Source organism: Cygnus olor, chromosome 2 (genome assembly GCF_009769625.2).
Source record: "Cygnus olor isolate bCygOlo1 chromosome 2, bCygOlo1.pri.v2, whole genome shotgun sequence".
NCBI classification, from domain to species: Eukaryota; Metazoa; Chordata; class Aves; order Anseriformes; family Anatidae; genus Cygnus; species Cygnus olor.
In genome coordinates this window covers 159,307,392-159,375,701 of record NC_049170.1, presented here as the reverse complement: position 1 = coordinate 159,375,701, position 68,310 = coordinate 159,307,392, and the positions used below count along the sequence as shown (strand labels likewise).

The following is a 68,310-nucleotide window of genomic DNA, read 5'->3' as shown; positions in this document are numbered from 1 at the left end:
GTGCTCTGCCACTTGGCTGAGATGTGGCAGCTTATGAAACTCTGATAACCAGGACTGTCTCTCCAAGCCGTAAGTGCTTATCTAGGGTTTGAAGAGACAAGTGAACCTTAAAACAGGGATCTGAAACAACCTAATGGCAGAAGTGAGAGGGGATTTATTTACTTTTTCTGACGAAGCTAAACCAGTTATCAACTGGACAGGAGCTGCCCAGCGTGCCTTGACCCCTCTATTGGATTTGTACCTGTGAACACAAGGGACCTAGTTTGGATCCACTGCATGGAGATATTTTCCTGCCCACTCTGTTATAAATGCTTTCTGGCTTTAAAAAGTGTTGAAGTGATTAATCACCACTAACTGTGGGGGAAAGGTCCCATCTAGCAAGCCCGTAGAGGGAAAAACACTCATTTTCAGTTGCAGAAAAAGGAGCAAGATGTAAGTGGATGAGCACTGTGGGTGTTTCCATAGGACCAGTAGATCTTTCCATTTTTAAAAGTATCTTTTAGAGGAAAAAGTCGCTCAGGAGCCATGTGAGGGGAAGGAGTTGTAAGAACAGCTGCAGCAATCTGAATAGCTGCTGAGGAAGCAGTGGAAAAATCATGCCAAGGAAGCAAATTCTGCTGCAGTTTTGGGGGGAAGCGAGGAACTCGGTCTGTGGTCTATCCTCGGGCAGGTTTCTATCAGTGCCGTCATCCTCTGCCTGGGGCAGTTAATGTGAAGGAAAGGCTGGTCTTCCTTCATCCTGTTTTTGGTGGGATGGTGGAGCCATGCAGTGGATGCTGGCTGTGTTGCCTGCTCACACAGCTCTGCTTTCCTTGGCAGCTCCCCTGGCTGCCTCCATTCATCTTGCTTCTCTCCAAAAGGCTGTGCTTGGAGCAAAACCCATCGAGACGTCAGTGAATGCAGCCGCAAGCCCTGCGCTTTCCTCTTGCACTGCAGCAGCTGAGGAGCACCAGGGTGGCCCATGGGCTCTGTGTCATACAGAAGGCTCCTTGGCCATGCTTTGGAAGTCAGGGCTGTGAAAGAGCTGTCAGTGTCAGCTAAATAATTACTGACTATTCTGTAGGAGCTTAAATAAAGCAGCTCCGTTTTTTCCCTAGAGGGTGTTGACCTCCATCGGTTGCACTACAATCTACGGCGTGACCAGTTCTGTCAAAAAGCTCAGTGAAACGAAAATGGGAAAGCCAAGGGAGCTAAGGCGAGGTTGGATGGGTTGTGTGTTTTACTCCTTGCTGGCTTGAGTAATGCAATATGTCAGAACCAGCCTTAAGGGGAGAAGCTGATAAGACTGAGGAGGGAGGGTCCTCCTGGCTTCTGGCCATACCCAAGGAAGACACGGGTTGGAGAAGCTGGGTTTCTCACTATTGACATCATGTAACGCAGCAATCTGGCCCAGTTCCCCTTCTGCCAGGGATTTTCCACTGCTCAGGACCCCTGAGGAGCAGGAACTTGACCCCATCACGTGCACCTATAAGAGCAGGACCCTTTTCCTCCAGGCACCAGGTTGGGGTTATCTGGGGACTCAAAGCAATGCTTGCATGCTCAGTAAACCCTGCCTGTCTTGGTCCTTCCAGGGATGCTTTCAGCTTAATTTCTCCAATGAAGTGACTTTTTTTGTAGGCACATAAAACCCTGTGCTTTGATGACTAAGATATTTGGTAGCCCAAAGGTTTTTTTTTTTTTAAAAAAAAAGCTGTTAACTTCAGTGGTTTTCATTGCAATCACTTTAAAAAAAAAAAAAAGTGGGAAAAAAAATGCAGAAATGGAAGATCTGGTTTCAGGCAAAACCAGAAGTGGTGCCTTCCCCTGTAACTTTTTGGGCCGCTAATGGGCTTTTCACAGAAGCCTGCTGTTCATATTGGCTGGGAGGAGACCTCAAGGCAAATTTACTGGGAACAAAGCTGGCTGCTCACGCTGATACTGGGATGGGCTCAGGGCTGCTCTCATTTCATAACAGTGCTCAAAAGCCTCTTGGTGGCCAGAGTCTCCCTGCCTGCAGGCTTGGGATGTCCCACGCCGTGTGATGGCTGAAGGACAGCACTGGTGCAGCGGCTGCTCCTTAAAACAAGCCTGTGGGTGGCAGGAGGCGGTGAGAAGTTTCTCTTGCACTGACATCTGCTGTTCTCAGGCTCTCCGTGGAAATGCTGAGGCTGGGAGGGTCTCTGAGGGCTCTGGTCCAACCTCCAGCTCAAACAGGGCGAGCTTTGGTTGGGTTGCTCTAGGGCAAACTTTATATCTCCACGGAGGGAGATTTCCTCCTCCATTTCCTTCAGTATCTATTTTGGTGTTTAATCGCTGCCCAGGCAAACTTTTTTTTTGTCCTTTTATTTATTATTTATTTATTTATTTTCCTGTATGCCTGGTTGGAATTTCTCTTGCTGTATCTTCTAACCTGCTGCTTGTCCTTCCTCATAATTTTCCTTGAGGATTGTCTGGCTCTGCCCTCCTTCTAACCACCCCCCTATTAAATAGCTGAAGGCAGTGACCTGATTCCCTCTTAGCCTGCCCCTCTCCAGCCTGCCCTGTTGCGTGGGGTGGCATCTGGTGGCTGGAGGTGTTGGGACCACCTCATCCTACAGTTTGGGGGAATATGAGCAGTGCCTCTGCCACCATGGGGAGCCACCCGAGGCTGGAGGCTCTAACGGGGCTCCGGTTGCCTGTTGCTTCTGTGTCACCATCCCAGAGAGATGGGAACAGAAAGCTGACATGCTGGCACCCTTTGCAGGAACCGAAGCCCTTGGTCTGAGCCTCTGCTCATCAGAAACCTTCCCACACGGTGCTTTCTCCTGGGGATGAGTCAATGTCTTGATGCTCGGCCAACCTTATCCATCCTTGCTGCCAAAGGCCGCATATCGGCCTCCCGTTCCCTGGAGCTGCCTCCTGCTTTCTGTGTCCATCGGGGCTGGTTTTAGCGTGGGCAGCACTGCTCCCCTGCCCACCACGGCTTCCTGGGGTGGAGAGGGGACCTGGTGGGTGCCTATCACGGGTGCTCTTTCATTTACTTAATGACAGGGCTGTCGCTCGCTTGTAGGTGGGTGGGAGCAGCGGCTTTCGGATGATTCATCTTAATTGGTGCAGAGAGGCAAGCGGGTGTGATAGGAGCTCCTTGACGAGGAGTTTGCTGCTGAACTGCTCCTTACCCCCTGCATCTGCTCCCCGGTGAGCCATCAAATTAAGGAGAAAGCAAAACAGCTGGAGCCAGGCAGACGTGGGAGAAGTGGGAACCCCCTGCGGGGACGTGGGGAAGAGAAACCCCAAGGGTTGCCGGAGGGTTTTTCTCTCTTCCCCCACATCCTTCCCTTGAGGGCTGATGTTGCAAAACTGCAAAATTTGGGAGAAATAAAACAGAAACTTTAAAGGGGAATATTGTCAATGTGAGAGTCTTGCTTAAATGTTATCGTTTCCTATTGCTGCTGTGCTTCAGAGCTTCTCCCTCCGAGTGCAATGAATGGAGGCGCTTCCTTTCCCAGCCTGGATTAGCAGGAGGAGGAGATCACGGCTGTGGTTTGGCATAAATAAAACACGTGTTTAAGGAGCTCTCCCGGGCTTACGCAGCTGTGCTCTGCATCCATCGACAGTCAGCCAAGTTCAGACCACTTAAAATAAGCTCCAATGGGACGGGCTCCAATGGGAGCGGCTGCAAAGGAAAGTAAATGATTAACCTGTGAGAAATTGGATCCCCGTGATAAAATGAAGGGCAGTCTAATGAGGGGCAGAGGAAGGGCTTTTAATGTGAGGATAAAACTCCAGGATATCGGATTTGTGCATTGCAGAGGAGACTTGCTGGCATGGAGTGCAACTTGGGGCAGGGAGGGGAAGGTTTTGCTGCCCAACGCTGGTGTCCCACAGGGAATGAGTAGATGGCACATAGGCTGGTTCTTCCTACAGCTTCATTTTAGCTGTAATTGTGATATTGTTGGCCAGCCGAGCACATGCATTGTTTGAAAGAACAATAAAGGGCTTCTAAGGAAGAGCTCAGCCCAGCTGAGCCCATCCCAAGCTCTGAGAAAGGCTTCTCCAGACCTTAATCCTGAGCCGCTGCAAGCTGGGGCATGAGGAATTCCAATAAATTGCTCAATTACAATTCTTAATCCAAGCCTGGATTAGGCTGCAATTATAAGTGATCAGTTTGACTCAGAAATAAGCCCTTAAATAGCTGCCTTCACAGCTGCAAGAGGGCTCATGTATTGCTTCTGATGCCACGAACCTGGGCAGAGCACGATGTGAAATCTCTGCAAAAACAGGGTAATTTCCTTGGTTTTGGGAAATTTCCAATGGGTTGTCTTGTGTCAGAGCAGGCTTGCAAAGGAGGGATGACAAAGTGGATAGCTGATGGCCTTCCAAAAAATGCTGTGTTTCTAGCTTGGTGGATTGCATACAGACCACCCCTACTCTTGCACACAGGGCAGGTTATTTATCTGTCAGGGTGGGTCAGATGAGGAAGTCTGATCCTTTCCCAGAGGTCATCTACACGTGAATGAGCTCTTTGTTTGTTAAACTTGTTATTTTTTGTGTAATCTCCTCCATCCATTTCTCAAGGGATAGTTGGACTCTTCAATCCCTGAAGGCTTGGTTTGCCCTAGAGAAGGAGAATTGGGTGGGAATTATTGCAACCTGTTTTAATTAGGGCTGGTGTTTCCTTCTTGGTATTCCTCCAGGCAGAAATGTGTTTCCCGTGGTTCATTCCTGGTGCTACAAGTCCCATTTCAGAGGCAGAACCTGGGGAGGTTAAATCTCCACCGCTCCCTCTCCTGTGCATCTTCAGACCTAGCACCATCCCTCTTTCTGTAGGCTCAGAGAAAGAGAGCAGCTCAAGTAGGAGCCTGGGAGCCTGGCAGGATTCCCCACCAAGGCAGGCAGGAGATGGCTCTGGCTGCCTGCAAAGACAAATTCTGGAGGCTGCCCTTCCAGAGGTAAGGCTTGAAGGTGAAGATGAGAGGTGAAGAGCAGGACCATGGAGGTCTGGCCTCTCTTCCTGGCTTTTCCTAGCGCAGGCATGTAGCACAATCACATTTTTTTATTGTGCTTGGCTCCTCTTCCTTGGGACCCTGTATGGGATGGCTGCAGCTTCATGTCTTGCCAAGGTTTCTGTTTCATCCCCACATTTTTAATGGGGGCCACCAAACCAGCACTACCCTGACTCCGTCCTGGCGTAGCAAGGTGTGCTATGCGAGCATCCAAAGGGGTCCTGGAGTGCTGGCAAAGCTCTCAGCATCTTTGCAGTCTGGCATGCAGTCCATGCTGTAACGGGACATGGTTCATTTACATTTGCTTATGTGGTGTCCTCCTTAATTGTTCTTACTGGTTTGTTTGATTTAGTTCCACTTTCCCTAAAGCTGGCCAGGCCTGTGCAGTGTGGCTTCTTGAGCAAGCAGCGTGTCTGAACTGTGGCTGCACAACCCAAACTGCTCTGATGCATAAATACGTCCTCCTTTTGTCTTTTCTTTTCTATACTGTGACCTTTGGAAGAACTTCTCCGTGGGGCTGTGCTGGGTTGCCCTCATAATGCCTTCCTATATGCTGGAAAAGGAAAAAAAATATATATAGGATACATAATTCCATAAATAAAACCAAATAGCTCAGTCTAGTTTTTCCCCTATGAGAGGCTAAGGCAAGATGGTTTGTTATCCCCTAGCACCTTAATTTGGAATTGCCACTGCTAGTAGCAGGCCATAAGCTTTGTGCTGAAATAGCCTCAGGACTGAGACTTGCTGGGTTTGCTCTGACTTTGTCCTGACCTGCCTGAGGCTTTGTTTTACTTGGCTGAGCTGTAAGAGCAATTTTTCTAATGGACTAGGTGGCTATGGCTAATTTGTTCCTCTTTTATGTATCTTTTTATGGTGCAACCGTGGGTTTATATAGATAGCAATAACAACCTACTATTTTGTATACAGTGAGGTATTTACGGCGCTGACCCAAGCAGATGAGAAGAGATGGGGCCGAGGCTGGCACTGGAGATCTCTGAGCTGTTGACAGTTTAACCATGGTCAGCTGAAGAAATGCAAGACCTGGAGCTAGACCAGGCTGGTTTTAGGGGTAACAAATTAAACAACAACAACAAAAAGTATCCAAGTATGTAAATACATATATATATTATATTTATTTATATGTATACATATGGCATGCTGCTTCTTTGCCCATAAGACAAGAATTTGAGGTTGTAGCAGTAGCACAGCATCTTCCCCCTCGTCTTTCTCCACTTTCCTTGTGCTCCCCTGACGTTGCTGGTACCACACCAAGCTCAGAGCCGTGGTAATGGAGCTGGTAGAGCAGAGCTTGGGCCAGGTCACCAAAGGGAAATCTGCAAGGTCTCAGGGGAAATGAGCTTTCCCAGTGGCCCAGTGCTAACCTAAGGCTTCAACCTTGAATCTGTAGCAACCAGACCAGCAATGATCAGTGCCTGGAGGCTTCCAAATGTGCCAGAAATGAGACATTTTGCATAACTCAAGTTGTGAAGACCAAGGTTGGTGAGTCCCACTGCCATGACCCACTGGGCTGTGACATCCCAGCCCTGCTGCCCAATGCTCCCACGTGTCACAGCCCTGCTCTACGTGAAGCTGTGTCCTACAGGGAAGTGGTGGCATCACCGTCCCTGGGGGTGTTCAAGGAAAGGTTGGACATGGTGCTGAGGGACATGGTTCAGTGGGTGACATTGGTGGTAGGGTAATAGTTGGACCAGATGATCTTGGAGCTCTTTTCCAACCTTAATGATTCTAGGATTCTGTGATTCCCCACTTTCTGCTCCAGTGCACTGGGGTCTGAAACACTCCCATTGCTGGGGTTTTGGGAGGCCTGAATAACGTTGGGTAACAGGTCAAGCCCAATTGTTTGCTTGGGCAGTGAGACAGAGGGTAGTCAAATGAGCTATAACCCTACAGACTTGGGTGATCTCACATGCTGCTTACACATTAAAGTCAGGATTTGCCCTGGTGAGAAAGGTTCACGGGCTGGTTGTATTTGTCTTTTGATCCAGACAGTCACCAGAGGTGAATTCACAAAAAACTGCAAAACACATTGCAGAATCTGGCCCACCTTTTGTGGATGCTTCAGTCATCACCACTGCCATTGCAATGAGGCATCCAGGGGGAGACATTCCCTCCCTGGTGCTGGCAACCACGGTTCTGGTCGGTGCTAACAGGTCCCTTCTCTGTGATGGACTGTGATGCCCTAGGGAATTGGGTTCCTGCTGAATAACCCATGCAAGCTTCCTAGCCCATCCTGGTCCCCCAGTGCCTCCAGTTGTTCCATTCATCTGCTCCCAGCACATCTTCTGAACATCTGATGCTCAGACATGGACAGGCCAGCCTGAACCTAATGTGAGCTTGACGGCGAGGAGATCCCTTCATTAATCTTTTATAGCTTCTCGTGCATCAGGGCTCTGCAGCCACCATAAAATAAAAGAGAACAAATAACACCCATCTTGGAAATTTCTGTTGATTGCTGACTCACAGCAGGGCCGGGGTTTTGCAGGCAGCAGGGGCTGCTTGTTCGTGCAATTACACAGAGAGCTAAACAAATGGAGGTGAGTAGGAGGAGGGTACGATCCTGATCGGCACAGCTCCAAATCAGAGCATGTCTCCTACTGCTTCAGCCAGGCAGAAATTTCTGAGGGCTCACAGAAATGCATCTGGAAAATAATGAATTTACAGTGGTATTTTACTAGCATGTTGTCTGCACTCTGGTCCTGACGAGGGTCGGGACGCCATGGGGAAGGCATATTAGCAAATATAATGTCCTGTGTCTGTTCCTGGCCCTGGGATTAGCTGGTATCCATCTGTACAGCCAGGCTCTCTCCCTCCAAAATAAGGTGGCTGAGTCCAAAACACCCATTGGAAAATTTATCCGACTTGTGATAAAACCTGCACCCTGCCCAGGAATTGCCAGAGATGGTCTTAGGCCAAAATTGTGCCAAAGACCATGCTAACAATTAAATAGCATGGACAAATGTGGGACAGCCCTTGAAACTCTGCATGTTTTACTGTCTAATGCTTCCATGTCAGCTCTTTGGCAGCATGGTTCTAGCCTCAGGGCTGCTGGAAGGGTGGTGACCTCCTCTGGAGCTTGTGACACCCGGAGGCCACCACTGGATTCCCCTGTTACAGCCTCCAGGTACCGGTATCATTCCATTTTTAACTTAATCCAGACCCAGCTGGGATTTGGGCAGTACAGGAGTCCCAGATACACCATAAAATTTGGTAATATGGGAAATGGAGACCCGGGATACTCCCGGGGCACTGTTTTCCTGCCCTGACTCAAAGAAGGGGACGCCAAAGGGCAAGTTCTCAGAAGGATTTCACCACCTCAGTGTAACCTGGCCCCAGGCTGCCCATTATACGTAGCAGAACCTGAGTATCTTTGGGCCATGGTGGGACCCCCATGGTGAGCACCCAGCTCCCGGCACAGCACCCAGGAAGGGGGAGCACATGGGAGGTGGGAGCAGAGCAGCCACAGGCCAAGGGGTCAGAGTCCTTCAGGGATTTGGGACACGAAGGGTTTAAGCCCATGTTGGTCGGCAGAAAACCCATGGGTGGGTTTAGCTCCAAGAATGCCTTGTCTTCCCTGGGAATTAAGCACTGAAGCATCTCGGCTGTCTGAGGTGGGGACAGCTGTGTGTCAGGAGGGTGGTAACAGCCCACCTTGGTGGTTTTGGGGCGGTCACAACCAGGAAGGGTTGAGGAAAGAGCTGTGCAGGACCAAGCGCGAGTAAATCTACAGGGAGGAGGAGTCAAAGGTAGGAAGATCTGGAGTTTTCCCTCACCCAAGAGATACTAAACACACACAGCTGATGTTTCTCCTCCCAGGGCAATGTGTGCTTCAAGACATTGTCCTCCCTGCCAAAAGCAACAAATGGCACCACCTGGACAGTGTCTCTTTGATAGGTTTTTTATGTACATCTGAAAAATCCTTGGTGGCACAGTCATACCTGGTGCTGAGAACCTCCTTCATCCCGCAACGCTTGGCTCCTGGGGGTGTTGCCAAATGGGTGGGAAGTGGCAATAAGCACGGTCTGGGATGATGCTGGGATAGGTGGAGATGTTTGGGAACCTCCTGAGGTGTCAGTTAAGTGGTGACGAGGGCCTGGCAGAGCTAGTGCTGTGACCAGACTTCAGGACAAGAAGTTTAAAGACTTCAGGACAAATTCAAGGAAGTCCCTTGAGGAGCCAAGAGTTGGAATCGATCCTTGTGGGTCCTTTACAACTCGGGATATTCTATAGTTCTATGAAGAGCTTTCATGAGTCCGAGCCATGATATTTCTGTTCCACCTCACCTCTGTTCTACACATGGACACTTGTCTGCAGGCCTGGTGTGAGAAGACCCCAGTATGGGGCTCCTGGGGGATGGGGGATGAGCAGCTCCCTGCCTGGCTTCCAGTCGTTGACTTCTCTTCTCTACCTAGGAAGTTTCAAAGGCCAGAACATTGGAGAGGGCAGCAAAATAAAGCTGGGGTAGTGTAATGTTGCACGGCCAAGAACAAAATGAGAGGCCTGCCACGTGCCTGAAAACGTCCAATCTCCAAAGCTGAATCTAAGCAAGGGAAACAGTGCTTGGAAATGTTCCCTGGTCTGGGATGCTGTCATCCATACCGTTTAATTATTTAATCATATAATTGTTAGCACATTTCCTGGCAGGGTTTCAACGTGGGCCAGCTACCACCATGCATGCAGTGTCTGGAAACAGGAGAGGAGATGGCACAAGGGCTATTGACAAGAGGCCCTCTTACACCCACCTCTTGGATCCATGCTGGAGATGGTCCTTGGAAGCCTTTAACTCATCTCTATCTCCTCATTTCTGCTCTGTAGTGGTGGACACCAGGACAACTTTTTTGCAGCTCTCTGCCTGGATCCAGCCCAGCTCTGCCTTCCATGCCGCAGCCACTCTGCCTCTATGTGTTGGCCACCCCAGGTGCCAATGCCAACCTCAGTCACCCGTGTGCCACCAAGGAAATGCCAGCCATGTGCTGGCACCCCCACACCTCTCACATACGCATCAGAAATACTTGAGGCCAGGTTGGTAATTTCCCAAATATCTGGCTCAGTGGGCCACGGGCAACCCCCCGAATGCCAAGTGGCCCATTGTGCTCCCTTGGCTATCACCACACTTGTCCTTCAAACCACCCTTGCTGGTGGACCACCGTAGACCACTTCCCATGGCCTTGCAGCCCCTCTTCCTGCTGTCAGTGAAGAACATATTTGAAACCCTTCCCCAGGTGACTCTGCTCCAGTTCTGCATCAGAGAAATGTTCACAACATCATTCTTTGGGAGTGAGGGGATAAACTAAATAAGAACCATTTCTTTCCTAAAATAATAATAATAACAATTCATTAACGTACCTTGTTAATCATATTGAAGAATAACAATTATTTTTCCCTTCTTCCTCAAAAAACCAGTCAAATCTGCTTTGAGCAAGCTGCTTCTTTGTCCATGCAGACCTTTGCCAGGGTGCTCCTGCTGCTGCAGGATGCTCAGCCTTGGCTGCCCAGGCTGATTTCCAGATCTTGCCAAAGAGTCATCCCTGCAGGAGGACACCACTCTGTGAATCATGCTGGGCAATCCTTGCTCCCTGGAACGGGTCTAGCTCTTGGGTTGCTGCCTTGTGACACCTGGGAGGACTGACACACCTTGTCTGGCATCTGCGGTGGCATGCAGCCCCCGAGTCTGGCAGAACTTCATCTGTTGGGCAAGTGATGTGGCTTATCCTCTCCACACCCAGGAGATGAATGTCCATTGGAACGGAATGGGGAATGCTTCGTAGGGTTATCAGGGCTGACTTCACCATCCTGTTAATCCTGCTCTATGTCAGCAGTACTGATAGCCCCAGTGGTTTAAAGCCAGTGGCAGAAACCTCAACAGTACCTGAAAATTACCCTCCCCTAAACACCCATACTTCCCCCACCCCCACCCCACTTTTTTTTTTTTTTTTCCTTAAAATGGAAGATACCACGGGTTTTGCTGTCCTTCTGAACTTCCTCTGGTCATGCCTTCACCGTGATGAGCAATGATTAGTCCTATCAGCTGCCCTGAATGTGCAAGATGCACATGACCTGTGCTTCGGGGATGCTCACCCATATGCTCTCCTGCCCAGGACCTGAAGAGCTCACCCCCAGGCATTTTTGCCCTCCTCTAGTCCACCTAAGCTCCTTTTTTTTTTTTTTCTTTTCACACGTTCTTTGTCTCTTATCCTGCAGCTCTATCTCATAAACCCCAGGTTGTGCAGATACAGCTGGATACCCGTTATCCCTTTCCTGCCGACCAACATTTGCAGGATGGACAAGGGGAGAACAGAGAGATGAGTGCCCAGGCAGATTTATTCAGATTAATTCAGAGGGGCTGCTCCTGCTTTGTCCTCTCTGCTCTTTGGTGCCTGGGCGTGTGGTGACTCACAGAGACATCTGCTGATTTGCTGCGCCAAACCTCCTGATGGCTCGTTCCTTAGAAGCAGAAGTGGGACAGGCGGTCAAACACAGGCCCCAGGAGGGTTGAAATTACCATCTCCAGCTCCACCCAAGTAGATAAACATGCAGAGAAATGGTAAAGGCTGGGAATCTTACGTTTGAGTGCTATCCAGCAGGACTTTGTATCGGATGTTCCGTGTAGAAGCATGACAAAGATGTTGTTACCCTTTGCTCACATGTAACAAAGCTGGAAACCACCCTCCAGCATGCTGGCTCCTGCGTGTGGACCCCAAAGACATTGCTCCCTTGCTGCAGCTGCTCTCAGAACTAGGATGTAGAGCATTTAGGACTTTGTAACTAACCAGCAGCTTTTATAGGCAACGGGAAATTATAAAACCTTTCCTGTTTGTATCGCCAACCATGGAGACACAGCTAGGTCTGCCCTGATTGTAGGTACTGGGAGTTCTCCAGATCTGACCCTGGAAAGGCTCTTGGCAGTCATCCACCCCGATGAAGCCATCAATTTGTGCAACTTACTGCCATTTTGCTTTGAGTAGATGCCTTCACTGAATTATCTGGCCGCAGACGTGATGATCAGATTGGAGATGAACAGTACAAAAAAACCCACTCGGACATCAGTAGCACTGCTAGTCTGACCATGGAGACATCAAAGTATTAAAAGCAATAAATGGAATGAATTGCCTTAGTGCTTTCACTCGTCTCCGGCCCCATCTGACCAGCCTGAAGGCAACGCCGAGGTGAGAAAACAACCCACATGCATTCCTATCCTGTCAAATAACACATGATCCCTGCCCATTCTTTCAAAATTGTTGTCTTCATAATCACTCAGTCCAAACGCAGGGAAGATATATATCCTGTCCCCAGATGCGGGTGCTTTTCCTGGGCTGCGGACACAACTGGGAAATGATGAAGGCCTTGCTCCTCGCCGTGCTGGCTTTGATCCTATGTGCAGAGCAAGGTAAGGTATTATGGCTCCTTCTAGACAAAGAATAATTGCGTGTTGGAAGGCCAAGAAGGCCTCATAGCCGGGGAAAGAAGTCATGGAAGGGGTTGGCTTGGTGCTTGCCGAAGGACTTGGTGCTTCTCTTTGGGTTTCTCAGCCTGGATGTGCCAAGGGTTTCTCGTATGCAAGGGAAATTTCTCTATGAACTCATGTACTACTGGACTTTAAAAAAAAAAAAAAAAAAGGAAGCAGTTGCCACATTTAAGTCTTTGTTAAAAGATCTTCCTGTGGGTTTATTTGTTCAGATGATGTAAGACCGTGGTTATTTCTAAATCTTGATGAAGAAGTGCTGCAGCCCACTATCACAAAACACATCAACAGCTCCTGGCTTCTGCAGGTGGTGACACTGCTTCTAGCAGCAGAAGTGGGACAGGGCCAGACCTACAGCATCTGCCCTTGTGCCCCTTATGTTTTCCCATCTCAGAGACACTACAGTGGTGATTCCAGAGGCTTTTTTGTCAAGATGGGGAGAAGTTGCTATATGGGGTCAACAGCCTTATGCTGGGATATTGGGTGGAGAGGAACATTTACATATTATTTGCATTATAGATTATATAGTTTATTTCACAAAGAGATTGCAAATGAGATCTGAGCCCTCTGAAAGTACATGGTCCTACAGCCTCTCCAGACAAGTCACTTAAGCAGCCAAAGAGAATTAATGTTATCGTCATTTTCTAGAGAGGAATTAGCTTTGCCAGCTCTTGGAGATTTGCCACATTATCTGGTGTGGAAAAATAATGTCTTGGGATAGTTATTTCTGTCTCATTGTGGCCTAAGAATACTTTTCTGCCATTTAACATGGTTCAATTTCCAGAATAGTGATCTTGACAAATTTTCTAGCATTAACAAGGCCCAAGGGACAGAGATTGTCTTCAGCACCAAAACCAAGAGCACCTTAACTCGGGTTAGAAGACCTAGGCAGTAAAAATGAAATGTTGGACTGCACGGGTCTTAGGGATGAATTCACACAGCTAAGAGTTAAATGCCAGTCTTCTCATCAGTGTTTTAACCCAGGTTTTGGGGCATTAAATCCCACTCAAAGATGCAGGTGTGGCAGACTGACCTCTTCAGGCCAAGGAGGTCCCAATTAATGGGACCAGCAGCTGCAAGTGCGTACTGCCCAGTTGGTTAGCAGTGTAATTTGTAGGGTCTCCAGCAGCTGAAAAGGGTTAACCCAAGCCTTGGGACATCCCTGTAGACTCCTACAGCAGACGCTGGCCTTCCTGCTCCTTGCATTATATCAAACCTGGTGCCCTGGCCCTTGTGCATTCAAGAGTCAATGGAAAGAAGGTGATATCTCAGCTGCTGGGAGTGGTGGTATTTTGTCTTCATCTTCCATATCCCGTGTCTCCTCCTGCAGCAGATGCCCTGTACTGCTACACCTGCGAGTGGGAGCAAAGCAACTGGAGCTGTCTGAAGGCCCAGAAGTGCTCGGACAAGGATGAGTACTGTGTGACAAATGTTGCCTCCGTAGGGATCGGTATGTGCTGGCAGGGCCCCTTCTCATGGGGACTCAGGAATGGGTTGTGGGGTTTTGCCTGGGTTTTTATGGTTGCCCTTTGTGGATGGATGGGATGAGGAGTCACCGGGAAGTGCATGTGGGAGGTGGAGACCTGGCGAGCCCAACATGGCAGTGCTGAAGTTTGCAGGGTTTGAAATCCTCCTCCCCGACACACACTGGGATCTTCCTCCTTAGTTTATGCCTGCTTGGAAGCAGCAGGGGACACTGAGACGTAAAGCAAGCAATCTTCAGGGGATGAATAAAGAAATCCAGACTTTAGTTAGACAGGGAGATGAAATGAAGCAGGTAACCAAGATGGATGAGGAGGTCTAGAGAGATGCAGAAGGGAATAAAACCACTTCATTCTCCCAGAGAAGCCAGTTTCAGTCCAGGCAAGAATATTGTTTCATGTATGCCATGAGGCTAGTGCTGAATGCCCAGCAGAGATATTGAATGCCTTGTGTAGCTGGTCCCAGCTGCAGTGGGTGGGATGGGGATGGGTCTCACTGGCCGTGTGGTCCTTGGGACAGAAGGACCCATTAGTCCATCCCCATCCCCTGTGATCTCAAGGAGCACTTGGGAAACCCTCATTGCTAACACCACTTTCTCCTTTGGGCCAGGCTTTTTGTCTCTGTGGAAGAGGATCACCAAGAAGTGCTCTGGGAGCTGCCCGTACCACAACTTCAGCCTGGGTCTGGCCACCTACACCTCGTACTGCTGCCAGACCTTCCTGTGCAACCTGAGCGCCTGCCCGGGGCCCAGGCTAGCTCGTCCTTGAGATGCTGGGGGTCCTGTGTCAGTGTCCTTCTTCACTGGTGGTGGGGAGAAAGGGGCTCCTGATGGCCTGAAGAGCATGGATGGATTCCCCCAGGAGGGTACGGCCACCAAGCACGCTGCAGAGTAGATAAAGCATTATGGTCACCACCTCCTGCCCTGTGTTGCCTCTCAACCTGTAGCTTCTCACCTGCTTCTCATGCCTGAGCTCTGTTGCCCCAGCTGCTTGGTGGAGAAGTGGCTGAGCTGTGTCCCCTGCAGCCAGGGGGAGGGCGATGCTGCTCCTGCATGTGCTGAGCATCTCTGGGGGGTTCTCCTGCAGCCTCACCTCGCCTCGGGCACAGCTGGAAGATACACAGCAGGCATCAGCTTCCCAGCCCAGGGGCAAAGGGGAGACCAAAAATGATGACCCCTCTGTGCCAATTCAAGGGAAATTGTGCAAACTCGCTGCTGGGAAAAGGAAAAACCTGCCCTGATTGTAAAATCCTGACCTTGTGATGGGTTTCAGCCACAGCTTTCCTCCCTTGCACCCCTCTCCTTCTCCATACAGCCTCATGCTCTGTGCCCCCAGGTAGTGACAGTGACAATCCCGGTGCCACCACCTCATTAACACCTGGACACAATGGCACACTCCTGTTCCTGTTGGCTCTGCTCATGGTGCTGTGCTTTTATCAGAATTATGCTTATCTTCACATATCCTCTGCAGTCTTTGTCCCCATCTCCCCTGCCCTTGGTTCTCCCTTTCTTCGTGCTGCCTTGCTCGCTTCTTGCTGCTCTTTGAGCCAAGTGACCCGACCCACCAAGACCCTCCTCTTGGCAACGTGTCCTCCTCCAAGTCATTCATTTACCCATCCCTCAGACATCCCCCAAAGCAACTGCAGGGTAATGAGAAGTATTTGGGTCGAGCTGGTGAGGAACAGCGGAGGGGCTTATAAGAGAGGAATACAGATTTTTGAGAGGCCAAGCGTTTCATGTAGATGTTTCCAGAGGGTGCAGATAATGGAGGGTAAAAGAAAGCTGAAAAATGAATGGTGACGATGGGACCTCAGGGATTCCTCATTGCCAGAGGCGCTGCTGAATACCTTTCCCTCCTCCCATGCAGCACTTTTTGTAAGAAAATGTAAATACATAAACTCAGATGGGCCGAGAGGGCAGAGGAGCACTTCTCAGAGCTGGGGTTGTGGTTTGGATGCCGAACCCATGTACCAAGTCCCCTGGGCAAAACAGGGCATGGCTGCAGCCCAGGGCTTGGTTTCCAACCACCCCCTGAGCCTGCAAATCCGCAAGCATTGCTCAGCCAAAGGATGACGCTCGGTGCCGTGCGGCATTTCCAGCCCAACCCCGGTAAACAAGGGGGACAAAAGGGGCTTTGAGCTGTGCCGAGCCCGGCTCCCTTGGGCTGGTGCCCGTGGCTGCTCCGGATGAATGCCTCCTCCTGACGTGCCGCATAACGGGAGCCTTCAGAGATGCGTGCCCTCTTTTATTAATCGACTTCTGCTTTCCTTTGCCCCCTCCTTCTCACAGCTACGCTGCGCTGCGAGGGCAGATCTCCACGCCGAAGAAGCTGTGCTGGTGATGCACCTCCCTTTACCTCTTCATTAGACCGTGATCTTTTTTTCGTGCCTGTGTAGGAATTTGCATTTTTCTCCCCGAAGCACTCAGAGCCTCCTCCCGCCTCTCAGTCCGAGTTCTCAAAAGCTCTAATTTACTCCACACACAGTATTTTCACATTAAAAAAGAAGGACTTTTGTGTGTGTGTGTGTTTTTTTTTTTTTTTTTTTTTTTTTATTTTCTCTGTGTGCCAGAATTATTCAGCTCTCTGAAAGCACGGAAGAATCCCAGTTGGACAGACTCTAATAATTAATATTTCATTGCGTTGGATTTACACGTCCTACAGCAGCGGAGACAGAGTCCCCCGCAGCCTGCAGGAAAACAGTTTTTTTTTTTTTTTTTCTGTTTTAAAGCAAAACTGGCTGTTTTTGCTTGGTTTGGTCTGTCTTTGCTGCAGAAAAGCTTTCTTGCACCCTATGGTGAATATAAGGGGACATAAATCATCCTGGCCGTAGGTGGGGAACAAAGGGCACTGCAGCTCCTGGTCACCCAAACCTTCCCTCCTCCCATGGAGCAAAACCACCCTGGTGGCAATTCCTCCTCTGTGATGTGAGGGAGAAATAAGACACGGGTGCAATTTCCAACCACCAATTCTGACCAGGGATTAGAGCTGGTGGGGACCACAGAGAGATGGCCATCATTAGCACGAGGATGAGGCTGTCCAGAAAATTACCCAGTGGATCCCAAGAACTTAAATTAGAATGGGCACTTAAATTGGGATGGGCACTGCAAACCCATCCCCTCGTGTCCAAGCAAAAAACATGGACAGGAGGGGAAGAGCACTTTGGGGTAGAGAAGGACCTTAGTAGTGTAGTTTGTTTCCCTATCCCACTGTGGTTTCTTGCTATTTCCATGGGATTTCAGCATTTTCTTGTGCCCCTCGCTGTGCCAATGCATGGTGCAAACAGGACAACTCCAGGTTGTGGCTGAGAGATGCTACAGATTGTGACAGCCAGCCAGCCAGACACGGGGCAGTCATCCCCCAAAGGGCTAGCAGAGCTCGGTGCAAGGTTATGGGGAGAGGTCCCTGGAGAAAGAAGTGCCCGAGCTCGGCACTTAGAGGCAGCACAAAGCAAACACCAAGTCCTTCCCGTGGCTGGGGCTGGCACACACATGCAGCAGGGACATGAAGCAATACGCAATTACAAATGATGTCATAAACGCCTGATTGCGGGTAATTAGTAGCAGTTTAAATACCTAAGGAGCTAGTCAGATGGGTGTAAGGGGGAGCTGTGACGTAGCTGCTTTGGGTCTGGGCTGTAGGACGGCCAGACCCACAGCGTGCCGTTGTTCCCCTCCTCCTCCGGCATCGGCACTGCCAGATTGAAGCCTCCAGCAGCCAAACCCACACAATAAATTTATCTCTGCGCCAAGCTGTGCATGTGTGGGCAAGGCTGGAGGAGTGTTAGAAGCCAACAGGAGCCGTCAAGCCTTGCAAAGATGAGGGCAGCCAAGCCTCCCCGTGGTCGGCAGCCACCCCTGTTGTCCCACCACCTCCCAAGCCACCGAGATGAGTGTCACAGCAGGCAGGAAAACCCCAAACCACCTTTCTGAAGAGCGGTGGGACTGACCTGTTGCCCAACTCTTTGCAGGGTGAGGGGTGCGGGGTTAGGACCTCGTTTGCTCTGGGGGGTGGTGAGCATCACCAGGATGTTGGTGGGACCTGCTGGGTCATGCAACATGGGGAGGAGAGAGCAGGTAGCAGGTGCCCAACAGGCATCAGGGCATGCTGTGGGACGGAAAAACATCTCCCCGGATTCATGCCATCTCCCTGATGGAGGCTGGTGTAGGTACTCCACTGGAACATTAAGATTTTGGGGGTAATTCCATCTTTTTAGGGAAACCAAGAGCTTTCCAAACCAAAGTCAGAAACTGGAACGAGAGCGTTTCCCAAGAACTGGATGGGGCCAAGCCACATTTTTGTTTGTTGCACAGATCAAGAAAGCTTTTTGCAATGTTATTTCCTTTTCCTCCTTAATTTTTGACTTCATAAAACTCAATTTCAACCATTATGAAGTGAAGGAACCTTTGGGAACTCACGCCACAGCCTTCCTTGATGTATCTCAGTGCTGGGTGTCTCAGCCCATGCCTGCTCCATTAACAGGGAGCTAGGCGCTTCAGGGTGATTCCCCAAATCAGCTGCTTTCAATCAGTGACAAAATAAAAGGGCAGCAAAACTACAGGGAAAAATAAACGGGCAGCAAAACTACGGGGAAAAATAAAACACCCTGTAAGTATCAAAAGGAAGCTTGACGGAAGTTGGCCCATTCTGACAAAACTTCTATTTGGCTATTGAGAATTGAGGGGGGAATAAAAACAAAGAAAACCACTTTCCTGGGAAATTTTGGACGGTTTCCAGCGCTGAGAGCCGGGCTGAGCCCACGAGAGGGAGCTGGTGCCTCTGTGCGGCGCCGGACTGGCTACCGAATGCGGAGAGCTGGAGCTGCCGGAGCGATTTGCAAGGGATGAAAAAAAAAAACCAGCAGCCGTGCAAGGGATGCGAGGGCTCTGCTGGAAGCCTCCCAGGGAAGGACGGCTGCGTGAGCAGCCCTGGCAAGCCTCCAGCGTCTGCCTGCTCCCACGCCGTCGGCAGCCTGGGACGTGCCTCGGTTCGGCGGCGCGGGATTCTTCATCTCCATCTCGTTATCGGCTCCTGGGGTGGCTGTGTTGGAAGGGGGGCTCCTGCAGCTGAAACCCAAAGCTGCTATGAGGCTCTGAAAGGTTTCACAGCCTGTGGCCTTGGGCTGCTTGGAAGTGGGGTGCAAATCTCTGTCCCTGCCTGCGGTGTTTTGGGGAGTCCCCAGGATTGCTGGGCTGATGTTGGCCTGGGAAGCGCGCAGGGAGCTTTATTTTCTTGGCACCTGCAGGGTCCCCCGGCCTGGAGAGCAAACAGGGGATCAAACCAGATGGGTCTGCACCTTTCTGTCCTGTTATGGATGGCTGATTTTCCTTTTGCAGTGACTCCTTTGACAAATTCCCTCCCTTCTAAAGCCAAACCCCCTCTAACTCCTTCCATTCCTCTTATAAATGGTCTCAGCCAAAAGACAAGACTGGCACCTGCAACCAAGCAAATAATGGAAATTCCCCCTTTTTCCCCCCTCAGTCATGGGTTTTACCCCCTCTTTAACCCATTGCCCATTGCCTTCATCAACTGCATGGAACCAGAGAGGGGAAGAGATCCGTGAAGGTTTTAGGGGAGAGAATGGTCCAGGTGAGGCTTCAAGCCCACATCTGACCTCAGGAAGCCGTTTGGTGTCTCTGATTCACGTGTTTCTGATGGAGATAACAACACAGGGCTTCTCCCCCTGAGCTGGGGGGCTCTTTGGCTCTCAGCACTCAGTATTTTGGTGATGTTTCCTCCAACTGGTCCAGGGATGTCCTTACCCCATGGCCAGGGAGGGTCACCGTGCCCATCTGGTGCCACCGATGCTCCTGCCTCCCCCCGTCCCCTGCAGTGCCGTGCTGCTGGACCCGGTGTGAACACTCATCCTCCCCGCAATGCAATGCAGAAACCTGTCGTGGCAAAGCCGGGGCTGCTCCCACGTCGCTCCCTCCTCCAGAAATGCTGTTCTTTGACTCACTGTGGTGCCGAGGAGCTTTTGTGAGCAGCTCTGTTAGGATCTGGGCATGCATAGAGCACAGAGGGACCTCTCTCCCCTGTTTTCCATCACACGTGAGGTTTTACAATGGATCAACATAGGCACAGAGGTGAAGGCGAGGGAGTGGACATTGCTCACTGTGTCGGCTGCTGGCCAAAACCTGATCTGGTGTCAGCAGGGACACAAGTCTCGTGGTCAGAGGCATCTGCTCGAGCTCATCTGAAAGCATTTGGGACCCCTTGGCCTCGTTGCACGAGGATCCTGGCAGTGCAAATGGGAACCCGTGGGGCCAGGGCTGGGTCCCCAGGGATGAACTTGGTGCCAGAAGAAGATGCAGAGCCCCGTGTCCTCAGAAAGCCTCTAAAGGCAGCGGGAGGGCCGCATGCTGTTGCTGAGCTGCCTCTCTCCTTGGTGGGCACACTGCCCTCCTCCCTAGCACTGGCATGGGACAGAAGGATGCTGAGCAAATGCTACAGCAGGCAGAAGAGCAAAGAAGAGACCTGGAGATGTCCTAAAAAAAGCTGGGAGACCAGATCATCTGCTCCCTTCTCAGCTCCCAGCTGGATGGCAGCAGTGGGGAGAAGGGAGAGCAGTGCCTTGTCTCCTCTCTGCAGCTTAAAAACCTCCCCAGGCTGCTCTGTGTCTCCTTTGCCCATGCTCAGCGTGGTGCAAAGTTTTCTGGGCTGGATGTCGGTGGTGATGGCTCTGCCCCACAGGCTGGAGAACTGCTGGGTCCGACCAAATTTCACTTCCCAAAATACCCACCGTCGCCAAGGCAGGGATTTGAAGAATTGATGGGGTGAAAACAAGCTCCTGAGGCTAAAAGCTACAGGGAGGGAGCCTGGCTCCATCCAGGCTGGTAAACAGCAGAGGACAGGGCTGGTCTCCAGGCTTGAGGCCATGGGGTATGGCATGTCTGCCCAGACGGCGAACCCCTTTCCATCCCCAAACCTTCGGTGACCGTACCCAAATTGTCCATCGGGACTGGGCTGTCTCCTGCACAGGGTCTGGGAAGTGAAAATTTGGCCTCTGGGGTGCACTGATGTGCAGTTTTGTGAGCCCGTGCCCCGTCCTTGATTTATTTTCTGGCGCAGAAGTAGGCTTGCAGCTATTTTTTCTTGTCAGAGCACTTCAGGGGGCCAGCCAGGACCCTCCATCTCCGCTGTGAAAGCCATGCCTGGAGGATGAGGGGTGAGGTTTTGTCTGCCAAACAGGTCTCCATTTCCGAGCCACTCCAGATCCACTTTTGTTGGCTTTTCCTTCATCCCAAACCCCCTTTTATAGGAAACAATTTTATTTTTCATTTTTTATTTATTTTTTTTCCTCCACGCAGGGAGGCAGGAGAGAGCAGCTGTGAGCAGAAGCGGGGCCTGGCGCCAAGCGCCGTGTTTACAGCTCAGAAATGGGAGGGCACTGCTCTGTCCCGTGCTTTCAGAGGAAGGAAAGCTTCGTGGGGCCTCTTTTCCCCAGATTGGAGATCCCGATTCCTTCCTCTCACCCTGCTCCTGCAGCAGCTTCCCTTAGTGGCCGCGTTTGGGTTGCAGAGCGAAGCTGCCACGGGCAGAGGAGCAAAAAGCACTGACTCTCCCATGCCAGAGATTTTGGGCATTTCTCAATCTGGGAATGGGTCAACCCCCAAAACTCAGTGCATGGAATCAAAGTGGGGGCGAGTTGTTCCAGCTATGCCCTTTCCTTGGCAAGCAGAAGGGTGTCTGCAAACCCAGGGCAGCTTTTCCACCCTGGTGTTGCTCCCTGGCTCGGTGTGGGTGGCTTTTGGTTTCCATGCCCTTCCCAGGCGGGTATCCGCGAGGTTTTCAAGCCTTCGTGCTGTGTGGCTGGTGAGCTGGGCTTGAAGGGTTGCTCTGCCAACAGATGGGATCGATCAGGGCAAGGAAGCTTGCCATAGCCTGGAGCAACAAGTTTGGAGGGAGAGGAGCCAAAGCCTGGGGGCGCGTCAAGCATCTGCAACACCCAGGAGTGCTCTTGGGGGCAGACTGGTGCTTTTCCCTCTGTATGACCATCAGTGCAAACGTCCCCCAGCAAAACCACACCTTTATTTTTCCCCAACAATAACAATATTGAAACACGCACACACAGAGCTTTGAGTTTTTGGCTAGCCCTCCTGGGAAAATACCCTTTTTGCTTGCCCCGTGAGGAACACGATCGTGTTCCCAGATATCCTGTGTTTGTTCCCCTGCCCTGCCGAACACACCCATCGGGCTGGAGTGGTTTCAGCCGGGATGTTTCCACCATCCGCAGCTCTTCTGCCTGCCGTGGGCTCTTTTCATCCTCCGGGGTCAGCCCTGCTCTCCGTGCCCTCCTCGGCTGCCTTTGCTGATGGGGTCGTGGAGGTTTCAGCCTGGTTGTTACCCAAGGTGTGATGAGTTTCTAGATGTAACCAAAGTGCCTGGTTCTCACCACGCAGCTGGGGTTTTGGTGTCCTTCCTGGCTGGGTCAGCAGGAGCGAGTCAGGGGAGAAACCGGAGCATCCTGATCTTTCCACACCTGTGCTGAGTTTTTCAACTCTCAGCCCACAAAAAATCAGACCCAGAGCCCCTAAAAGCAATGAACAGAAGTGGGGTTGTCTGCAGAGCTCATCACACCTTTTCCTCCACCAGAGGGAAAGGAGGTTTTCTCATTTCACTCTCAGCTCTCACCTAACCTTGGAAATTTTAGCTATCGGGTTGCACAGCACAGGATATTTCCAGCCCTGAAATATCCATCACTCAAAAGCATTGGATGAGTCAAGAACCTAAAGCAAATTAAAAAAAAAAAAAGAGCAATTTTGAAAACCATGACTCTTTCCTTGCCTTCTGGGGAAGGAGGGGGTGTGTGGCATGCTGGGAGCCTTTATAATGGATAGATAAGGGAAATTATATTTCTTACAGAAGCAAAATGGATAAATATGCTAAGACTTTCTTGGTGTCCCTGTGGATGGCTGCGAAGGCTCTCTCAAGGCCAGCTGCTCCCCCAGCTGTGTCACAGATGAGTTTCTCTCATATCCCTGGCCTGGCAGCTCCAGACATCTGCTCTCTACACCACCACGTGTCTCCACGATCTGGAATTTCAGTTGGAAAATTAAAAAAAAAAAAAAAAAAAAAAAAAAAAAAAAAAAAGACAAAAAGACAGAAGAATCAGAAATAAAGCTGTGATAGCATGCATTTTCTTCCTGCGGATGATGGCCAAAATGATCTGTGGCAAAGCTTTTGGTTGGCTTTTCCTTAGCATTTGTACTGGCACGGTTCAGATATCCATCACATCCTAGAACTTCCAAAGAAATACCAAAGCACTGCTTGTTGGGACCAGCACGAACACGCTGCGGGGAATGGCCCCGTTTTGGTGCCAGCACCTTGACAGTTCACGTGAAAGAGAATCAGCAGGGCTGGCCCTGGGACGAGGGGAGATTTCCCACTTTCAGGGAAAAGGCAATGACAGATTTGGGAATTATCAACAGAGCCCTGGTACAATGGCAACTTCAGTAACCGGTTGGGGGTCATTTCTCCCAAAATGTGGGTGTCCTCCTTGGAGAGGACTGGCATTAACTCCTTAGAGGGTATCCTAAGAGGGTAACGGGATTTTCTCTTTCACCTCTTCTTCCTTCCAGCCCTCCTTCTTCACCATCCTTCTTCCTTCAGGCCCTGCAGGTCTCTAATATCCCCCCTCCTGGCTGCAGAAACCCCACCACAGACTAATGAACCTTCACCCTGGATCCAAGGGGGATGATTCATATCCATAACCTCTTCCCTCTGCAAACAGGGCGGTGACCAGGAGCAATCCCATGTCAGGACATGTGACAAAGCTGGTTGGGGTGTGCCCAAGCCATGCTGATGGTCCAACCCGATGGCATGGGTGGCCTTGGGGCTGGGCTTGTGCCCTGTTTGGTGAGCTGGTCGGGATCTGACCCTTGAGCCAGGACATCGATGGGGATGTGAATCAGGGTGCTTCACCACATGATATGTTGTTTGGTGTCTCCCCAGGAGCCTCCAAGCTGATGGGGCTGAATTATGTCTTAGGACCTTGGAGGTTAAGGGGATGTGGGAGGATGGATTTGGTACCTTCTTGGTTGGAGCTGTGGCCCTGAAGGGCTCAGGTTCTCACCCCTTGTGAGGCAAGGCCTCTGTGATGGTCCCAGCTGTCACACTGAGATGGAAATCTACCTGGATCTCCTTGTGTTTCAGCCAGATGTGGTGGATTTGGCCAGCCCTGTGTTTCCTACGGGAGGTTTGGAAGCCTCCATCATCTGCCACAAGGCTGCCTTGAGGAGCTCTGTCCTGTTTTGAGCCTACCATGTCAGATGGAGTCCTAGCTGTGCTTCAGGGAAGGGGAGAAGAGCACAGGAGGTCTGCAACAGAGAGAAAAGGCACAATCTCAGATGCAGGCCTTCCTTTTTCCTTGGGGTTTATGACTCTCATGATCTTCTCCTCTTCACTAACCCCATTGCCCAGATGAAGCACTCCCTGGCCTCCCAAGGAGGAAGGAGAGGGCACGACCAGACCAGCCTGGTGCTATCTGGGGCTGATCTGTCCCTCTTGCCTCCTGTGCTCCATCTGCGTGACTCAGGCACACCAGGAGCACGACTCATGGCCGGTTCCTTCCCTTCTTGTTCCATGGTCTCTCTTTTCCCCCACCGAAGCTGCAGTTTTTACATCCCCGAGCTGAAAGGGAGAATTTCCTCCCCGCTGTCCATGATCGGGGCCACCCTCCAGAAGGAAGAAGGGGGAGCTGACATTAAAAAGTCCCCGGGCTTGGCAGCTTGTTCCACATAGCTGCTCCATCACGGGCTGAAAACCCTCTTTGTCTCACCCTGGTTACACAAAAGGGGACAAGCCTTGCACAATGTGCTCCCAAGGTCTGGCACAAACAGACATGCTGACCGCTGCCAAATGCAAAGGGAGTTAAAGTTTCTTCCTTCAGATTCCCATGCTCTGTTAACTCTTTAACACCCTCCTTGACCCCACCAGGTTTACACCCACCTTCCTACAGGAAGCTTCGCCCCGCTGTCCTCCTCTGTTTTTTGATGTCCCTGGGTAAGCAGTTTTCACACCTTCTCCATCTTCCCACCTTCCCTGAAGTCTCCTGCCACCATCTCCACTCCCCACTGCCCCAGTTGTCTTCTCCCTGCCTTTTTTTTTTCCAGCCTTCTTCTCCCTTAGTTGAAAAACTGGGCTGCTCTGTGTTACACGGGACACCCATCCCCGAGCCCTTGCAGTGGCCCTGGGCGTGACTGCAATATCAACAGCGTGCAAGAAAACTGTCTTTTGGGACCTGGCCAGACCCTGGTAGACAGGACAGGACAATAGCTTTTGTAATTTCCTCCTTCAGGGACACGGGGATAGGGGCCAGTGATGCCCTAGATGCCTTCTCCATCCAGGCTCCACAGGAGGCCCCGCAGTCCGACCCCAGCAGCTGCTTAAACTGGGATTTGTGGAGCTCTAGAAAATGATCCTCAGACCTTGACAGGCTATGTTTAATACCTAAACAGCATCTGCACGCAACAACATGTGCACTTTGCACCATGATAAGTAATGGCATCATAGAGGACGTGGTGAAGGACCGATCCTTCCCTCCCATCCCATTTTCTTACCTTCCCCGTGCCTGTCTTTAATTATTTCCCTGCTCAAGCTTTATCTGTTTGCTTTGATTTATTTTGCTTTGTAACAATAATTCTCAGCTCTTTCCTTCTCTTTCCAGTTCTGGGTGAAATATTAATCTTGTTTATTATTATTAACCTTCCCTCTCCCTAATCTATTTAAATGCTTTCTCACATTTCCACTTCCTACAGCCCATTTCTCACTTGTAGATTTTCTATTCAGCTGCACTTTGCTTTAACAGTGTCATTTATTTACTGTTCATTTATTTGTTTTAATTTCAAAGCCTTTCTCCTTTCTTGTTTTGGCCTGTGTTCATGCATTGCTCTCTTCTTCCTGCTGAGGAGCAGCATTTTTCTGCTCAGTTGGCTCCAAGATGAGCTGAATTCAGAGCAATAATTCAGTTTCTTTTCTGGATTTTCAAAATGGATGAAAGGGAAAGAAGTTTTGCTTTCTATTTCACCTGCTGACCAATAAAAGTTAAACAAACTTGTCAAATATTTATTCTTTCCCTTCACACTCTAGCAGATCATATTTCCTTCCTGATGTCATTTGTGGATGTATTAGTACAATGTCTTGTTCAGAGTATGGCTTTTTAGCAGATTATTTCCTAAGCATAATTGCTACATTAGCTGCCATGTGGGTCCATCACAACCTTGTTAAAAATGAGGATGATTAAAGATTCATGCTCAAGGTCAGGACAAATCTAGAGATCAGAGTGGAGGACTCTGAAAACCGGATGCTCATCCCCTCCACCCTGGTACAGGCAAAAAGCAGAGACAGAAATCATTGGGGACTGAAGTTGCTGTAGAAAATGAAGAATTGGGCAAAAGAAGAATGAGTGGAGAAAAACGACCAGTCACAGGGTTTGGGCAAGGAGCCACCTGCCCAGGATCCTGCAGATAGGGGACTGGAGGAAGAGCCCATGGACCAACTTCTTGGGGAGCAATTTGGGGGAAAAGAAGGAGCAACTGGATGTCCTTTATTCTGTTTCCATGTGGTTCGGGTCCTTGCAAACCTTCCTTCTGAACTTGGTCTTTTCTCTTTCCAAAGATGAAGGGTCCTGGTCTGCTGGGATCTCTTCTTGACCAGGAAATGTTTCATTTCTTTACCATTTTCACTTCCTTCCACTCCCAGTTTAACTCCCGCGGCTGTTCCCATGCACTTGCTGCCTCTGCCTCATGCTGAGCAGTTTGGCAAGAGACGGTGACGTGGTGGTGGTGGGAGCAGAAGGAGGGAGCCCAGACAGACGGGGAAGGTCACTGGCGACTGGAAAAACCTGTCAGAGTTCAGAGCTGGCCCACAGGTAGCAACAAACATTGTCACCTGGAAACCTCTGTTGCTTTTGGAGGACAGAGAAGCAAAGCAAACAAAAGTGTTGGACCCCATCCCTGACTGGGCCCTTGGGAGACCCTGTGACAGTCTTTGGGCACAAAGAGAGGTGCTGCAGGAATGTTATGCAAATATTTCCTGCATAAAGCACTTAGTGCAAGTGAGTTAATTCTGAATGACTGTGGGCAATCCGCCGAAAATACCTTTTTTTTTTTTTTTTTTTTTTTTTTTTCCCTCATAGAATCATAGAATTCTTTTTGGATTATAATATCCAAAATAACAGATTTTTTTTTTTTTTTTTGCTTCCTCTCCCACTTTGCAGTATTACAGCTATGAAGCTTTATATCATGGTGGAGGGAAAGGATGGAGGGTGCCAGGCGATGCCTGCTGTTTTGGAAACGATGAGCCACACCGGACTGGCACAGCTGCCTCTGCCTTGCTCCAAGTTTCGTGGTTCTGCCCTGCCGAGTTAGAAGGGACTCCCGTGCTTGAGTCATAAATTGTTCCCCCAATTAGCCAGGCAGACGTTGTCAGCAGAAGTAGGTCTTGGAATAACAGATTGGATCTGGAGGAGAGGGAGAAGAAATTGCTACGCGTAATGGGCTAGATCCTACGCACAAACACACCCAGCGCTGATTCCATGTTATGGGCCGTCACTCCCCAAAACCTCAAATTGCTGTAATCAGAGGAAGGCAGAGGAAACACAGTCCCAGTATAAAACCTTCCGATAGTGCCCCATCCTGCACCGTGCAGGCTCTGAGGGAGCACCGACCATGAAGGCTTTTCTCATTGCCCTGCTGGTGGCAGTCCTGTGTGCCGAGCGAGGTAAGATGCTACAGAGGCTGGGGAAGCCAGGATGAAAACACCAGAAGATAAGGTAGAGATAACGCAGGAACAAGAAGGTTTGACTGCTTTTGCTGCCGTTGCTGAAGCCTTGGTAGTGCAGTTTTTCTTTGGTACCGCTTGCTTCAAACAACATTTAGTGCGGTTGGGTTTTAGCCTCTGCTTGAGCTCTACCAAGCAGCTCATAACCCAGAGAAGATGAATGCACCACTCTGCTTTCTGCCACCCTGGAGTACCGTGCTCCGAGCATCTGAAGACAGACACATGAACTGAAAAAAAGCTAACAGTCGAGGAATAGAGCTGGGCTCACGGTTTTGCCTTCAGTTTTACTTTTGTTCCTCAATGAAACTGCTGGAGTTGTTGATAAAGATAACAGGGCTGGTGTCGAGACCGCATCTTCTGCCAGCATTTTACTTTAGTTCCCACAATGGCATTGCAATTAAGAAACCAGGCTGCTGGCAGACACTTGAAAGCCTAAGAGCTCTTTGTTCATAGGTTTGATGAGCTTTTTTAAATGTCTTGGAGTGAGTGTGTTTGTAATGGGATCCACGGTGCGTTGTGCTTGGCCTCTTTTGAAAGGAGATGCAGATATGAGTAGAAAATTGTCTAGAAATATCCAGATGAGAAACAGTGGCTCTGTGTGTGTCTGTAATCCCACGGAGTCCTGCAAGGCTTTTTTTTTTTTTTTTTTTTTTTTTTTTTTTGGCACTGTCAAAGCTGCTTCTGGCTGCATTTGCAAAACTAGGGCTAATGGAGGATGGAGACCAGATATAGTAGGCAAGGCTTCACAACAGCGATGGGGGTTTAAGTGGTTTCCTGACTGGGAGGGTTTTTTCTTGCATCACTCAGTGCAAGAGAGCATGAATGCATTTCAGCTGATTTTGCACATGTGCTGGGGTCTTGGCTTTATCTGCAGCAGGAAGTGATTTGAATGGCTATATGAGATTTGTCAGGGGAACAAATTAGGGACAACCAGAGGGGCTATAAAATGCAATCATGTATTAGCTAGGCAGCAAGGATTGCTCTGGCATGGTATGCAAAAGGGTAGCAGCACACAGAGCAGGTCGGAGGACTCCAGAGGGAGCAGTGAGAGGTTTAACTCGTCCATGCATGGAGAAGCAGTGAGTGCTGACGAGTCTGTTAAAGGGAGGTTAAAAGTAGGCTGCTACATGGCTTGTTTTGTCTGTTGTTACGGAGAACACCCACACTCACAATACCTGGCACTAGAAAAGAACATTTCGGTAGGTTTCTACCAGAAAAAACGGTCATTTTTTTGTTGAGGTCCAGAGGTGGCTCTAGGGCCATACCCAGGGCACCTGAGCTCCCTGCAGCAGAGAGGTGGCCTTTCCTTCTCTGTCCTGGGGTAGTTGGGGCATAAAATGGGTTCTAATTTTCTTCTAAAGCTGCTTCTGGAATTGTCTGAGCAAATGTCAAGGACAGGTTCAAATATTTGAATCAGGCGAGCAGCTGGGCTTTGGAGAACATCCAGGAGGAGATTTAAAAAGCAGGTCCAAGTTCAACTGGAAGGAGCTGCTCTGTGTTGAAATAAGAACCTTCCTGGGCTGAGAAAACCAAAAGAGTATGAACCGGGGGAATTTTGGTCTAAATAAGAACCCTCCCCGGGTTGCTGTTCAGTCACTTTTGTCCAGGACTGGTGGTGGCAATGGAGCTGGCTGTCCCAAGAGCTGCTCAGCTCCTCAGCCCCCCCGGCCAAGAACATTTCAACAAACATAAGGAATGTAAGGAGCATTTCAACAAACTCCAGACAGGAGGGAAAACATTTCCACCAATTGTCAATCAACCTCCAGGGAACACGATGGCACGTGCCCGTGCTCCTAGCTTGGCCAGCTGGCCAGCCCGCAAATTCGACTCAATTTACTGCAGTTTTTGTTCAGAAACAGGTATCCTACCTCCTTCTGGCGTTGTAATAGCCCTGGCTGAGACCTGCTAATAATATCACCGAGGACACGTTGTTCCAGGCGATGGCAGAAATAATGTCTCCATTGTTCAGAGCAACCTCTCCCAGGGAACTCCCTTTAACGTGACTCTGTGCTCAATAATTTACTTCACAGGGGTGTCATAGGCTTTAATTAATTCATGTTTGTACAGCACTTTGCAGATGCACTCTGAAAACACTAAAAACTTGGCTCTCACCTGAGAACGGTGCCAGCTCATCCTCCCCTTGCCAAAACTGTACTACACTAAACTATACCAGGTTGCAAGTTCTGCTTCTGCAGGCTGGCTGTCAACCAGGCCAACGTGGACCCGGGGGAGATGGAGCTCAGTCTGGAAGAAAAGTCACGCGAGAGCGCTGCTCAGGCTGAAGAATGTGTTTTCAGATTTAATCACCAAAAATTTCAAGCAAAGATAGAAAACTAGTTTTGTTCTGTTTGTCTTTTCAGCTTCATTAATCAAAGCAAACCAACTTCCTATTTCACTTTCAAACTCATTTGTAAAGTACTTTTTACCTTGCATTTTCCAAGAAGGGACAGGGCTTTTGACACTTTCTTCCCAGGAGGGCATAGCTGGAAACCACTAACGCTTGTCATGTGTGCTTTTTTCCAGCTTCCTCGCTGTTTTGCTACACATGTGATAATGAGCACTCTAACTGGAACTGTCTTAAAACCTACAAGTGTGAAGATCATGAGAAATACTGTATAACCACATACAGCTCTTCTGGGTTCGGTGAGTAGTAATAACACATCAAGGCTTTTATTATTTAATTTTATTATTGTGGGTTTTTTTGGTCTCCAAGGACACTGATGGGCAATAATTTCTCCAGGCCGTAGTTGTTCTGGTTGGAAACAGTTGGTCACTGAGGGTTAAGGCTCACGTCGTGTAACGTGTGTGTATCCCCCAGCAGCACCTTGTGAGCCATCATGTGGGCTACGTTCCTCACCACCTCGTGGCAGGGCTGGTTGGAGCAAACAGATTTTCACAAGCAGATCTTGTTGCTTGCTCTGGGAGCTCACATCCACACTTTGTAACGGAGGACAGAAAGGGGTTGGCCATAAGAAAAGTGATTTTAGGAATTTAATATGCATTGGGAGTGATTTTTGCTGTGCTACATGAAGCATGGTATGGGTTTCTAGCAAGGACTTTCTAGTGTCCTCCATTTGAGCCAGGTTGAGTGGATATTCACCCAGCACTCAACAAATCCACTGATCTCTTTTATTGCTGCATTGCAAATTAAGCGTAGAGCAATATACCTCCTCCCATTGTCCTCTGGTCAGGACTTGCAGAGGAATCTTAAATCACGTCTGTCCTTTCTCGTCTGTTCCCCATCCAGGCAAGGACATGGGATACCGCATCACCAAGAAGTGTTCTGCAGACTGTCCTGAGACTAACATGAACTTTGGCGTGGCGGCCATTTCCACCAAATGCTGCGGTACCTCCCTGTGCAATTTCAGTGGGGCCAACAGCGTGAAAATCAGCTATGCTGTGATGCTCCTGGGAATTGTGGCCAGTTTGGTCTGTGTCATCAGGGCAGGTTTGTGATGAGGGTTGCAGGTAGGAGAAGACATGACAACCCAAGGACCTGCACGGTCCTGCCAAACCGAGAAACCAACACCTTCTGTCAAGTGTCTCCATCAGGGTCTGTGCTATTACGTTTTTTCTAAGATCTTGTTTCAGATCCGATCCACAAAATGGCATGGCAGTATAGCTCCTATTTTTCCCCTATGTGATTTGTTGTTTTGTACTAATTTTCCCCGAGAAAGCTCTTTTGATATCATGTGTGTGACAATTGTCAGCCAAAATAAAGATTTATGTTATTCTAGAACGTGTTTGATATATCCACACGAAGCTCAGCTTCAAAAAACCGGTCTTCCAGAAAGGGCTGTGCTTTGAATCTCTACTTCACATCAAATTCCTTTTATTTTTTTAGCATGGGATCCTCCCTTGGCTGCCTTTCTCCATTGACTCGGTCACATCCCGCAGCTCAGGAAAGCCACTCCATAACGCCCCACGTTATGCCTGATGACTCAGAGCTGATGAATGAAGGTGTCAATCTGGAAAGGTCAAAGCCATTTGCGCTGTCCCCATTGCAAGGTGGCGCTTGCAGCAGCAGAGAGGAGTTTTGTAACTACAGACACGCGGGAGCGGGGGGCGGCAGGTTGCACTCATGGCTGTGCCAGCAGCTCCTCATGGGATCTCTGCAAGGTGGGTGATTTCATCTTTTAAAATGAGTAAAAGGCCCTCCCCATGGTGCTGGGGATGTCTGAGATGAGGACGGTGCTGCTGGAGTTGTCCTCACTGGGAGGCAAACTTCCTGGAGAAGCTGCTGCCGAGAGATTGCTCCCGATTTTCCTATGGGGAATGGGGAATGGGCAGAGGTGATGGCGCCTGATGGGATGGGGAGCTCTCAGCTCTGTCCCTGCTGCATTTCCAGGCTTGGGGATGGGGGAGATGAGGTGGACATCCCTGAGGAGCTCTTGGAGGAGCAGAGTTACACCTAAGATGATCAAACGACATGCACTCCTGGATCCTCTCTTGTCATTCCTCTCTTGTCAATCCACTCTTGTAATTCCTGGCTGAGCATCCCACAGGATCTAAGCTTCGGGAGGGCTGGTGGAGAAGCAACACCTGGAAAACCCTCTCCTTGTTCTCAGCCCAGCTGGCTTTGAGGGGAGCCCTGCCCAAGGCAGGCTGCAAAGGGTCTGGGCGGCGGGGAGAAGCCGCAGAGCTGGCTGCAGGCTGCGAGGATGGATGGGGTGGTGGTTAGTCATTCTGCAAAGATGTAGTTTCTGGGCAAGGAAGATGTCCTGGCATTTGGTTAAATATACAGTATATATGGGCTAGCTGAAGAATGGCAGTGTTGTGGCATTTCTGTTCAGAGAGTCCAATGGAAACTTGGCTTCCGCACTCTTTTTTAATCACTTTTACCATCTTTTCTTTCCCCGTACGCTAACCACAGTAATTTCTGAAATTGTTCTTAAAGCTTTAGGTAAACTGGAAAAATCCACAAACAACATTTGAATTAAGCATCATGGTTAGTTTTAAATTTCAGCTTTTGCTTCATGAAAAATACACGTTTTCACCAAAATAAATTGTTCTTCCTTCCTTCTCACATGACAATTTCAACGAGGGTTTGAAAAAGACAAGCAAAACACTCACCCCCCTCACTCTCGGTTATGTCCTTTGTTCCTCTTTTCATAACTTCCAGGTACTTGTAAACTGCAATATTTTCTTCTCTTTTGCCTGGGCCCTCTGGTGACCTAATGATCTGTGTCCTTTCTGTCTCCCTGGATTCTTTTCAATCTGTCTCACCTGGTACTGATGAGGGATGAAGATAGCATTAACATCAGAGGGACACATGGGAGCAGCTGGAAGAGTGCAGGACCATCTAATGGCAAATCCCAGCTGACAGAAAATCCCTGCAATAATTCCTTTAAAAAATACACAGCCTCTCCATCTCAAAATCTCAGCAGCTTGCAGGAGACAAGAGATATTTTAGTTTTTGCTTGGATGAGACTACAAGGGAGGGGAAAAAAAAAAAAAAAGTGCCTGGCTGAGCTGCTATTTCTGTACCTGTTAATGGATGCTGTTGGCTGAAATAAATCTGAATGTGGGCTGCCTCTGCAGTGCAATGTACAGGCTGCAGAACAGCATCGCCTGGTGACTGGAGCCCCCTTTTCTGCTGTTACCTCGAATAGTCTGCAATAAAAAGTTGATTTACCAATAAAGACTCATGACGTCTCTTTTGGACTGGAGCAAATGAACTATTTCACGAGGAGATGAGGGCTGCAGTCCCCGGTATGGAGGGTGCAGGCTTCTGTTTTCCTCCTGCTGGTACGTTACAAAGGCTCTGGCGTTACAATGCCAAACAACACCCCTCCTTTGAGCTTTCCTGGGTAATTGCCACCTCTGTTTCAACTGAGTTTCATGCTCTACCTATTGAGAAAGCAGAAATTTCCTCACCTTAGTCACACAGGTTTCCATACTAGCAATATTTGTATTTCCAATTTACTGGGGTTGGAAAGACTTACAACACCTGAAGAGCTAAGGCATGCTTCTTCAATGAGATAATGACTACAGGCGGGTCATACCGAAAGCCCAAATATTTAGTGGGAGATGGAAATCTGAGCGGCTTTGAGGCTAAGAAAAAGGGGAAGTACAACAGATGGAGAGCAGCAAGGGGCAGAGTCCCTGGCAGAAGCTTGGGGCACGCAGGTTGCTCCGGCTACCATGTGAAAGGGATCCAGACGGGTCCTTTTTTTTGGGACCTTGCCTACGTCCCCACGATCAGATGGCAGAGAGGCAATGGTGGGAGGAAAAAGCAACGGAAATCAGAATAAAATGAGAAACATTCTGAGTTTGTACAGGGAGAACACGATAAATAAGGAGGAATAAAGAGCACTATATGGAAACCCAGTGGAGTATTCTTATTTGGCATTTCAAATAATTTTGGCTGGCTGTAATTTTTTCTTTCTTTTTTTTTTTTTTTCTTTTTTTCTAAAGACTTAATGAGTTGAGAAGCTTGATCAGGCAGCCCCTCATTCTCCATGCTTTCGCTGTTTTGTGTTCTTCTCCTTGACATCCATTTTTTTGCAATTTGTGAGAAAATTCACAGCTTGTTCAATGTGATGGGGTGGGTGGGTGTTATTCTTATTTTTTTAATTTAGGTGGTCATTTTCATTGCCCAGTGGAATTTATTTTCCAATAAGGCAACATTTTCCCTCATATAAAATATCCAATTTCTGAACAGAAACATTTAGGATTTTGAACTGCAATATTAAAAAGGCCCACAGAAAATTATCTCTGGTCCCCTATGAAATGCAGTGGAGTGAGATTGCTCTTGTGATCTAGCTGCATTGACAATCCTGGGAGACATTTTGAAGATGTTTCGATCCCAATTTCCATTTCAAATCCAAGCCATTTCCATATGCACGAAAACAGTGCGCGAGGACAGGATCCTCAGCCGGCGCTGAGACCCAAGCGAGCCTGGAGAGGCAAACATTCATCTTCTCACGTGGGCACCGTTTTGTTTTCGTGTTTTGCTTTTCCTCCACTTACCCAGAATTAGAAACTGTTGTGTATTTAGTAGCAGATGAGCAAGCCACATTGTGAAACAACTCAGAAAGGAAAGGGGGGGAGGGGGAGGGGGAGGGGGGAGGTACACGCTCGTTTGGATTTCTAACGTATTTCCCCACACAAGCACTGACACGTCCCTCTCAATCATTCATCATCTGACACTGTAACCCCATAGCTATTATCCCGGCATTAAAGCAAACACTGCAGAGGTATAAAAAGTGCCCTGCATGAGTCCTGCTCGCTCTGGAGGCTGCGAGACTTGCAGAGGATGAAGCCTTCTCTTCTCGTCGTGTTCGCCGTAGCCCTGTGCGTGGAGAGGGGTGAGTCGCCAGGGATTGCTTTATGCTTGCAAGACCCCGGAGCTGGGGCATGCCTTTGACTTCGCAAGGGAGACGAGGGGATTTTGCAGCACGGATGGCAATGCTGAGCCTCGTTTTGCTCTAGAGGATGTTGCATTTCTCAGAACAAGAAGCAGCTGACCCGTTTCATTTAGCAGATGGTCTTCCAGCCAGGGGATGTATCCCTACCAGGAGATGTTGGAAGGATGCTGAGGGGCTGAATTGGGGGATGACAGACCCACCTCACCTGGCCCAGCTCAGCCCTTGCAGCAGCTCCATTCAGGGAGCCCTGAGACTTGGTGCAGCTCCATGAGAAGGGGAGTTAATTTTGCTTTATGCAGTTGTGGATAGGGAAGTGGTAATATCTGCAGTAAGGCTGCAAATGTAACATAAAGTAAAGCATAACTTTTTGTTTTGTTTTATTTTGTTTTGTTTTTCTTCCTTGCTTGTTTATTGGAGGTAATTACAAGCTTTAATTACCTAAAATGGTAGAGATGGTCATGCCATAAGGAAATGCAGCTCTGGCTCCCATCCCTTTCTTGCAGCTCATTGCTTTGAGCTGTAACATCGCCAACATTAATCCCAGACCTGGAATCGAGACGCAGAGTCCCATTCTCACTCTGATAACTTTTTTCCTCTATCTGAACATTCCTCTGACTATTTCAAGGGAAATATTTTGTTCCCTCAGATCAGGTGGCTTTTGCCGTATTGCAAACTGAATCTTTCTCTGGCTCTGTTGTAGGGCTTTACCTGCAAATTAATGGCCATTCTGGTCCTCACCTAGCAGAGCACTGAGGCTCATAGTTAATTTGAGGCTGTAAATGTTCTTACCCTGGGACTTCAGAGGCTTTAAACCTGGCATGTGCTAAATCATTGTGCTCAATGGGACTGAGAAACTCGAGGGTGATAAACGGATCCTTTCCTGCAGCTTATCAACTGTAATCACATTTTTTTAAAAAGATCACGTAATGAGACAGCGAACTTACTAAAGGAGTCAGTGAAAATTAACACATAGGCAGCACCACTTTGCTGTGCAACATAGCCAGAAGGCTGGTAGCTGTTCCAATTAATCCTGAACCTCACCGATTTTAACGGTGCAAATCCTGCATCTGTCAGTGCTTGCACTTGCTAATGCTTTACATATGTAAGCTGTTTATCTGGGTGGCTCGAATTATTCACGTGAAAATCTTCCTTGAGGAATGTTCCTTTTCACATAGAGCAGAGGTCTGCCTGGGCACAGGCAGGAGACCTTCAAAGGCAGCCACGTGTCTCCAAAGTTGTCTGTAGTAAATGCTGAGCACGAGAGAAACCTCCTGAGCACAGAGGGAGGTTGGCAAAATCCTCTTGCATGTGCCTGCCCTCCTCCCATGGCACCTAGACTCCTAAATTACCAGCTTTGGGAGGTTGGGATGAAACAGGGCTTGGGCATCCAGCAAGCACCACTATTTCCTGCGTAGATTCAGGAAGTTTCTCTTTGAATGGGCTTGATTAAAGAAGCTGCATTAATTAATGAATAAAATGAATTACACGTCTGGAAAACCCAGTTTGGGGACTCTGTTGTAGTATAAAGTTATCCCAGGAGGAAAGGGTGGTTCCTTGTGGGGTGGAGTGCTTGTGTGGGGTTTGCACAAGAGAAGAGAATGAGGCATCAGCAGTTTGCATGCAGGTCGTCTAAAGGAGGTCCCGGACTCAGAAATGTTGCCTGCAGCTTTAGGACAATACCGAATGATTTGCAAGGACTAGAGACCACAAGAGGACAGTGAAGGTCAGTGCTAGGTGGCCATGGAAGAAGCAAAGGGGCTGCTAGCTGTGGTCAGAGAGGAGGTTGTGTACACAGAGGATGACTATTTCCCTAAAAGGCTTTTTATTTTTATTTATTTATTTATTTTTTGTTTTGTTTTGTTTTGTGGTTTCCTGTGAAATGCAGCACACTCCCCAGTCACTTCGATTCATGACCTGAGATGGGGTCAGGTCCTGGCTGGCAGCACCCTGTGCACTGGGGATCCTCTTTGGGTCAGATGGACTTGTCTAGGGTCAAACACGGGCAGAAATGAGGTTGGGACATTGCTGGCAAAGGCACCAGCAAGGACAAAGAAGCTTGGGCAAGGAAGAAGAAGGGCGAGGGAGATAGTACAAGAATAAGATGGATATTAACTGGCCACAGATAGGGATAGTCTGGGAATGTGAAGAATGAAACTAATCCCCATTGGGTGACATTACTGCAGGAGTGTTTGCTGCAGATAAACAGATGAGCAGGAAATTCCTCTTATCATGCAAAGAAACCTTCCCCAAGGATCTCTTTGCTATGAATGGCTGCTTGAGCCTAGTTGTGTGCAAACTGTTTTCATTCACGCAGATGAGCACAGCACTTTGCAGATGCAGACTTACAGATGTACAAATTTCATGGTGCTACAGTCTTCACCCATGGATGGCTGTGCTAGGAGCATGCTGCAGCTGGGGGGCTGGTTTGCTGAGCCCTGTCATCTACGGGTCCAGGATTGCCTCCTAGAACAGGAGAGCTCCAAAACTGAACCAGTCAAATGCAAGCATCTGTCTTCCCACCAAACAGCGAGGTGCAGAGCAGCATTGCTCGTTCCTCATTGAGATATGCTGAGGAGGCATGCAGCAAAAAAGTCACACTCTGTGTGGCCACAGGGTTCATTCTCAGATCTCTTTTCCTTTCTGTATTCAAAAGATTTCAAGAAGAATTCACTGTTGGTTTGCTTGTTCTGAGAAAGGATGTGTAGGCCAGGGCTTTTCAGGTAACTTGAAGAGGATGTGAAAAGGAGCGGACAGGACTCAGCGGGTCTCTTTCCATGCAAGATCTATTGGCCACCCAATGGGGCTGGAAGGAGCCAGGTTAGAAAAAGCTCAGAAGGGGTTTGGGCTGCAAGTAGTGTTCGACTGGGGAGCTATTTCGAAAAGCACCCTTGGGGATGCCAAAATTTTAAGAGAGAGTCAAGTAAGTATCCAGAAGGGAGATCCCTGGAGGGTTGCTAAAAAAGCAAACCACATCAGTGTCAGGAATCCAAGGTTAAAGTAATTTGGGTCCAGGAGAATTTCTGGGGGAAAGTTTCATACATTTTTGCTCTGTTTTTATTCTTTCCTGGGCTACCTGTTTTTGCTGGGTTTGCCAGACCCTCAGTCTGGGCCAGCACCATCTGTTTTGTGTTCCTGTTTTGTGCTCCTGGGAATGTTCCTAGAGGTGAGCCATGGATGCTGTGTTCTTCTTTTGCAGCTTTCTCCCTGACGTGTTTCACATGCAAAGATGCATCGTCCAACTTACAGTGCCTGAGTACAACCACGTGCTCTGACCACGAGAAGTACTGCCTCACGACATATTCCACCACAGGACTCGGTAAGTGTGCAGCTTGTCCTAGGGTTCTGATGACAAACGGGGATCAGGTTAGGCTGACTGCAGGGTGTCCTCCCACTATAAGGTGTGGCAGAAGAATTAAGGATCATGGCATGCGGAGAGGAAATCTTGCTGCAAGTGGGAACTCAGCGTAGCACGTCTCTGTTGCAATATGTCACAACAATACCACACGTACTATTAAGCACACCCAGGAGAGGGAAACAATGGAAAAGAAAAGATTTCTCTGCACAAAACCCTTGTCTAATCTGCAGGCTCACGTATATACTTAAGAGGTGGTGGAACTGGAAAGGACCAGGTGCTGTGGAAGGAGCAAAGCCAAGGCATGGTGACAATGAAGTCTCGCAATCTTGCTCTGTACAAAGCATTAGATCTCCAAATCCCTGCTTCAGGTTGCATTCAGCTGGCCCTGAGAATGACATAGGAGTCTTAAGGTCTAGGGATGGTCTCCATAGGTCACATATAAACAAATAATGATGCAATGTGCCAAAGCCCAATGGAAAACCAATGGCATTAAGTATAGAACAATATACTCCCTAGTGGATATTCTCAGACAGTCTATCATTAAAAAAAAAAAAAAACAAAAAACGAACAACTTTTCTCCTTGTTGTCTCTCTCTCCCACTTCAGGCAATGACCGCAAACAGCACATCACCAAGAAATGCTCTGCATTTTGCCCATCCATTGACCTGAATATTGGCATTGCCGGTGTTGCCACCAGCTGCTGCGAGACTTCCCTGTGCAACATCAGCGGGGCCAGCAGCGTGAAAACCAGTTACACCATGATAGCTGTGGGCGTCTTGGCCAGCCTCGCCTGCATCCTCCGGCTGGGGTTTTAAAGGGTCTGGGCGGAAAGGAGCTGCCTGGCCTTGCATTGCCAGGGCTCCAGATCTCGTCTGTACAGAAGTTTCTTTTGGGGTCAATGCTGCCCTGCCCTGTTTCTCCTACCTGGCGTGTCACATCCCATCGGCAAATATTTTTGCTCTTTCCGTGCTCTGATGAGCAAGCACAAGAGTATGGCCCTACCTCAAAATGGTGTTTGGAAGAGAAAGGGATGGGAGTACCATACAGGCACCATCTCTCCTACTACAAAACTTCATAACTCCATACATTTTTTCCCCTTCATTTTGGCCTTCCCATCCTCCTGTGCCATTTTTCCCTTTATGCCATTTTCTGCCCTGCATCATTTTGCTGAGGAAGCCTTTGATATTATAGTTGTTAAGCAGAAGCTGGGCACAATAAAGTGTTATTTTAGACTATTGTGTGAGTGTGTGGTATGGTACATTGGACACAGCGGCTGGATGCGTCCGTGTTAGCAGCAACAAAAGTGGAGGCGTTAGTCTGCAAACTGAATTGAAATAATGCTGAAATATATTGCAGTTGCTTTGCATTCACTTCAGGAAGCCTCTCCTAAGGCTTTCTTTTTTAATTTTTTCTTCTGTATTGGCAGAAGTGTCATTTTGTGACTCCATTTCAGAGTAAACTGCATTCTATTTGACTTGCATTCAATTTCCCTTCTGGGTCAGCTGGCGGAGAGGAAATGGCTGCTGAGCTCTCCAGCAGGCAAACAGAGGGGACAAGGAGGGACCAACACGAAGGGATCTTGAGCATTAAATTTTCTTTAAAGTGATTTAAGATCTTCCAGTGAAAGTTGCTTTATAAGCATTACGGATTATCCTGAAAGGGAAGAAAAGTATCTTGCATGGTGTTTAAAGGAAACCCCTCAGAAAAGACACACGGTTTATACCGTGTGTCTGCTGGAGTGTTGAAATTTCAGCTTCATCTGTAACAAAATAATAACTCTGAAAACAAATCTCTTACGTTTGCTAGTCAAGTTTTCTACGTTGTTAAAATTTGAAGGAACACATTCCTTTGTGCTGACCTTCCTTGTAAATAATCTTAGTTCTGACTGAGAAGTCTGCTCACTTAAACCCTCCCGAAGTGAGCCATGTGAGGCTGAAATGCTTTCTCCTGAGCTGGAGAAGCTCTCCATTAGGGTTACTCTGACAAAGATTTCCCGGGGTAATTAGTTGGGTGCAGCTCACCCAGCTGGTTCTGGCTTCATAGGCTCACCGCACAGGGAGAGCCGTGGGGATGTGCCAAGAGCCGAGGAGCAAGGCTCACAACTCCCAGGTCTTTGTAACAGATTTGTAAAGGAAATGTTGTCTCACAGCCTCCTCTTACCCCAATTTACTCCAATGCCTTCTTTCCCACCCTTCCTCCCCTCCATGTCCAGTGCCTGGCTATGCAGACCCTGGCTGTTTTCTTTCATAGCCTTCCTCATCATCTTCTTTTTCCAGTCGTGGCCTGGGTTTTGCTTCCAACCTCTATTTTCCTGTTATAGCCTCATCTCTTTTTTTATTTATCCTCAGTGCAACTGAAAGGTTGGCCAAGGATATTCCACCTTTAGCCACGAGACTCTTTGTTGTCCCTATGGTTTATATTGTGCTGCCATCCTCCAGCTGAGCTGGTTCCAAACTTCTGTCCCATCTACCCCCTTCATCTTTCTTCCCATCCTGCCAAATTTAGAGATATTCATGTGGCACACACATCTGAATATCTTGAACACAAGAGAGCTGTTCTGTGCCCTCGGATGGCCATCCTCTGCCCCACTCCCAGACCATACGGTGGTGAAGACCGAACTATTTGAAGTAGCCTCCAGTCTTTGCTGTCCACAGGCTTAGGATTTCTTAGTGACAGCGTTGGTTGGCACAGGCCAAGACCAAGCTGGGGCAGTACTGGCGACTGCAGTACAGGTCTTGTCCTGCTGAGCTTGTGAATTCAAAGCTGCTCTTGGCATCCAGGTTTAAAACAAGGTCATGTCCTATGCTACCTGGGCTTGGCAGGAGCCTCTGTTTTGGGATGGGAGGGAAGCTGGGACATGAAGGAAGAACGTGTGGGAAAAGGGGATGAACACATTTGTAAGAGCCTGCTTCTGCCATGCAGGGTTTCATGGTCTGCTTACGGCCATCACATGAAGGAGTCATGAACAGCACTGAGAAGCCAGGACGCTTGTCCCGAAGGGAGCAGCTCCATCTGTGGGCCGCAGCCTGCCTCCCTTGCACCCGGTTTCTCTGTGACCCCACAGGTTTTACATTCCCTCGTGCCCAGCAACACAACCCACCGAGATTGACCAACATCTCTGGTTACATAAAAGGTTCCTTATCTGTCTTATCTGAATTGTCCTGAGGCACAGGAGGTCCTCAAACCATGAAAGCTTCCACAGGGAACCCTCCTCGGCAATAGGTGTTGTGTAAGAGGAGACTCCGCTCTGCCAGCCTCCCTGAGAAATCCTGATGTGACATCTGGCGTGCAGATACAGGTGCCTAATTCCAGGTCCCTCCACCCCAATTTTCTTATTTGTTGGCTCGCATGGTTGCATACTCCTCCCATGAAAACATCAAGGTACCCTGCAGAGACATCTGGGGTGCCTGGAGGGCTCCTGGGAAGAAGAAGGGTGTCTCACTCAGATAGTTGGGATTGCTCCTGGGAGGCAGATGGCTCTCTCTACTGGGATTATATAAGAGTTCGTTTTCTGTGCTCTGAATCACTGCGCCAGGACCTGAATCAGCCAAGGAGGCCTTGCCCTGCCTAAATTAGGCACCTGTGGGAGGTGATGTGACCTTGGTCCTCGTTTTCCCTAACTCAGGGCTTTATCACCATTGATAGGGAAGGTTCTATGCTACCTTCTGCTCTCCTTGAATGCTTTGGCCCTGTTTTCCCTCACAATATCAACTTTCTTCCCTTTCTCTTTGCTTGTTTGTCCAGATCAGATCAACACCAGATCAACCCAGCGCACCACTGACAAAGCAAGAGAGAAGATGGATTTGTAAGATCAGAACAAGGTCTTCAATGGGTCTAAAACGCTTCTGAAAGTCATGGAAAGTGGCAAAACAACCCCTTTTCACAATTAGCTGTGGCTCTATTGTCATGTGGCCAACTCATGGCTCCATTTTGAGGTCCATTTTAGTTTTCCCAAATGGGTATCGATGAGATCACTCAACAGAGGTGACTCAGTCCCATAGTTATTTTGGTCTTCTTCAATCTTACTTCTTCCTTGGTGTCCCTGGTTGGCCTGCTCCAGACCTTCCTCCAGGCTGAGGTCTGTGATGATGGTCAGCAGGAGATGCCTCCCCACTTTGGCTGCTTAATTATTGCCTCTGACTGCTTCGAGTTTTGTAATCCGTCCTCTTGAGAAAGAAAGAATCACTGCAACTTAGTCACTGGGCTGCAAATTAGCCCTCTCTAGATGCTGTGAAGAGAGCATGCTCCAGCATTACAGTAGGCCTAGGTAATAACCAAGACTTTAATATCTTGAGGACAGCTCCCAGATAACTGTTTGACATAGAAGAGCTGGTTTCCTACTCAAATTTCTCTTCTTAGATTCAGTACACGCTTGTTGGCAGTGCTTAGCCTCACTTGCTGACTAATAAGCTGGTGACTTGATGAACGGACTGAGCCAAAATCCTATTGCATGAAGGTTCATGTAGAAAGAAATGGGTGTTGGAAAGGTCAGCGTGACGGGGGATATGGCAATAACTGGATCAGTCTTTCAGTTATGGAGAAAGGGAAGCTGGAATACACAGTACAGAAGTCTATGGGGAAATTAATAGGACCAAAACAAAGGAAAAACAGTTGCTTCCTTTTACCCATATTGCAAAATACAAGCAGGAGGAAACACCCACTAATTAGGAAGAGCAACCTGTTTCTAACACATTTGGACAGTAAACCTAATTGACCTCAGCAAAGCAGAAGGTTCAATCTGATCATCACCAGCATGACCCCTGCTGACCTCACCAATCTCCCAAACCAAGAGTAGGGATGTCTGTTTTGACATCAGCCTTGAATAACTCTGGAATTTACCACCTGATGATGTCATTCCTGGAGCAGTTCTAGGAAGGCCTGAAAAGTGTAAAAAACTCATGAGGATAAGGAAATCATCCAGTGTTTAAGTGAATCATGTTAGATAAAAAGGAAACAACCCCTTGTGCTGCAAAGACCAAGCAAATACCCTGATGGCTGCTCCTAGAGAACTGCCTGCTACGTTATTCTGTAATTGTCAGAAAAAGGTGGTTTTGGCAACATTTTCATTTGTGTGTTCTGCTACCTGTTGTGCAGGACTAATCTCACCTTCAAGGAACATTGAGATGGCAGCACGAGCTCTTACAAGACGCAGCTCCTATTAGGGTTTATTTCCCACAATGTCAGAAACAGATCTTAAGAAATTCAGAGGAGGGCAACACAGAGGAATAGAGGGAGACAGACTGATTTAAGAGTAGAGATTGAAAAAGATATTGTGAGAGATGGCTTTTTCAGAGTAGACTGGCAATTCCAGGATGCCAATTTGTGGTATTATAAGCAGAGGTCTGATTTCCAGAAAGTGCTGGGTGTGGAGAAAAGCAGACCCTCTAAAAGATCCCCAAAATAGAAGCAAAACATCATTAAATAAAACATTTATGGGATTTTGAAAGGTATTCGAGAAGTACAACCAAGAGAGGAATGAGCACAGGGATTAACTGCAGGTAGCAGAAAAATGATAAAGATATGAAGACCAACATGAAAATTTGAGGAAAAATTTCTGTGTAAATAACCATCAGCTAATTTCATTTAGTGTAAAATTGACATTATTGGAGCTAAATCAGTGTAGGCCAGTTGAGAATCTGGCCTTCTGGTTCTGCAGAATAATTAAGGAAAGCAGTATGAGCCCTGGTGCATCACGCACGGACTATCTAAGTGGATTACAAAAACGCACTGCAAGGACTATTTCCCTGTGCCTGCAGGCTCCGCTGTTTCGTCAGAGCAACTCCTGGTTCCGTTGAGAAGAAAGATAGGAGGAAGTGAAGGAAGCCAGAGGAGAGGAGAGCTCCTCATTTCCCTCATTTCCCATTACTCATAAGACTGGAAGAGCAATAAACGAGGTGCTAAAGGGACTTTTCCCCAGGGTGCTATCCTGTTCCATGGGCTCCAGCATGGAGAACTCCCACATGCACATTACACACCCTTGGGTTGATTTCATGTCCACCCGCGAGACATCTGGAACCTGTAAAACTGCTGCTGTTCCAAAGGTATATAACCTGCCCTCCGAACACCTTCCTAGTCTGGCTGAGAGTGTCTGGTGGAGATGAAGACTGCTCTTGTCACCTTGCTGGCTGCTGTCCTGTGCGTGGAGCAAGGTGAGCCTCTAATACTGTTGCTAATTAAAATAAGGCTTATAGAGAGGATGGCGTAAATTTTCCATGTGGCAGGAATTTTGGGGGCCATCACCAGCTTTGCAATATTGCAATGCTGCAGCCACGCGGCTGCCAGCTTCCATCTATACCTTGATTAACAATGAGCTCTCCATTTGCTGCAGGAATAAGATCCTGACAAAGTTAATTCTTCCACCCACCAGGTGGTACCAAGTGATAAAGCTCTAACTGTGTAGTACCAGGTGCTGTTATATACATGCAGTGGTCTGTGGGATCTTTCCCAATGATGTAAGTTGAAAGTGCCAGAAGTCATAACAAGACATATTTTTTACCCATATCAGTTTTACAGATTTTACAGACTTCTCCTCACAGCTGCTTCTTTCATTGTTCTGAGCCACATGGCGTGTCCTGTGTCTTGCTCCCTAGGAAACACAACACTGAGAATTTTTATAGGTGAAATGGGAGTCAGAGGTGAAAGAACTTTTGTATGCATATGTCATGTTAAAGGCATCCTCCTTCCGAAGCAAAGTCTGAGTTATTCTAGATGTTTGTCCTCCTTCTGGGACTGATACACGTGTATTGCTACATGCCACTTGCACGATCAGTTTGCCAGTATCTCCCCCACACCTGATGGTTTCCCAGAAACCATGATACATATCTAGCAGGGGTTGAGAAAGACATTTAATTAATTTTTGCTCTCTGATGTATCAACCTCTTACTCCCAAGTTTTTTTGGACAGATGGCACTGCAGCATGCTTGGAAGATCACAAGTTCTGGTCAGTTTTGGGGTGGGGAAAGGGGTATGTAACTGTAAAAATAAGAGTGCTATCCTGAGTGGTATCACACAAAATGGAGACAGGAGAGTAATTATGAGGGGCCACATCCTCAGTATTACCTAGGACGATGTGGAAGGCTAACAGGGACCCAGGACACATTTCATGGTGGTGTACCTTATTGCTCTAGTGAGCTGATGACATTTTATATTGGCATTGCCTTGCAAATGGACATTAGGACAGCCTTTTGTACAGCAGTGTTCTGTAGCCCAGTCTTGATCAGAGACAGCTAGTTGTTCTAATTCAAGTCTTTCACATTCGAGATAAAAAGATCACAATTTTCTGGACTGGTGCAGAGACAAAGGCAGTGTTGGACAGAACTATTTGATTATTCTCTTGTATCTGGAGCTCCATTCCATTTCTGTGCTAACTTTTGATCGAAACTCTTGATGTCACAGCCCACCAAGAGGGTCTGTTGTCATTTGCTTCTATGAACTCACTGGTATAGAAATATGTCCAGAAGAAATATTAAAATGTCACAATCCTTTTCCCTGGTCCAATGCTGGACCAGATCAGGTAGACGTTTGTGTGATATGGCCTTGAAAATTTCCAACAAAGAAGATTGAACAGCCTGGAACGGCTCAGACACTTTTCCCTTTAGAGAGTTAATCTAAATATCTAACGCCCCTCTCTTTTTGTACAGTTCTCCTGTGTTTTCAACATAGGCTGTGAAGAACAGTTTATGACCTTCTTTGCAGTTTCTTTTTTCTTGCTTGACGAAGGTCACTGTGTCTTTCCTCAGCATTATCTCACTTTGACTAAACAAATGAAATGCTTCCAACCTTTTCTACAAGGTTGTATTTTCAAGATCTCTGACCACTTCTCCCTCTCCTCTGGTCCCTCTCCAAGTGCTTCGCATATTTTTGAAGTGTCGCATACAGATTAGGACATCGGTGTTTCAGACGAGGTCTTGCCAGAGTGGAAAGGGCACTTTGCATATCTTGCATATGATGTTGCTGCCTGTGTTCCCTTGAGTGACATTTGTTTTCATTGCTGTGGTGTGACACTGTTGGCTCCCACTGTTTACACTGCAGTTCTTAATTGTACCCTAACCTGTTGTTCCTCATCCTGTGTTATGTGGCCAGTTTTATTTTAGTGCAATGTATTTCTCTTTTTTGAACTGCACCCTTTCTTTATTTATTTACTGTTTTGTTACATCCATGTGTCAAAATCACCTAGAACTCTCCTTACAGTACTTTTTCAGATCATTTCTCCTCGGCATCATCTAAAAATATGAGGCAATCCCTCTATTGCTTCCCTAGTGTTACTAGTGATGATATTGTGTAGTACTGAGCCCACAGCAGAGCTCATGGAGAACCTTATGAGCTGCACTGTTCAAATTGCTTTGACCAATAACCACTGTGAACTGTGGTGTGAGTGTGTTTTAATGTCTGGCTTTGCCCCCTTTCTGTTGCATTTTCACTGGATTGTGTTTCCTGAGCTTGGTCATAAGCACACCATGAAAGAATGTGTCAACAATTTTGGTAAAACTTTATTACATTTTTAACCAAAAATTATGCTATTCTAGCATGTTTTACCCTGTATATGAAGATTTGGCTTGTTTAATTATGAAGAAAAGAAAAAAAAAGCTACACAATATAATAGCTCTCTCAGCATCAGCCTAATCCTTCCCTTCCCTTCCCTTCCCTTCCCTTCCCTTCCCTTCCCTTCCCTTCCCTTCCCTTCCCTTCCCTTCCCTTCCCTTCCCTTCCCTTCCCTTCCCTTCCCTTCCCTTCCCTTCCCTTCCCTTCCCTTCCCTTCCCTTCCCTTCCCTTCCCTTCCCTTCCCTTCCCTTCCCTTCCCTTCCCTTCCCTTCCCTTCCCTTCCCTTCCCTTCCCTCAGACTTCTCATTTAATGTCCTCTCTGACCTACGTTGCCCTTCCACTTTCTTGCAGCCAACTTCTTTTCAGGCAAAACTGCACTAACAGGAGTATTGCTTTCTGCCCTTTCTATACTGACAGTCTCCCCAGACTTACCAGGAACTTGGCAAGCATTCTGTGTTGATTCCCTTTCCAGAAATAACTGTGTTTTTAAAGAAACTAATCCTCTCTCCTACACATTCCTGTTTCTGCTCTTCTTCCTTTGTATCATCGCTTTCCAGAGGCTCTCCAGAGATCTATCCCACCATCTTCTGCATCTCAGGGTAAGGATGAACACCCTTGAAAGACAGGACAGCTCTTCATTGCCTGCCCTTGCAGGCATCTTCTGTATCTGTATTCCAGATGTATGAAGTATACCACCAAATCTGCATTTACCAGTTAAATCCCACTTTTGGTTAAGACTTCCCATTTATTCTCCACCTTACAGTAGCATGCAGAAGTTCAGCAGAGCATCTGACTAGTCTGCCCAGACTTCCTAGGACTGAGGTTAGGCCAGCTCAGCTAGTGGTGTTGGACCTCACGAAAAGATCTGTGACTGTACTCACTCTCCCAGCCAAATAAAAGAGAAGCAATATGCTTTTCCCACTTCCTGCATTGCCCACCTCCTCAAAATGCTCTGGGCCTAAGGCATCCTCATGTTCTCCTTGGTGAGCCTTGTGTACACCTTGCGCAGGAGAAATGACTGAGTAATTCACGTGGCAGAGCTTACAGGACAGAGAAGCTAGTGCTCAGCAATAATCTCCATCATAAAAGACCCCAAATCCTTGAATTCCACTCACATCTACTGCTGCCAGAGATTGCAAACAGATCGATAACACATCGCAGTCTGAGGCGTATGAGACAGAGAGGGATTTAACATTGCTGCCACGGGTCAGGGGATAAAGTAAGTCACTGGTCATTCACACACAAGCATTCATCAGGCTATAACGAGGAAAATGTAGATATTTGGTTTGCAGGTATTGTAGTTCCTAAACCATGAAATTTTCTTTTTTTTTTTTCTTTTTTTTTTTTTTTTTGGTCCCTCCAGCTTATCCGTTTATGTGCTATGTGTGCCAAGAGCAGGAGTCCAACAAGAACTGTTTGACCATTTCCATGTGTGCAAAGGAAGACAAATATTGTGTGACTATCCGTGACAACGTTGGAACAAGTAAGTTTCTGAACAATGCTTTTGTTTGGGCTGTAGAACAGGAGTCCCAGGAATTCACGTATGCAAAAAATTACCCCAGTCACCAACTGTTAGGAGACACTGACCCTGTTGCTCCTTATTGCAATCACTGCAGCATCACTAAATACTTGATAATATTACCAGGAGTTGGGGCAATGCTGATGCTACGTACAGCAACACTAGGGAGTGAACTCCAGTCCAGGGCTGCATGCACTGCTTCATGGTTTTCTCCCCCAGCTTTGCTGTGACCTCTCCAGCTAGCTCTTGCTATGGCAATATTCACTCCCAGGGTTGGTTTTCAAAAATGTTTGGACAAAACTGCTCCATGGCTGACTCCCTCCGCCATGCACAATCCTTCAGGTTGGCCCTTGAGGTTCAAGGTGAAGGTTGAGGTGAAGGTCAAGGTGAGGTTGAAGGTGCACCTTCAAGCACCTCCATGTATTCTCATAAAATACATCCACAAGGTTCTCCGTTGCAGGAAAACCATCCTGGTGGGCAGCGATCCAGCTTGATCATTGCTTTGGGCAGCCTGAACTGAAAGCCACCCACAAAAGCTAATTTCACCTGGGAGAGATGTAACATGGAGCCCCGAGAGGACCAGCATCATGTTGCAGCAGTGTGGACATAGCTAGACTGCTGCCAGTCCAGAACCAAAGACATATTTGCCTTGGGCACTGGTCCCTGGCCTTATTTTTATTTACCAGTGCAGATTTAGAACATCTTACATTTAGAAATGTGAGAACAACAATTCTTACATTTGACTTTCTTTCCTTTTCCCCCTTCTTTTCTTCATTAGAGCCCAACAAGCCTAAGTATGTCATCTCTAAGATGTGCTCCCCAACGTGTCCAGCAGCAAGTCAGCAACAAAACCAAGCCTCTCAAAGGGTTTCTTGCTGTGAGAAGCCATTATGCAATGTGAATGGAGTCAGCAGCAAGCGAAGCAGCTACGGAGTGATGTCCCTGGGTGTCCTGGCCGGTATCACTTACATCTTTGTATGTGGACTGTGATGGGTTAGGAAAAGCTCCCCAGGATGGCCTTGTTGTCTGAAATAAAAGTGTGTAGCTCTGGGATAATTACTGCTCTCAAGAGTCGTGTTTTGCAGACAAGCTTCCCTTGGGATTTTTGAGAGTCTAAATAAGGTAGGTACTGAACTCTCATTGATTTCCTAAGCTTACTTGAATCTTAAGTGTCCCCAGACATTCAAGTCACCCAAGGAAACACATAAAAGACAGCCCTTTTGACATGTTCAGGCTTCACATCGTTACTGCTCTGAAGAGGTCCTTGAAGACATATTTTTGTCACTTCGAGTTTCTGAGCACCGCATGGAATAACAATCCACCCTGCCTGAAACACGGGTAATAGCTTGATAGTTAGGACAGCACTGAGGGGATGTTCAGCAGCATCTTCTGGTCACAGTAGGTTGGTAGGTTGGTTATCTCACGTTGGTCAAGCAGCTCATAAACAAATACAAAGGGGTAAAATGTATTTCCGGCAGTGTTTTGGACATTCCTCCAGCCTCAGTGGGCAACGATTTCTGGCTCCCCTGGCACTTTGCTCTTGTAAGCATATCACTTTTTGAAATGAGCATTCTTCGTCTCCCAGCTCTGACTCATCAGCAGAGTTTGGGGAAAAGGCAGAAAGGAACTAATGTGGCTGAGAGATGAAACAACGTCTGGTAGCGGGGAGACGGAGGGAGGAGGGAAGGAGGGTGGCATGGACGGGGTCCGTCTGGAAAAGGAGATGTCTCCATATCTATTTCCCTCTTTTTTTGCAGGGCCAAACCAACTTGAGAGCTGTTGCCAAACCCCAGTCATGTAGAGATCATGCGATGGTTTCTACAAAACCATGGGCCTGGCATGGAAACGATTGATTGTGCTGGGCTTTGTTCGGTTTTGCACTCCAGGCTCTCTGCTCCCTCCTCTCCCAGCAAGAGCTGCAGCTGAGGGGAGACAGAAAAGCTCTGTAGAGGAGGCCTGGGGGTGTCTACAGAGAAGAAGAAGGGCAGGCAGCCAAAGGCTATCATAAACAGCCCAGAGCTTCCTGGTCATAGCCCCTGCTGCTTCTCTGGAAAAAATAAAAAAAATAAAATAAAAAGGAGAAGAGTTGGCAGTGTCACTAGCTCAGCTGTGTTCTAGGGGAAACTAGAACTCATCCAAACAATTCAAGGCCTTTGTTTTGTGGTTAGAGGTGGTTTTTTTTTTTCTTTTTTTTTCTTTTTTTTTTTTTTTCTTTTTGGATGAGATGCATTTGGTAGCTAAATGAGACCTTTGGTTTGTCTAAAGCATCGTCTTGAAAGTCTGACATGTTTTGGTTGCACATTTTTGGAAGGATGCATGTTTCTGAGATGTTTTATGCTGTCAGGTTTATGAAGCAACTGGTTTCCCATGATGATCAGCCAAAGGTGCCCCATCAACCTCTGGTGTTTTTACTGTGAACTCTGGAGCCTGGTGCCTGGCTCATGCTGTAAATATTTAGAAAAATGAAGCAAATGAAGGAGTTGACACCAAGTCCTGGGCAGGGACAAGAAACCACTGGCACCCATCGATCTGAGCATACTGGTGAGCCCAGCCCAGGGATGAAAAACAGATGTCGAGAGGGCCAAACAAAATTTGCTGTTAAGTTTCTTTTGGTGAAGTCAACCACAAAACGGAAGAAAAGCTAAAAGGGAGAAATGGGAACGGAAAGACTTTTAAATGGAGAGGAAGGAGGAGATGCCCAGCTGCTAAGGGAAGGGGCTGGCAGCAGTGGTATGGGTTGTGGTAGCCACAATGCATCCCAGTGCCACAAACACATGCATCAATAAAACCCCAAGGAGAGGGAAGTCACTTTTTCCCATAGGCCCTGCAGTACATTGGGTGCTTGCAAAAAACTCCAGGAAAGTTGGGCTTGGGGCCAGAGCCATTACTGCCTTTACCGCCAGGCGAGTTGGCACAGGAAAAGGGAAGCAGACGGAGCAATTTATACCTTACCAGTTTCACTGCACGTGAAAAATCAAAGAGCTCATGGGTGAGGTCAGCTGGCAGAGAGGGAAGAGTCAAGGGCTGAGCAGTCCCCTGGGGCTGGTGGCGTGCAGGGCACCAGGACGGGCAGGAGGGAGAGCAAACCTCAGCCAGGTATCTGCCACAGCAGCAGTGCTGCAGGGTCTGGAAGGCAAGGTGGTCTTCTCAAAGCCCAGCAGCTGCTACTGAGGACTCTCCTTTGTGGTCTTCCACTTCTGTGCTGGGATCCCTGACAATCGGACACTCTTTAAAGGAACTGCTTGGTTCTGCTTACAGGGACTTTCTCCTGCCAGCAGATTTCTGCATTTATCACTACGTGTCCCCTTTCAGGCCCCGGTTGCCTTCCCCTCCTCTTCGCCACACCAACTTCAGTGCTTCCTGCTGACAGCACCCAAATGGATGTTACCTCCAGCAGAATAAAAGGGTCAGAGGAGTTACAAGGTCTCTGTGTCTATAAATTTAGAGGGAACCCTTTTCTTTCCTGAAATTTCTGGATGCCAGAGCACCTGATCATACCAGGATTATGCTGATTGAACCTCCGCAGGTGAAATGCCTTCAGGTTTTCCCTGTGTTTAAAGGATTTACCAATTGCTCTACCAGACACACCAGCACCCATCCAGCTCCTGGACTGAAAGGCCACAGCTGTGAATGAGGAGCCAAAGTCAAAACCAGCGAGCACATGGGTAGGATTTATGAAGGGACTTTGTTAAAGCTGATGCCCTGAGTGGGAAATCACTGACACTCTTTCAGAGAAACAAAGAGGGAAGGGGGGCACTTAAAAGCTGTCCTTCTTGGTTCTTGGTTGGGGGTGAGCAATGGGGGATGTTGTCTGGCTAAGGACACAGCTCCTCTACACGCTGCTACCTGCTTCTCCTGGGCTGTAGGAAGGTGCAGGTAGAAGACAAGGGCTCCCACGAGCCAGGAGTTCATGCACAAACTGACAAATCCCCTCTTCTTCCAAGGTCACATTTACTTTTTCAGATGGAGCTGCAGCTCGAGGTAATCTCCGGGATCGCACTGGTGGCAATCTCCAGGACTAGCTGCACTTGCTGGGAGCAGATATCTAGACAATGCTTCGAGGTGCTCCTTTAGCACAGGATCTGCTCTGCAACCCCAGCAACTTTGAGTTCCACACCCAGAGTCGGGAGATGTTTTCTCTTGCAGCCTGCAGTACGTGCGCAGTGCAGGGAAGGCAGGTGGAGACACCAACCACATCTAACACGGAGACGTTTTGCTGCTGCTCGTGTTCCTAAGATCAACACAGCTGAGCTAGCGAACACATCAAAACCTAGAACATTAAAAGGAAGCAGGCCACAGGTCTAAGCAAAGGAAAGGTGGCTTTTCCAGTATGAATATGCACAGCAGTAAGGGATATTAGCCAGGCTAAGTGGTGACCAGGCGCAGAGGCAGTGGGAAAATTAATCTTTGGCATCACAGCAACCGAACCCAGCCTGTTTCACCTGTTCCTGTGTCTTCACAATGGGGAACTCCAGGGATTTCAGAAGATTGGATACTGCCAAACGCAGCACCCATTGTCATAAAGGGGATGGGGGAGACTCTGGGCAAATACAGAGCAGTCAGCCCAGGCCCCAGTCTTGGGAAAAAAAATCTGAAATAAATCATCAAACCATTTGTAACGCTGCAGGGGCTATCAGGGAGATGGGAATGAACAGCAAGAGCCTTGTGACAGATGGGTGTTATTCCCACCTGTGGCAAGGTGGCAAAATCTGTAGTTAGGGCAAAAGTGGTACCTGTCACATACCTCAGTGTTAATAAAGCTTTTGGCACTATATCACATGGCAGCAAACTAAGGAAATGCAGTCTAGCTAAAATCACAAGCAAATAACTGTCAATGGCTTTGCTGTCAAAGCAGAAGGAGCTATTAAACAGGGTTCTCTGCAGCTTGCCATGGCTCTGGTATGATGCAATGTTTTAATTACCAGATTGAATGATGGATTAGAGAATAAATTGACCGAGCTTGCAGGCGACAAACTGGTAAAATCTGCAAGTTGGAGAATTCTGGGTCACTCTGGTAAATGTAAGTGACAGCCTGAGAAAGAGGATGCAGTTTGGTTAGGACAAGCACAAAGCTCTGCAGTTAGTGCGGACCCGTTATCTGCACAAATATAGGAAAAGGAAGTATCCCTTGCAGCAATTTGGCAAAAAAACAGAAGTAACAATGGGTGCTATAAGAGATCAAAGGTTTAACAAATGTCACACTGGGGGGAGGAACTGGGACAGAAAAAGAAAAAGGCCCTGTTGGAACTCTGCAGTCTATTGAAAAGTTGTATACTTCACACTGGCAAGCATAAACTGGAGTGTGAGGAGACAAGATCCTTCCACCTGGACTGCTGCCTTCTCCCTGTTTTTGCTTTAGGATTGGTTCACATGGCCACAAAAGGACCTTTTAGATAGGATCAGAAAAGTTCTTCGCATCCAAGGGGTGGTGAAGAGCTGGAGTTAATTGTTGGGAGAACTGCCTCCAGCATCAGCAGCTTGAGTATCATTACCCAGGTGCCTCAAAGCATGATGGAAAATATTGTCCTCAGCATCTCATTAGTGGGGAGATGGGGATAGAGAATGAACTGGGGATAGAGAATGAACTCATTTGCCTTTCCTGGCCCCCTCCATCTCCCTTCTGTCATTCCCATGGAGACGCTGAGTGTGCTGGCCACCTTTTCTTCATTAGAGCATAATCGTGCTGTTCAGGCTTGACTTTTATACACTAATGCCTAACACCAAACATGACACAAAGATGCTCTTCCACTGATATCATGTAGGAACCTCACTCCAAAAGGTGTTCAACCCCCAGAACACCTCCAGGCTTCCCAGGATCTCAGGCAGCAGTACAAGCTCTAGACGTGCTGAGCCAACGAGTGGAGAGAGCTCTGCACAACGTGAATGACGTAGGGTTTTCTCCTTATTTCATCCAAGCAAACCCCTAAACGCCATGCAAAGCACCCTCATCATGCATGATGGGGTTCATCATGCATGGCTGGGGGATCAGTCCTGGAGCAGCAGGGCCAGGAAGCAGGCACTGGCTCTGTGCCTGGTGCTCACAACAGCTCATCTGGGACCTGCCCCTGGCTCCAGGGCCTGCTCCAGCACCAGATGTAATCAGCAGTTAGATAACCTGCAGACTCTGCTCCTGGGAACAAGAAACTCCTTGCTGTCGTCTACAGGAAATTAGTGTAATAAAACTCAGTGCAACATCTTCCGTGAGAGAAAAAAAATAATTATCATACAAAATCTCTAAGAAAGTTGATTTTGCCCTCTCACACTTATTCTTAGAGATTTAAGTTGATCACTTTCTCACAAGCACCAGCACGTGTGCGCCTGGGTGATCTGGCCAGTGTTACCGCTATGCCACACTTAGACAAGAGACGACAGCTATGAAGTGCTCATCATGCCTCTGAGGTTCTTGGCAGAGCACAACAAACTGATTTTGGATTTGACTTTGTTGGCCTTTAGAGGGGAGGATGCTATTTGGGCTCACTTTCCCTTTTATTTTTGCCTCTTTTAGGCAAAAATCTTGAATTTCCCAGTTCATTTGTTTTCTTTATCTGAATGTTTTATTGCTCACACCCTGTTCTCTATTCTTTTATGTAAGGTCAGTTCCTTGGTCTTCTTCATTTGAATGAAATCAGACATTGAATGCCTACAGCAGAAAACACATGCCTTTCCGCTTAACCCTTGCACTGCCATCTCTTCTAGGTGCTTTCACACACATGGACACATCCATTTGTATTTCATCTGCACCAAACTTAGGATTTCTACTGCAAAACTCCACGAGTCCAGCACCTTGTCTACAGCTTCAGTGTGGTTCATGTGGCCTCCCTGGAGCCTGGCAGATTACTTGTTTAAAGAGGCACATTTTTGGTGGATGGGATGGGAAGGGTCTGGAATGCCTCTTCCCTCCCCAAAACAACCAGGCATTTAGGTCTTGGCTTGGAGAGAGGAGGCCCCCCTGCACAGGAACCTTTGCGGGGGGGGCTGCAGAACCACATTGATGGGTCAAAAGAAGCCAGGAATGGAAACAAGGCTAAACAACATGGGTCCAAATTTCACCTAGGAGATGGAGATAGGACTGGAGATGGGTATATCTGCTACATAGGTCCAAGGGCCACCCAGCAGATAGGACTGGAGACAAGGCCATAACTCAAGTCCAGTGGTCATCTAGAAGATGAGGAGTTAAAATACTGATGGCAAAGCTCCAAGGTCCGTTCAGGACATGGCTGGAGAAATACACCCCTACCACATAGTCCAGGCAAGGACAAAAGGCTCAGGCTTGGGCAGGGGAGTCAGTTTATAATGCTGGAGGGCATAATTCTCGAGCGACCTTTCTTTGGAAGCAGTCTGGTCACTCCAGACAGGGACGTATCTTCCAGCAGACTCCCAGCAAACTGGAGAAATCACAGCAGCAACCAGAGCTTAACTTTTTGCCTGAGTCCTGACCCTTTTGTTAAGCTTCACAGTTCTTTTCCTGTCAAAGGCCTAAAATAAACAAGCAAGACAGGGGGTGAGTCATGAAGACTCAAATTAGTAAGAGTGACTTCTCGGATACCGATTCAGCATGCAGCAGCCAATGGACCACCTTCACCTTAACAGCTCTGGGAAAGAAGGAAAATACAAAATATTGATATCAACCAGAAACAGAAGTTCATAAATCTGACAGCCTGACTGTGACTGCAGGTTGTGCTTGGAGTGAGCAGATGAAGGTCCTATTCTAGCAGATACTGCAGCCCAAAGATCTACCTGATTATACACACACTTTTTCAGGAAACTCAGAAGCTGACAGCTGTCTCAGGTGTGTCCCCATGGGCTGCAGGAAAGAGTGGCAAGGTGACAAGGACAACAAAGGTGTTGAGGTGTCAAGGTGATAGAGGACAGTGAGCTTTTTTGGCACTACAGACAGCAAGAAGACCCAGAGAAACTCCAATGGAAAAAACAAAAAACAAACAAACAAACAAAAAACTTGTGTATCTGGAGTTCCCTTGGATAAATGTGCCTGAAGATCTGCTGGGCAGCTCTGTTCTGGAGCAGCCAACACGGGTTTCAGGAGGAGAAACATCGAGGGGTGGGATGATGGGGTTGGGATATGAAATCAGCCCAATCAGGTAGAGCAGGATGGTGTGAGTGGGAGCCCTGGGGACAGTGCATCACGGCTCCAGCACAATCTGCTGTGGCAGCACCTAGAGCAGAGAGGGCCTTTATGCCATGACTGCCTCGCAGCAGACTGCTCTGGGCAAAGAGGCTTGTCTGTCTGGGGGAAACACACCTTGCAGCAGGGATGAAGATCCTGGTCTCCTGCTCTTCCAGGCAAGGGGCCTAAACACAAGGCTAGAGAACAGATTGTGTCCTCCCAGCCCTCTGCTCTACTAAATCGATATCAATGTTTAACACCTTTGGCAGGTGGGATAGGACCCTTCCACAGAGCAGCCCCTATCCTCTCTGGCAGCCCAGAAGTCTGAGCACTTCTCCTAATCTGCAGAGACTGACATAACTAGTGAAAAGACAGGATGTTGTGTCCTTCCTGTGGCATCTATGCAAAGTGGCTTTAGCAGATTTGCTCTGTGAAGCCCCTTCTGCTCCACTAAGCAGGGGAAACACCTCATTTGCAAACTCCGTTGGGGTGTAGGTGCCTCGCAGAGCCCCCTTGTGCACGACCCTGGCCAGGCTCAGGTAGTTCCCCCCAAGCCCTGAAACAGAAAAGTGGTGGTGAAGGAAGCTCTCTGCATGCCACCTGTCTCTGCGGATGCTTAGCAAGCTCTTAGCAGACCCACATTTCAAACTCAAACTCCCGAAACGTCAGTTCAGCAGTGAACCCTTGCAGACCTAGTAATTCCTGTTTTAATTGCTGCAGTGATCCCTGCTAACTTGCTCTCTTGACCCGTGAAGGGAGTTGCCATTATCTTAATTTCCTTATTTTAGAACTAGCCATTTGTCCCCAGCACACAAGCAAGCCATATAATATTTACTCTAGCACCACTTTGTTTTCAGTTCCAGCCGCCTCCCCGTTTCCTTTTACCTTGAGCATATCTTTTTGCCTGCACCCTCCTTTCCCTCACACAGGCCACATTCCTGCTGCCTTTCTTATTGCCTCCCTCTTCTTCTGAAGGATTATTTTTCTACCTTGCTTTCACAGTCTGAACACAGCCGTTCAGCAAAGCCGTCCAACAAGCCCCAGGCCTGCAAGGCTCGATCTTTCATTGCTGTATTTTGCTCTAGGACAGAAAGGCCTGCCATCAGACAGGTGCTGTGTTGAGTTTGCAGACTGCTCTCCCAGAAGGTAGCCTTAGTAAGGAGGTGGTAGGTGTGAGCTTAGACCAGTGAGCTTTCAAAAGGGCTTCCTTACCTGGTTACATCTCCCATACCATCTACCACGGCAAACTGGTCCCTAGGCACTCTGCCCACCTGCTCCACTTGTAAGTATCCTGTAATTATTGCTGCTCCTGCCCAGCCATTTCAGTATTGCTGGGATGACTACATATCCCGTGATGAGTTGTGTCCTGTCACTCTGAGGTCCTCTCTCTTCCTTCCCAGAAGTAGACAGGGTCCTATCCATGAAGCAGTGGAACTGCTAATGTTAGATTTGGGGTGTGGAAGGGAAGAAAACTAGAAAGCTGTAGACCTTTGTCCATGTCTGCTGGGGATGGGGGGAGCCTACAAGACATCAAAAGGAACAGGAGAGCTGAAAAAAGCATGCTATGCCTTCCTGATACCCAGAAATTAAGTCTTTGATGCTGCACCCCAAAGCTGACATGCCATGAAGTTACTCACATGTTGGCTACAAAAAGCCAGATCGACTTACAGACAAAAGTTGAACTCGGTTGTTGGGCACTCTGTGACACAGACATCTTGTGAGTTTATCTGACTGATGGTGCACAGACAGGCTGAATTATGGTTGCTCAGGCTGAAACAGGTTGCAAAGCTGAAACTTCCCAGATTTTTAGCATTTGAGTTGCAAACCAGAGAATGAAACAGTCCCAGCTGCCTATTTCAGTGGAAGGTATTAGAACACGGAAACGCACCACTCTCAGTCAGTTCCTGCTAGAATAACTGGCAATGAGAATTAAAAATGAGTCTTAAGAGAGATGGGGGAAGTGGGAGCTTGCAGGCATGGATTTGGTTTCCAAGTAGAGGTTTCTGAATGCACTCTGAAAACATGGGAGGTGGAATTTCTTCCGACAGACGCATTTGCCAGGGAATGCTGATTCTGCAGAATTAAACCCATCCGTGGTATACAGAGTTTGTCAAACTTGCATTCCCAGGCTCCCTCAGCAGCCAATTTCACAAGCTCCCTCCCCCAGTGCTCTCTGTCCAGCTCATTTTCTGAAGGGCTTTGCTATTTCTGAATAATTTCTGAAAAATTCTGAATTTGCCCAGCTGAACTTGGGTTGCTCCTGCCAACCTTTCTGGTAGACCACCCTATGCTTTGAAGACCCATCCTGCCAAGCATCCCAGGTCGTCCCACGCCACTCCTGCTACTGGGCTCTGCACCTTCAAACTTTCCAACCCTCTATATCCAATCACTTTTGGGCTCCAGTAAACAGGTCAGGAAGTTGGTTACCTACTTGCCTGGGTCTTGCATGCAGAGGGCTGTGCATGCAGCAGGTCTATAAATGAAGAGGAGGCATCATGCATGCAGGGGTCTTGCGTATGTACAGGTTTGTGTACGCAGGGTTCCATGTATGAAGGGAGTCCTGCACACAGGGATTTCCATGCACATGTTAAGTATGCACACGAAGCAGTTGTGGATGTGTCAGGTGTGTGTGCACACAGGAGATCTGTGCATGTACGGGGGCATAAATCACGGAATCATTAAGGTTGGAAAAGGCCTCCAAGATCATCTGGTCCAACCATCACCTACTACCAATGTCACCCACTAAACCATGTCCCTAAACACCACGTCCAACCTTTCCTTAAACACCCCCAGGGACAGTGACTCCACCACCTCCCTGGGCAACCCGTTCCAATGTCTGACTACTCTTTCTGAGAAGAAATGTCCCTTAATTTCCAATGTAAACCTCCCCTGGGGCAACTGGAGGCCAATGCAGTGGGTCCTCCTGCCTGCACTGAGTTGTGGATGCAGAGGGTTGCTCAAGAAGCAGGTTGTGCACGAGTGAGGCCCTGCATGCAGGAGGGTCCTCCTGCTGACGGCTCTTCCCCCACGGAAACGGAGGGGACTAGAAAGTGGGGAGGAAAAAGCCTTGAAGGGGGAGCAGGGAACTGCAGGACCAAGGCAGAACTGCCTCTCCTCCCGCACTGCTTTCGGTCACCCAGCGGGCCGTACGTAGGCGTAAAAAGCCGCACCCGCGGTGGGGGCTACATTTTCCCAGCTCCGGTACTCCGGAGCGGGGAAACGAAACCTGGCGCGCCCGGGCATGAGGCGGGGTCAGGCGGCGCCGAGCGCAGGGGCGGCCCGCTGGGCGGAGCGGGTGTCCTTTCCCCGCCCCCGGCGCCCAGACCTGCCGCCAGCCTTGCGCGCAGCCCGTCGCTCTGCGCAGCTCGCCGGCCCCACCGCCGCACCATGAAGGCGCTTCTGCTCGCCGCGTTGGCTGTGGTGCTGTGCGTGGAGAGAGGTAAGAGGTGGGGGCTGCTTCCCTCCTCCCACTCCGGACGCTACCACCTCTTCCCAAGGTCCTCCAGTGTGTTTTTTTTTTTTTTTTTTTTTTTTTTTTTTTTTTTTTTTTTTTTCGCCCAGCCCCCGGTTTGGGGGGAAATTATTGAAGGGGAGGCTTGGGGGGAGATGCTGCGTCTTGCAGGGGGTGCTTTGGAAGTTGGAAGAATGCGGGAGGGGAGGGTGAGGGTTGCGGAAGGGCTGGGGGGACGGGACTGAGCTGTGCTGGGGGTTGGCGGAGGTTTGGGGTGGTGAGGGTCTTCCCAAGACCTGCCCCTCGGCAGTGTCCCCCTTGCAGCAGGAACTTCGGGGCTTCCGTGCATGTATATATGGGTGTGTGTCTTCAGCTGTGCACGTCTATGGTTTGGAGCTTTTCCCAGTTGCAGCTCGAACAAAGACCAGGGATGGCTCCGCTCCCCCTTTCGGTGCAGCGAGCCGGGATAACGGCGCTGAAATGGGCTGAGATGCTGCCGAGGGGAAGGAGGGTGGAGGGGAGATGGAGCCCAGCCCCGACAATGGCAGATGGAGCAAAGTCTGGGTAGAACCACTTGTGATCTTGGCTCCTGCCGTTCCCTCGCATCCTTAGGGACAGCCTGGGGTTACCAGCATGTGGGGAGGTGACCCCCAAGAGAGAGGGCCCAATGGAGCACTGCTGGGGCTGCCACTGAAGCTGGGGAGAATGTGCTTCCTGTTGCTGGGTGTTAAACTGCAAGTTGGCCAAGTCACAGGTCTGTAATCCCCATGACTCCATTTCTGTCTTTCCAAACTCCATGGGGCTATGCAAAACCCTGTATTGTTTCCATATGTCACTGCTTGGAGAAGCCAAACAAAGAGCAAACAGGAGAGTTCTTGGTCGTCTGAGACTCTGGCTCAGGAAACACAGACCCTTCCTGCCTCCCAAGGACACCAATAAGAAGAAACTAGTTAGTTTTCTGCCCTTTTTGTGCCCCCCTCTCCATGGGGTCCATGAAGCAACTAGCAATTCAAGATCTGGGTCTCCATCAGAGCCCAGCTGGCGTGTGCTCAGTTCCAGCGGGGCAGATGGGCAGTCCAGGCCCAGGCAGGAAGGGGGTTAATGCTCTCCCCCTCCCCCAAAAAAACACCTTTCAGCATAAGAGTAAGTTCTCAGACAGGCAAAAGGGTTTCTTAACCAGGTTGCTTTTTCCCCGAATGCTTCCAGCATATCCAGGGAGTTTTTTTGCAGAAAAGCTTTGCCCACTGTTCAAAGTGCCCTGAAGATCTGGCATATGGTATATAAGGATCTTGTGTAAGAGCAATGTAAAGGAAAGAACATTTGACATAGAGACCGAACGGAATTGCTGCTGAAGCAACAGCATTTTTCACTGGGGCTGCTGAGCTTTGGAGTGAGCTCTTAAAGGCTTTTTTTTTTTTTTTTTTCCTGCATTGCTCTTTGCAACAATGGATTCAACCTCTTATCTGAGGAATTACCCCAAATGATCTGCTCTTGGAAGCCCTTTGTTCCTCCAAAGAGCTGAACAGCAAACAAATAAACACATAAATTCTTCACATTGAAGAAAACTGCCTTTTCTAGTTGGTGAAAACGAGGCTTTTCTTATGCATTGTTCAGACTTAGGCTTATTTTTTATTTATTTATTTATTTATTTTACAGCCTTGAGCTCCAACTCTTAGCTCTGTCTCCAGCCGTGTAAAATAATTCTGTTCCCCTCTTGTGCCTTTTGTCTAAAGCACGCAGCCTGCTTGCTCTCTTCGCTCTGCAGTGGGTCCTTTAGTTATCTGTTTTGCTTAAGCAGAAAGCAGCAGGAGTTAAAACTGAATGTTTCCGCTCCTAAACTATACTGAGGGACTCGCCCATCCTGGAAAGATTTAGTCTACATTAAGACAAGGAGTAATAGGTGTGAAAAAGGACAAGGTGTGGACAGGACAGAGTATTAAAAATATAGATTTAGCAGTAGAAAGTTTCATGCCTGGAGGCGTTTTTGTTTGCATATACAAATACTTCAGATGTGTTCGCATCTGAAATCTTTAAGGCTTAATGTATAGCACTGCACCGCTCAACTTGTGCATTCAGCATGGTGAGCAAACACATACGGGGACACATGTGCTCCCATAATGTCCATGGGAAGCCTATAATCCACTTCATTCCTGCTTGCAGATGATTCCCCTGAGATGGGATGAGTCACTTTGCCTCCTTGGGCCTCAGTTTGCCATCAGGGTGGTTGCAAGGGGAGTGCTTTGGGACAGGTCACCTGAGACTTGAGAGCAAAGACATGGGGAAGAGGGGAAAGGGAGAGAGCCAGGCTTCTCTTCAAGTCCCAGCCTGAGTTTGCAGCTGAGTTTTGGCCAACAAGATCAAAAAATACCACGCATGGAAATGCTCTGAGGTTTCAGCAAGGGACGACAACAGCTTGGTTGGCTCCGTCCTCCTCCCCTGTCCTAGGGGCAACGTCCACTGACGAATCTCACCTGAGGCCTTTGACTCAACTGGTGGCCCTGTAATCCTGGCTGCGCTGTGTAGGTTGTGGCTGCCGTGCTGGCATGCTCAGGTAACTCTGCTTTGTTGCAAGGATCGTTGGCAGACTGATGATCATGGAAGGCTGTATGAGACAGCCCAGGAAATTCTTGCTAGGGGGTTGTGGTGTTGGCTTTGTCTCCAGAGTCATCCGGCTGCTCTGGTGTGACACTCAGGACCTCCCACTAACCAGCTTTAATCTGTTTTCATGAGATATGCTATTATGTTTTTGTTTTCATCCCCTGCCTTGGCCGTGGCTGCTCAAAAGTCATTCTTCTGAGCACAATTGTTATTTTTTTCCAATTTTCCTGTGAAGGGCTTTTTTATATTTTTCTGAGGGAAACAGGATTGAGAAGGACCTCAAGAGGTCAGGCAGGCCAGTGGCGGAGCAGGACAGCTGTTATTAATATTTATCCAACTTACTCTTCAAAATACACCACAGCAGGGACTGCCAAGCCTTAGCAAGCTCTATCAGGGCTTCTCCAGCATCACCTCCTTAGGGAAATCTGTTTGTCCTGGGGTTGGAAGGGGTAGGAGCAGGAATGAGGCAGCCTTGCGCTTCCCGTCCTGAATTTACCTCCCCTCCATTTTGGATCCTATAAACACAGAAGAGAAAGGCAGGGCCTCATGGAAGGGTTTGCAGTCTGAGGGCTCCAAAATCAGAGCCCGTCAAGCGTTGGGAATGGCCCCGATCTGTCTGCATATGTAGGTCAACAGTTGCAGTGTGAATGTGAAGTTCTTATATGTAAAATACAGAGATCATCCATCCACTGCAAAATACACAAGTCCATGCTGAGTCACTAGTCCAGGCAGTTTCTGTGACCATTTCCCTCCACTGAATGCTATTTCCCAATCTTTCCCTTTTCTTGGATGTGGGATGGGAACTAGTTGGTGCAATCCATCCTGCTGGTGCAGGGTTGACCACGTTTGGGAACCTGCCCTGTAGGAAGTCATGCTTCTCTGCTCTTCCTCTGCCTCAAATTAGAAAGGTTAGTTGCATATGCTGCCTTCATAGTGCTGTGACTCTCAGGGTAATGGGGCACTGCAAGTCCTTGCAGGTCTTGCTGCAACGCTGGGCTTGCTTTGGCTGGGAAATTGTTTCCACCATGTACGTTAACTCAAGCGTAGCCTAAGCATTGTGCCCTGCTGCCAGAGGCAGGCCACGAAAAGCTTGAACCTGTAGTCACGCCTGGAGTAGTTCCCATTGGTGTCCAGGGTAGCAGAGGTGAATAAGCCCAAATCTCAGGTTCCAGCCTGCAAGCCTGAACCTGCCTTCGGGTTGGCAGCCGCTGCTTGGGCCAGCTCTTGGTGCAAACAAGAGCATGCCATAAAGCACCAGGCTGACCTGCAGTTGCATTGAGGCTTTAGCTGGCAGTTAACCCAACTGAAACCTTAAAATGTATCCCTTATGCTTGAACCCTTGGACAAATTTGGGGCGCAAAAAGGCTATCACAGGTCGACACAGCCTGAACAGCAAGCGCGGGCTGTGGCTGGATGCGGTGAGTGCTGCGTGCTGGAGGTGGAGACCTCCGAGCAGTGACGTCTCCCCACCAGCCCCGAACTGAGCTGTGCCTTTCCCTTGCAGCCCACACGCTCATCTGCTTTTCCTGCTCGGATGCATCCTCCAACTGGGCCTGCCTGACGCCTGTCAAGTGTGGGGAGAATGAAAACTACTGTGTGACAACGTACGTCGGAGTGGGACTCGGTGAGTGGGGACGGTTCTTCTGCTCTTCCTAGCGGCTCTCCAGGATCACGTGGGGAAGTGTGCGAAGGTTTTCCTTCCTCTGGCTGGAGAAAGGAGAAAGTTCTGTGCGGCAGCTGTGTCGGACTATCCTAAAGGCTTTTTGCGAGAGACGTGCTGCCAAACCAAGTCACATTAAAGCCCACGTGTCTGCACTGGTGCCAGGAGTCCGAGGGGAATATAGGGGTGGAGAGAGGAGGTTGCTGGTGAAAGGGTCAAGGGTGTTGCAGGCTTCCTCTGCAGGAAAGCTCCAAGGTTACTCTTCCTGCTTTTGCTCTGTGCTAGCTCGTGTTGTTTGTCCCTGGGTCCTGCCTGTGATTTTTTGCCCTCTGTAGGCATGGTGGGATTGCCAGGAACTTGCAGATTCCCTCCCTAAATGCCTGCTTTTCACAGAAGGAAAAAAGCACCAAGAAAGCTCCGGGGGATCTCTCAGAGAAGCAGCCTGCTCTGGCAGGTCTCCTGGTGGCATTGCAGAACCCGCATCCCATCCTGGCTTGCCCTGCTCTCCTTCAGCCTCTCCTTCCAACATGCAGGAGAGAAGAGTGTTGCATGTCCGAATTGCAGAGCCCATAATGTGGGCGGCTTGTGCATGCACAAATGGAGGCCAGGAGCTTTTATAAACCTGTCATCTTAGCACACAGTGCTAATGGCTTCCTATTTCTTGAGCTCACTGCTAAATGCGAGCTGCGCCTCTCTCTCAGCTGAGCTTGTAACATGGCGTTCGCTCACGAGTCCCTCTCTGGCTTTCCCCATTTCGCTTGAGGAGCCTCAGGGTCAAGCTTGAGTGGGATTTTTGACATTCTCCACCGGAGCTGTGGCAGTCAAATTTTGGCCAGCAGCCTGGAAAGGCTGTCCCTGGGGTGTTGTACGGTCTCTAGGGGCGGTGTGGAAAGTAGGCGGGGGTGTTTCTCGAAGTGTGTGGGCTAGTTGAGGTTGCCAAGAAGTGCTACATCCTCACTGTGCTGCCCGTGACACTCCAGCTTTTTTGGTGCTGTTGTTTCCTTTGCAGCACAGATCAAAAAGCTGAAAGGTTTTAAACTCGTCTGCTTTCTGTTTTTCTTCTTCTCCCCTTCGCAACTGAAATTCAGGCAGCAAGTCTGGCCAGTCCATCTCCAAAGGATGCTCTCCCATTTGCCCCAGCGCTGGGATTAACGTTGGCATAGCGGCTGCCTCCGTTTACTGCTGCGACTCCTTCCTCTGCAACATCAGCGGCTCCAGCAGCGTGAAAGCCAGCTACACCGTCCTGGCCTTGGGCATCCTGGTCAGCTTCTTCTACATCCTCAGGGCTCGCGAGTGATGGGGCTGGCCGAGGAAGAGCCGGTGCCCTGGGGACGGTGTGGGCTCCCCCGGCGAGCCCACCTCTGCAACGTGGCGCCCCGTCTTCCACGGGCTGCCGCGGGTCTCATTAGCCAATATCTTCTCTATCGCTGCCCACAAGGAGATCCTCTACTTCTCAGCAGGCCTCCGCGGTGGTCGTTTCCCAGACTTTATGCTCTTCCAGCACCAGAGACCTGGGCGGTTGGGCCCAACCGTTCTCCTCCTCCTCCTTCGGACGTACCCCGCTGCACTCTTGCACCTCCCGGTGGATTGTTTCAGAAGGGTTTCTGCTTTTTTACCTGTTTCCCCCAGTTTCTAAGGTTGTTTAAATCAAGGTTGGGACTCACCAAGAAACGATTGCCCCCAGACACCGCTCTGCTAAGCGTTCAGATGGTCCTGCCTCCATGGAGATGCCTGGCACCAGCGTGCCCCAACATGAGGGTGGCCCGGGCACGGGGAATGCATGACCCCAAGGGAGACACATTCCTGGGCCCTGCAGCTGGAGTCTCTTTTTATAAATTTCTTCCAACCCTGGGCTGCCTTTTTCTGGAAAACAAATGACGTGTACCTTGTCCCTCTGAGCTCTGTAAGTGCCAGACCTGAATAAACATGCTCCTGTTGTTACCTGAGCTGGGACGTGTGCTGTGTGTTTTTCCTTGGTGCCACCAGAGAGATTAGGAACACTGTTACAGAAAATACAAATGTTTTGCACGGCATGAGGGCCTCTTACACTCTCGAGTGGCTTCTGAGTGCTCCATCTCAGCAGTTCATCTCTGAGCAGCAAGCTCACCTCCTCCCTGTCCCTCACCTTTCCATGGGCCCTGATAAAATACCCCATGGGCAGCTCTTTCCACATCTCTTGAGCATCGCCTTTTCCAGGTGCATTTTAGTGACAAGTGCCAGCCGTGGGTCTGAGTCAACCCTGTTGCTCCTAACACTGGGAACAGGACCTGTACAAATTAGTCTGCCTGTTACGGAGACTTGGTGCCTCGATTTCCCGGCTTACAGACTTGGGATGGTGATAATGAATAAAACTGCAACACCTAAATGATCCAGGGCAACAGGTCTGTTTGCAAAATCTCGTGAAGCCTGAGGCAAAGAGGTCAGATATCTAAATTTCAACCTGCAATCCATGGACGGGCTGATGGTGTGTGTAAGGACTATGAAAGGTGACTTCACTGCCAAACCTGCCATTTCTGCTGTCCTCCAGATCCCAGGATCTTCCCAGGTCTCTCAACAGCGTTGCTTCTGGAAGCTCTCAGCTCTCCTGTGGGAGATGTGTCCTCCTGCTGCCTCTGCATTGTGCCAGTTTATTATCTTCTTTTCCTACCTGCTAGACTCCAAAAAAGCTAAAATTGAGCATAAACTTCGGCAAAAGCTAGTTGTCACTTCCACAGGTCGATCAGAGGTGCGCTGAGCTTTTTTTTCTTTTCTAGCAGCAAAAGTTGGGTGTAGCATTGGCACTTTTCAACCTTGCCCTCCTCTCCTCCTTTGTATGTTTCTCCTGTTTTGTGTCAAAAAACAAACTCCCAAGCAGCACGTGCTGTTCAATTATCATGGAATCATAGAATCATGGAATTGCTTGGGTTGGAGGGGACCTTGAAGATCACCTAACTCCAGCACCCTGCCATAGGCCGGGATGCCACCCACTAGATCAGGTTGGCCAAGGCCCCATCCAGCCTGACCTTAAGAATCATACCTCTGTTCCCATTTAAATCACTAATGAGCAGCTTCTTTTCAATGAAATATGTGTGCAGTTGTACAGACGTCTTGCAACGAATGCATTATCATTTTCTTTCCTCTTCCTTCTTCTCCCCATCTTTTAATTAAAGTGACGTAGATGCAAATGATGGCGTTTAGAACGGGAGTTACTGGTCATCGTGACATGACCCGCAATTACGTGATGTGTCTGGTAAGAATGCACCGTGCTCCATTATCTCGTTGGGCTTGAGATGTGCCTTCCTCTGGTTATCTCATCCTTTGTCATCTGTCAGGGTCAGCAGGGCTTAATCCTGCTGGGACCACAGGGCTCAATGTTCACTGTGACCTGGAGTCCGGCCCTCTGCTATGCACATTAGGTAGCACAGGGCAAGCCGGGGAAGAAGCCAGCAAAAGTCATGTAGTTACTATTCCCTAGCTTCTCTGTGCCTAAGCCTTCTTCCTGAGAGGGTTAGAAACCTTATTTTCAGGGTAAATTTGTTCCTTGCTGCTTGGTGTGAGTAGATGGTGTAGTTCCTGTGGGATTACTGTGGATCAGAGGGATGGGGATGCCATCAGGTGAGACCAAGACAGCACCCACAATGTTCTACCTTTCCAGCAACAGGGTTTTAGCTCTTTTTTCTAGCTACCTGATAAACTTGGTTCTGGACTTAATTATCCTTGCAACAGCTCTACTGCAAGCAAAGAGCTTGTTTTAAAAGCCATCAGCATAGCTGTGTCCTGGTGCATGTTCACGCCTTTACAAGGCTATTCTGAGGACGCCACACTGGACAATCCCTTGGGATAATGCTACAAAAAAGTTTGGGAGACCTCGTTATTCCTTCCAATGGCCCATTCCTTGCTATCTTAGTATTTCAGAGTTTTCTTTGCCAGGGACTTGGTTATGCAAGTGAGTAAGGGCTAGCGAAAGTGTGGTCAGCAGGTTCCTTGCCCTATACAAAGTTGTATTTGT

The 68,310-nt window shown here is 48.6% G+C and overlaps 4 protein-coding genes and 2 long non-coding RNA genes across 7 annotated transcripts; 5 read left to right on the top strand and 1 right to left on the bottom strand.

The window, feature by feature from the left end:
- Positions 1-12,215: 12,215 nt before the first annotated feature.
- On the top strand, positions 12,216-16,438 carry LOC121065028 (lymphocyte antigen 6E-like). Of its 2 annotated transcripts, XR_005816866.1 has the most exons (4): positions 12,216-12,369; positions 13,775-13,894; positions 14,536-14,790; positions 16,214-16,438. XR_005816866.1 is itself a non-coding variant. In XM_040547437.1 (3 exons), exons 1-3 carry the CDS (start codon positions 12,276-12,278, stop codon positions 14,691-14,693), a joined length of 372 nt encoding a protein of 123 aa, XP_040403371.1. In that variant the 5' UTR covers positions 12,216-12,275; the 3' UTR covers positions 14,694-16,438. The 2 variants fall into 2 exon arrangements, 1 of the variants encoding a protein (XP_040403371.1); XM_040547437.1 differs by having other exon boundaries at positions 14,536-16,438.
- A 5,498-nt stretch (positions 16,439-21,936) lies between these two features.
- On the bottom strand, positions 21,937-24,018 carry LOC121066419. The gene is made up of 2 exons (XR_005817752.1): positions 23,955-24,018; positions 21,937-22,957 (listed from the first exon to the last, which is right to left on the bottom strand). It is a non-coding gene; the product is annotated as an uncharacterized LOC121066419 (long non-coding RNA).
- A 3,468-nt stretch (positions 24,019-27,486) lies between these two features.
- LOC121065027 (lymphocyte antigen 6E-like) lies at positions 27,487-31,440 on the top strand. The gene is made up of 3 exons (XM_040547435.1): positions 27,487-27,644; positions 30,228-30,347; positions 30,952-31,440. The coding sequence occupies exons 1-3, from the start codon at positions 27,593-27,595 to the stop codon at positions 31,158-31,160; spliced, it is 381 nt and encodes a 126-aa protein (XP_040403369.1). The 5' UTR covers positions 27,487-27,592; the 3' UTR covers positions 31,161-31,440.
- Positions 31,441-34,787: 3,347 nt separating this feature from the next.
- Positions 34,788-39,660, top strand: LOC121065025 (lymphocyte antigen 6E-like). Its single transcript, XM_040547434.1, has 3 exons — positions 34,788-35,014; positions 38,271-38,390; positions 39,035-39,660. Exons 1-3 carry the CDS (start codon positions 34,963-34,965, stop codon positions 39,241-39,243), a joined length of 381 nt encoding a protein of 126 aa, XP_040403368.1. The 5' UTR covers positions 34,788-34,962; the 3' UTR covers positions 39,244-39,660.
- Positions 39,661-49,478: 9,818 nt separating this feature from the next.
- On the top strand, positions 49,479-53,209 carry LOC121065026. The gene is made up of 2 exons (XR_005816865.1): positions 49,479-49,610; positions 50,246-53,209. It is a non-coding gene; the product is annotated as an uncharacterized LOC121065026 (long non-coding RNA).
- A 6,479-nt stretch (positions 53,210-59,688) lies between these two features.
- On the top strand, positions 59,689-66,268 carry LOC121065023 (lymphocyte antigen 6E). Its single transcript, XM_040547433.1, has 3 exons — positions 59,689-60,052; positions 64,167-64,286; positions 65,411-66,268. Exons 1-3 carry the CDS (start codon positions 60,001-60,003, stop codon positions 65,617-65,619), a joined length of 381 nt encoding a protein of 126 aa, XP_040403367.1. The 5' UTR covers positions 59,689-60,000; the 3' UTR covers positions 65,620-66,268.
- Positions 66,269-68,310: the final 2,042 nt, after the last annotated feature.

Bases quoted from the DNA above. Each gene is read 5' to 3' on its own strand.
- LOC121065023 (XM_040547433.1), top strand. From the start codon at position 60,001: ATGAAGGCGCTTCTGCTCGCCGCGTTGGCTGTGGTGCTGTGCGTGGAG. The intron at 60,053-64,166 runs GTAAGAGGTGGG...TTTCCCTTGCAG, and splicing joins GGTGCTGTGCGTGGAGAGAG to CCCACACGCTCATCTGCTTT. The intron at 64,287-65,410 runs GTGAGTGGGGAC...ACTGAAATTCAG, and splicing joins GTACGTCGGAGTGGGACTCG to GCAGCAAGTCTGGCCAGTCC.
- LOC121065025 (XM_040547434.1), top strand. From the start codon at position 34,963: ATGAAGCCTTCTCTTCTCGTCGTGTTCGCCGTAGCCCTGTGCGTGGAG. The intron at 35,015-38,270 runs GTGAGTCGCCAG...CTTCTTTTGCAG, and splicing joins AGCCCTGTGCGTGGAGAGGG to CTTTCTCCCTGACGTGTTTC. The intron at 38,391-39,034 runs GTAAGTGTGCAG...CTCCCACTTCAG, and splicing joins ATATTCCACCACAGGACTCG to GCAATGACCGCAAACAGCAC.
- LOC121065028 (XM_040547437.1), top strand. From the start codon at position 12,276: ATGCGGGTGCTTTTCCTGGGCTGCGGACACAACTGGGAAATGATGAAG. The intron at 12,370-13,774 runs GTAAGGTATTAT...CTCCTCCTGCAG, and splicing joins GATCCTATGTGCAGAGCAAG to CAGATGCCCTGTACTGCTAC. The intron at 13,895-14,535 runs GTATGTGCTGGC...CCTTTGGGCCAG, and splicing joins TGTTGCCTCCGTAGGGATCG to GCTTTTTGTCTCTGTGGAAG.
- LOC121065027 (XM_040547435.1), top strand. From the start codon at position 27,593: ATGAAGGCTTTTCTCATTGCCCTGCTGGTGGCAGTCCTGTGTGCCGAG. The intron at 27,645-30,227 runs GTAAGATGCTAC...GCTTTTTTCCAG, and splicing joins AGTCCTGTGTGCCGAGCGAG to CTTCCTCGCTGTTTTGCTAC. The intron at 30,348-30,951 runs GTGAGTAGTAAT...TTCCCCATCCAG, and splicing joins ATACAGCTCTTCTGGGTTCG to GCAAGGACATGGGATACCGC.